The sequence below is a fragment of the Neofelis nebulosa genome, chromosome 2 (assembly GCF_028018385.1).
Source record: "Neofelis nebulosa isolate mNeoNeb1 chromosome 2, mNeoNeb1.pri, whole genome shotgun sequence".
In the NCBI taxonomy this organism is placed as follows: domain Eukaryota; kingdom Metazoa; phylum Chordata; class Mammalia; order Carnivora; family Felidae; genus Neofelis; species Neofelis nebulosa.
In genome coordinates this window covers 207,767,616-207,837,927 of record NC_080783.1, presented here as the reverse complement: position 1 = coordinate 207,837,927, position 70,312 = coordinate 207,767,616, and the positions used below count along the sequence as shown (strand labels likewise).

General features: G+C 50.2%; 2 protein-coding genes across 4 annotated transcripts in view; one reads left to right on the top strand and one right to left on the bottom strand.

Annotated features, from left to right (window-relative positions):
* Window positions 1-30,748: 30,748 nt before the first annotated feature.
* Window positions 30,749-52,047, top strand: LOC131505360 (phospholipase A2 group V). Of its 3 annotated transcripts, XM_058718846.1 has the most exons (6): window positions 30,749-30,885; window positions 30,977-31,124; window positions 45,760-45,809; window positions 47,044-47,188; window positions 50,704-50,810; window positions 51,511-52,047. In XM_058718846.1, exons 2-6 carry the CDS (start codon window positions 31,075-31,077, stop codon window positions 51,633-51,635), a joined length of 477 nt encoding a protein of 158 aa, XP_058574829.1. In that variant the 5' UTR covers window positions 30,749-30,885; window positions 30,977-31,074; the 3' UTR covers window positions 51,636-52,047. The 3 variants fall into 3 exon arrangements, with proteins under 3 accessions (XP_058574829.1, XP_058574830.1, XP_058574831.1); XM_058718847.1 differs by lacking the exons at window positions 30,749-30,885; window positions 30,977-31,124 and adding an exon at window positions 41,593-42,013; XM_058718848.1 differs by lacking the exons at window positions 30,749-30,885; window positions 30,977-31,124 and adding an exon at window positions 43,970-44,398.
* A 17,237-nt stretch (window positions 52,048-69,284) lies between these two features.
* Window positions 69,285-70,312, bottom strand: part of LOC131505359 (group IID secretory phospholipase A2-like) — a 4,964-nt gene continuing 3,936 nt past the window's right edge. The window contains exon 4 of the mRNA XM_058718845.1: window positions 69,285-69,573. Within this exon, the coding sequence (XP_058574828.1) occupies window positions 69,428-69,573 (146 nt within the window). The 3' untranslated portion in view covers window positions 69,285-69,427. The remainder of the gene's footprint in view (window positions 69,574-70,312) is intronic.

Sequence of the window (70,312 nt, the reverse complement as noted above, 5' to 3'; positions counted from 1 at the left end):
GCTCTGCCTGCCGTCTCCACGTGGGTGTCTTGTGGGCATCAGGACGCCACACGACCAGGCACAAACCCCTGACCTGCCCCACAGAACTGTTCCACGCCGCCTTTCCCGTCTCAGCTGGAGGCAATGTCTGCTTGCGGGTGTTCAGGCGTCCCTGACCCCAGGGATCCAATCTGCCCGGAAGTCCCCTTGGCTGTCCTTTCAAATTACATCCGGAAACTGACCACTTCTCTCCGCCTCCATGGCTACCGCCTTGGAGGTAGCCACCACACGTCCTCCACCCGGATGATCGCAAGGAGCTCCTTCCTCCTCGCTTCGGCCTCTGCTTCCTATTCCCTGCACATCGGCCAGAGCGATCGTGTCCTGTGCAAGTCACGTCACCCCAACTTCGTCTCAGAATAGAAGCCAAAGCCTCAGTGTGGCGGACGGGGCCCCACCTGGTCCAACGCCCTGTTCCCAACCCCTGTTATGTTTTCTTGTTCACTCTGCTCCGGCCACCCTGGTGTCCTGGCTGGTCCCCCAACATGCCAGGTGTACCCCTGCCTTGGAGCCTCGGCCCTGGTTGTTCCCTCTGCCTGGCTCCCTCCCTCCCCCCCCCCCCCCCCACCGATATCTGCACGGTTGACACCCTCTTGTCCTTAGTTCTTCATTCAAATGTCACTTTCTCAAGGAATCCCGCCCCCATTTACAATTACAGCCCTTTCTCCTGACCCTCTTTCCTCTTAACCTGCTGTACTTTTTCTCTTTTCATAGCAAGTGTTACCTTCTAACATACTCTGTAACTTACTCGTTAATTGCGCTCGTCGGGCATTGATTGCCTCCTTCCTCCTTCCCACTCCCCACCGCCACTGTGCATGGACCTTGGTCAGACATCTGTTTTTGCTTTTGTTTTTTAAGTTTACTTATTTATTTTGAGAGAGAGAGAGAGCGTGCACGAGCAGAGGAGGGGCAGAAGGAGAGGGAGAGAGAGAGAATCCCAAGCAGGCTCACCACCGTCAGTGTGGAGCCTGACGCAGGCTCGAACTCACAAACCGTGAGCTCATGGCCTGAGCTGAAGTCAAGAGTCGGCCGCTTAACTGACTGAACCACCCAAGCGCCCCAGATATCTGGGGGTTTTTTTGTGTGTGTGTGATGTGTTCTGAGCATTTGGAACAGTGCGGTAACATAATGAATGCTCAATCAAAGTTTACTAAATGATGGTATGGAGAATCTAATTGGTCTAATTCTATGCCCTATAAAGAGAAGCTTTTCCTCCTAGTCAAGTGTGTGCTAGTCTAAGGGAGGGGGCTTCCAGGTTCCCAGAACCACTGAGCACGCTCCTTAAGTCACTAAGGGACGTCACTGGGTTTCTGCCCAGGTGTTGCTTCTCCGCAGCCACCAGAGGGTGACATCCACCTGCCACAGCCTCCTTGTCTCTGGGTGAGGGGGAAGCTGGAGGTCCTCTCTGGCCTGGCTTGGTTCACCTGCTTCTCTGGCCCTGGTTGTTTCTACCTTGGGGCTAGGTTGGTTTCCCCCAGTTCTTCGAGGAGGTGCTGGAGGATGAATGAACTGGTGTGTGGGGTCGGGGAGAGAGGTGAAATACGTGAGGTGGGAAAGCCAGTGAGATTCACCTGGCCCGGGGAACCCAGACTTTGGGGGGTGGTCAGGACCTGCTCGGTGGTTCTGGGAATCAGGGAGCCCCTCCTGAGCCCCGAAGGCAGAGGACTCAGAATTTGAGCCCATGTCCAAGATCAGCAGTGACAGTGGAAGAAGGGACGGGGCGGGCCCAGTGTTGTCCAGGTGAGCGTTGTCCATGGTGGCAAGGTGATCGGTCGACGTGTCACCAGTCACGGTGATGCCACTAGCGAGGTCCTCTGCAAGGCCCTAACTCCGAGCCGCCAATCCAGGAACCTGTTCAGGTGTCCACACACCTTCCCTCACACTTGCTGTTCCGGGTGGCAAAGCCACTGGGAGGGGGCCTTCTGTTCAAGTGCCCAAGCCCTGCCCTGGCACTGGTTGCCAGTCAAGTCAAGGCTCCTCCCACCTCCTCCCTGGTGGTCCAGGCCCTCCAGAAGCCACCTGTGTCTACCCGTCCTTGTTTCAGCTTCCCAAGCCTGCTCTGAACTTGCCACGATCTTGGTGGCTTAAAAGAACACACTTGATTCTCTTATAGCATCGGAGGCGGCAGAAGTCCCAAGTCAGTTTCACCGGGCGGAAATGGAGGTGAATATAGTCAGGGCTGCGCTCCCCTCTGGAGGCCCTGGGCAGAATCTGTCTCTGGCCTTTTCCAGCCTCTTGAGCTGCGTTGCTTGGCTTGTAGCGCCTGCCTCCGTCTGCAAAGCCAGCAGCGTCACTGCAGTGGTCACTTCCCTTTCTTTTTCGGCCGCAAGCTGTCCTTCGCTTCCCTCTTGTAATAAAAGGCACCGCGTGACTCCATTTAGGACCCGCCTGGATCATTTAGGATAGCCTCCCCGTCTCAAATTCCTGTTTTAATTACCTCTGTCACATCCCTGTTGCCACATTAGGTGACATTCACAGGTTTCTAGGGATGAGGACTGGGTAACTTTGGGACGTTTCAGCTTTTACCACAGTCTCCATCATCGCAACCACTTGCCCTGACACCTGCCCTGACCTCCCATGAGCCCCCAAGATGACAAAGGTGGGGTGGTCCTTTTGTTGTGCGGGGCTGTTACCCCAGGGACCCCGTGTGGGTGGTCCCTTGGTGGCTGGGGTCCCCCCCCTAGCTCTGCCATGTCTCACCACAGACCCCACAGACCCTCCTCTCTTCCTCCTGCTGCCGGCTGCAGAAGTAAGCACCCCTCTCCCTGTGAAGTCCCAGGCAGGGACCTTCCCTTAGTAGGGCCGGAGCAGCGTCTTTTCCAATGAAATCCTCCAATAACCCACCTCCTCCTGGTCCAACTGCTATGGTGGAGCTCCCCCCGCTGGGGAGGAGTGGTATTACACCTAAGTCTTACAAAAAGTCCCCACGTATTTGTGTCCTTTTCAGCTAAAGAAAAGGGAGGCCCAGGGAAATTAAGATATTTGTTCTTAGTGGCAGAGCTCGGAATTGAAAAGTCCATTTGCTCTTTGTACCACAATGCGCCGTCTTTGTGAAGCGAGAGTATGTGGGGTTGAAAGACACAGAAACACTACGGCAAAAAGCTACAGCCCTGGAGGACAAAGCTCTACCCTTCCTGGGGTGGAGGCGGGAGGGATACCCAGAGGCGGGTGGCAGGGGGCTTATCCTGAGACCCCTGTGAAGATACAGGGAGAAGTTGGTCATACGCAAGCCGAGTAGAAGAAACCGACCCCGCTGACACCTTGCTCTTGGATCTAGCTTTCCAAACTGTTGTTCGAGGTACCCAGTTTATGGTGCTTTATCATGACAGTCTGAGCAGACAAATACACCCAGGCAAGGGCCTGACTCGGCCGAGACAGGCGGGAACTTCCTGGGGAGGTGCAAATGTTCCATATTGTGATGGGATGAGGATTACGTGGGTGTATCCACTTGTCAAACTTGTCCAGCTAAGATTTGTGCATTTCAGCACATGTGTCTTTTCCCTCTAAGAAGGAACCGTAAACAATAACGATGATTATAAGTGAGTGCAGGTGCAGAGTGGGTGGGGGGGGGTGGATGATAAAATAAGGCAGAATGTTGATAAATGTTGAAGCTTGGTGATGAGTACAGAGGAGTTCATGATACAATTTTGTTTACTTTGTGTCTGTCAGACGTTTTCAAAGATCAAAAGTCTAAAATAAAAAGGTAAAGCACATGGAAGTGATGCTCTCTTCTCTCTCTTCTTTTCTCGTGGTGGACTTCCTGGCTCTCTTTTCTGTCCTTCCATGTGACTGGGTGAGGTGTGGAAAGATCCTGAGATTCAGGCTTCATGGATGACTTGTTGCTGTGGTTCCACAGAGCTGATATATCATGGAGATTAAGCATTCAGTCTTTTTTTTTTTTTTTAGTTAAAATTTTTTTTAATGTTTATTTTTGAGAGAAAGAGGGAGAGAGAGAGGAACAGGGAGTTGGGGGAAATGAAGATCCAAAGCGGGCTCTGTGCTGACGGCAGAGAGCCCGATGCAGGGCTTGAACCCATGAACTGTGAGAACATGACCTGAGCTGAAGTCAGATGCTTAACCGACTGAGCCACCCAGATGCCCAGGCACTCAGTCTTTGGAAGACTGAGTTGGAATCCCAACTGCCACTAACTAGTAATTTGTGTTAATCATTTGGCTTTTTTAATTCTCTGTTTCTCATCTACACAGTGGAGTTAATAACAGCTACTTCATCAGGGAAGTTAAAAAATATTAAACATAAGAATGTATTCAAATCACTGAGCATGCCTTTAATGCAAGTAACAGAAAACCCAAGTGAACTGGTTTAAACAATAAAGGAAGTCTATTGACTTGTGTTTAAGAAAAAGATTATCGGCTTTCAGGTAGGGTTTGATCCAGAGGCACAGCTTATTATTATTATTATTATTAATTCAGAAAGCCTCCATATCTCTGTATACCTCTTACCATATTTTATTCCAGATATTTAAGATTTTTCTTCTTTTCTTTTTTTCCCCCTGGCTTATCTATCTGAGAAGAGATTTTACACATAGGCAAGATCAAGCGGCCTCGTTTTCATTTCCTATACTCTCCTGCTTGCAAACTGCACTGTTTTTGTTTTTTTCTGTTTATGCTCTGCACCATAATTTCCTTCCTTCTGTTCTCAAATATGTCAAGCTCAGTCCTGCCTCTTTTGCCCTTGTTTTAGCTGCTTTCTCTGCCTGGCTTGAGTTTTCCTTGATCATCTTAAGGCTGACTTCTTCATATCACACTTCAGATATCCTCTCCTGTGTATACAGCTCCTTTCCTGACCACCCTCTCTCAAATTCAGACCCTGTTTCCTTTTATTCTCTTGCTTTCTTTTCTTCATATTCATTACGACTATCTTTTTTTCCCCTTGTAATTTGTTAACTGGCTGCATCTGTCTCCTCCCAGGGGCTTGTAAGTGTCGAGAGGCAGGGACCTTGCCTGTCTGACTTTTGCCTGTCCCTGATTTTTGTGCCTGAAACATTAAACATATGCAATAGACATCCTGCTGAATGAATGAATGGAAAGCAGGGAAGAAAGTATTACCTACCTCATAGGATTGCTAAGAGGGTTGAATGCAAAGATGCATTTAAAAGGAAAGGTACAGCCTAGGGAATCGAGTCAATAATATTTTGGTAATCTTGTATGGCGACAGATGGTGACGACACTTACCGGGATGAGCATTTCGTAACGTACGTAATGGTTGAATCACTATGCTGTACACCTGAGACAGGTATAATATTGTGTGTCAATTGTACTTCAATAAAAATTAAACCAGAGTGCTTGGCCTGAGACCTGCGTTGAGATGCATTGTTGTCACTACTGTTGTCAATATCCCTGCTTCTGGGTACCTTTCTCCAACATGCTCTCTTTCAGATGGAAATTACTCCCAGGCCATGACCCAGTTGAAAAGTGGGAAAGTCCCTCAGTTGGCCAGCTGGCTTTTTTCATCTCATCCAAGCTACGGAAAGCCGAAAGCCATCGATGTGATTTATTTCCCTTAGGGGATGGAATTCATCAGTAGCTTTTGCCCTTGGAAAGTCTCCTGGGCTGGGTTGGAACGAAATGTGGGAAGCTCAGATGGTCTGGATTGCCTTGTCAAGGTCTTCAGAGACCGGTGAGAGCTTCCTTGCTTCACTGGCCAAATAAAAGCGTGAAAATTAAAGTAAAGATGTGCTTGTGGGAAGGTGGCTAGAAAAAGTCTGGCTTCTCCCAAAGGTTTAGCCCTTCCTGAAAGAGCCTCTTCTTTGGGGGCAAATCTCTCCACAAGTCCATTCTCAGAGTTTCTTGAGCCAAGAGAGCAGTAATATCATTCTCAGACCTGGTAGCTAGGGCCCCTGCCCTGGGGTGAGGACTGCAGACCGAGGATGTGCCTGTTTGGTGCCTGTGGTCCCACCTTCTGCAATTTCCTTGTCCTAATGGCCCTGGGTCATTTCCAGGGCCCATGCAGATTGCTTGCCCAGGTTTAGCCCCTTGAGTGAAGGTGAGGGGTGCCCCATGCTGGGTAGAGTGGGAAGGCATGAATGGAACTCAGTAGCTCAAGGGGTAGGCTGTGTTAGGCACCATTGACGTGTCTCCCCAGATTCTTGGGGCCCTGCCTATGTCCTGGCCCCTCAGCAGTTGACTGCATCGTGGCCAGGTCTCAGGTGAGCCAGGTGTGGTTTCTATCCCTGGTTTGCTCCCAGTCTACCATTCACTCATTCATCTACCTAATTATGTCTCCTTATATCACATCTGGAAGATTTGCAGTCTCTGATGGTCACCTTTCTGCCACTTGGAATGCACCTGACTTTGTTGTACTTACCACCGGGCAGGATGCATCAGTTGAAGTCCATCCTAAAAGTCAGGACAAAGGCAAAATAAGAATGATTTTTGGATTAAATGTGTGATTTTTTTTTTTTTTTTAATTTGAGAGAAAGAGAGAGGGGGTGGGGAGAGAGAGTGCTAACGGGGGAGAGGGGCAGAGGGAAAGTAAGAATCTCAAGCAGGATCCATGCTCAGTGTGGAGCCCAACCCGGGCCTTGATCCTATGACCCTGGGATCATGACATGAACTGAAATCAAGAGTCGGACGCTCAACCAAATGAGCCACCCAGGCACCCCTGATTTCTGTTAATATAGCTGAGACATAGTATAGGGGCCGAGGGCAGACCACCCCAAAATGTGCCACTTTGGCATATTGATAATTTAATTTATTTTAATTTTTGTTTTTAGTTTTCAAAAATTAAAAAAAAAATGTTTATTTTTGAGAGAGATTGAGAGAGCGAGCAGGGGGAGGGGCAGAGAGAGAGGAGAGAGAGAATCCCAAGCAGGCTTTGGGCTGTCAGTGTGCAGCCTGACTTGGGGCTCAATCTCATGAACCGTGAGATCACAACCTGAGCCAACATCAAGAGTTGGACACCCAATGGACTGAGCCACCCAGGCGCCCCTAGTGTTTTTAAGTTTTAATTTTTATAGATTTTATTTTAAGTAATCTCTACACCCAGTGTGGGGCTTGAACCCATGACCCGGAGATCAAGAGTCCCATGCTCCACCGACTGAGCCAGCCAGGCTCCCTGGCATATTGGTTATTTTAAATAAAAGTTACCTGTGCATGAAGGACAGTCGGACCCTCCTAGTTCCCCCACCCCCCTCAAAGCAGGAGATAAATCTCCCATGTGAAAGGTACCCTCAATGTCCTAGGAGGTAAAGAGACATCCTTACCACCAGAGGTGGGAAATTTAGAGCCCAGAGGGCTATATTAACAAACATTGTTACTTTTTACCCATTTACTACCATGGCCCAAATTCAGTTTAGAATTCTTTACTCGTGGAAGCTCCCAAACTTAAGTTGTTTTTTTTTTCTGCCAATTTCTCAGGTTTTTTGTCTTTTTGTCTAAAAAGTGTAAGAATTGCTTGCCCCTAGTCATTTCCTTAGGTCTCAATTTCATTACTGGGCTCCCATGACTACATAATAAAACCCTGTTTTTTTCCTCCTATTAACCTGTCTCATGTAAATTTAATTCTTAGTCCAGCTGGAAGACTGCGAAAAGGGTAGAGGAAGAATGCTCCCTTCCCAATGAGAGCAAAAACTGAGACATTGTTGTTTCATCCCTGCCAGGCTGCGTGAACTACCCGGAACTACCATCCAGGGGCCGGGCTGCCAGACGGGTCCAAGTGGACATTCCTGTCAAGCTTTCTAGCATCAGAAGCGGCAGAAACAACAGACTTTGGATCAAGACAGTGGTGGGTGAGAGTTCTCACTGTCCCTCACACACAGCTCTTGCACCAGTGTGTGTGTGTGTGTGTGTGTGTGTGTGTGTGTGTGTGCGTGTGTGTGTGTGCATGCACGATAGGGTAAATTTCCAGAAGCGGGGTTGCTGAGTCAAAGGGATAGAAGCACTTATAGTGGACCAGTTGCCGGTCAACTCTAGTTGATCAGTTACACCACAGTTACGCCTGTTACACCACAGTCCTCCCCACCCCACCCCCCTGTCCCAGCACAATGTTATTGTTGGCTTGTACAAGACACCAGTTTTATGTTATTAATTTCATCCTCTTGCTCCCTGCTGATTTATTCTTCATATGTTCCTTTAGATATATGGTTCCTTGAAAAATATTAATCTCTGTGTGTGCTTTAAAATCATACACAAGGTATTAGGATATATATTTCCCTTTTTCTTCTGCCAAGATGGCAAATGGGCATGGGGGCTGGCTCCCTTAGCCAAAACCAGTCTGGCAAAGCCACAGATCTGAGAGAGAAGCTTGGATCTGAAGCACAAACAAAAGAACCTCTGTAGGGTCCTGCAGGGAAACAGGGAGCTGATCTCCACTGGACTGGCGCGGGGGGTGGTGGTCAAAGACAGGGAGAAGGGGCTGGCCCCTTTTGGCAATGACTGGATAGGTTGGCAGGAAGCTTCTTGAACTCTCTTCTTCCTCTCCCTTTGCTTCCTCCCTGAAAGCCAGAGCTGAGGGGCTTAAGTTCTGGTGGTAAATATTAGGACTGTCCAAAGGCCTGCTGGGGTGAGGAATTGTTGGAAACAATGCAGAATGCTCAGCTACCCTCAGGCCTTCATTCTTTCCTCTCCTTTTCCACCCAACCGGCAATCCCAGAGGTGGTCAATTTTAATCTCGGGATGTGCCTGCCAGCGCTGCTCCTCCCAGATGTTTAATGAGGAGATCCTGATCAGAATATCCTTTCAGGGGCGCCTGGGTGGCTCAGGTGGTTAAGCGTCCGTCCGACTTGGGCTCAGGTCATGATCTCGCAGTTCGTGGGTTCGGGCCCCGCGTCAGGTTCTATAATGACAGCACAGAGCCTGGAGCCTGCTTCAGATTCTGTGTCTCCCTTGCTCTCTGCCCCTCTCGCATTCTGTGTCTCTCTCTCTCTCAGAAATAAATAAATATTAAAAACAAAGAACAAGAATATATCCTTTCAAATTGTTATTCAGTGTGAGGTTGTAAAAGCAACCTTCTCAGGAATGGAAGGCCTCCTAAAGTTTGCACACAAAGACTTACACTGAACATACTCTTGGAATACTCGGTTAAGGAATGCCAGGTCTTTCCTGGAGGGAGAGGTCTAACAGAGCAAGTAGGTCCCTCCCTTCCTTTCCTCTAGAGGAAGGCACTGAGGAGAGAAAAGCCCTGGGAGAGCATTTAATTGTGGCTTTTTCCAAAGGGCAACTTTGGAGCTTCTCTTGAAACCGAAAAGCAATTATGGAGGAACGATGTGGTCCATCCTTCCTCCGGCAGGCAAAAATTTTACCTACGCGGTAGTCAGTCTCTTACCGTAAATCAAAGGACAGAAGCAGATTGCTAATTACGAAGTTGTAAAGGGCGTCTGTCTTTCCTCAATACAGGCTCAGCTAGCGGTTCCCAAAGTGGGGTCCAGCGACTAGTGTCGTTAGGTTCCCATCTGCCGTGAGGTACCTCGTACAGAGAGTGAGAGTAAGCGTTTAGAAATTTCAAAGCAATTTGACGGGGTGGTTTTGTGTCCACTGAATCGAATAATAAAACATTTGGCTTCGTATTTCATATGTCTTTTCTTTTGCAAAAGTAGTGATCTGAGATGGATCAAAGACAAGAAGAACTGGTCCTTCACCAGGGATGGTTTGAGAAGCACACCGTTAGACCAGAAAGGAGTGAACTTTTCCTGTAAGAGGCCAGACATTCTTTGTCACACTATTCAATTCTGTTACTGGAACATCAAAGCAGTCAGACACAAAATGTAACCCAAAAGTCAGGGTAGTGTTACAATAAAACTTTATTTATTGCCACTAAAATTTAAATTTTGGAGCATTAAAAAAATTGGGGGGACCATTTAAACATTTTTTTAAACATTTCTTCATTTTTGAGAGTGAGAGAGACAGAGCACGAGCTGGGGAGGGAGAGAGAGAAAGGGAGACACAGAATCCGAAGCAGGCTTCAGGCTCTGAGGCATCAGCACAGAGCCCGATGCGGGGCTCAAACTCACAGTGAGATCATGACCTGAGCCAAAGTTGGACGCTCAACTGACTGAGCCACCCAGGCGCCCCTGGTGGGGGGCATTTTAATGTGTCACAAGATATTGTTCTTCTTCTGACTTTTTCTCCAACCATTTAAAAATGTAAAAACCATTCTTAGCTTGTGGACAGCAGATAGATTTGGCCGGCAAGCTGTGGTTTGCCAATCCTTGGATTAGACTATATCATGTCTGAGAATTAGCATCTGTTTTAGGGAGAGGAATGTTTGCATGTGTTTGATGATGCTAATTTTCTTTTAAGTAGGAAATATATTCATGGAGCTAAACACTTTTTAATTAAAAAATGAGATATTGAGAAATCTCCCTTGCACCCCATCTGTCCCCATCCGTCTCCCTGCCAGCCCGGCTCCCTATATAGGTAATCATTTAAATTAGCTTCTTGTGTGTTAAGTGTTTCTGGCAATATTAGCAAATGTGCATTCACACTTGCACCCTTGCCTACGTAAGTGTAGCACAGTGTTTACACTGCCTTCTACCTTATTCTTTTCACTTGCCACCCCATCCTGGGGGTTTTCCATACTGCAACAGAGGAAGCTTCTCTCATCGAGCAGATGTTGTCTATTGCAGGTTGAGGATGTATCATTGTTTATTTAACGAGTGCTCTCTACATGGACACGCGTGTTATTTGCAACCCAAGTCAAAACAATGTGGCAACGAAAAACTCGCTCATGAATCACCGGGCACGCGCTTGTGCATGTGTGTGCACATTCATAGGGCAAATTTCCAGAAGCGGAGTCACTGAGCCAAAGGATAAAAGCATTTATCACTCTGATAGCTATTGCCAAGTGGCCCTCTGTGGGCATTTTGCTCTCCCACCGGCCACCGATGAGGGCTGGCTTCCCCGGGGAAGCCTTGCCAATGGAACAGGTGGTCACACTTCAGGATTTTTGTCCCTTCTAATTCGTAGTTCTCTTATTATGAGCGAGAGTGAACACAAGGGTTACTGCCTGCAAACGAAGTTTTTTTGTGCAGAATTAGACAAGGTCACCCCTTCCGGGCAGATGTGTTGCAGAAAGGCACCCCCTCTAGGTGAACGCAGTGCTGGCTGAGCTGTGTGTCGGTAAGGCTTCCACGGTGCCCCCTAAGTGGGGTGCCTTTGTGTAGGGGTACACACCCAGCAGCCCTGAGGATTCAAGAAACAGGTGGCGCTGTAGCTGGTCCAGTTGGGAACAGCCCAGCAGAACCCCGAACCTTGGATGACTGGAAGGGAAGAAGCATCCAGGTGAGGGTAGGACCGGCTACCTACCTTGTGGGTCCCAGTGCAAAATAAAATGCAGGACCCCTTGTTATTAAGAATTTGGAGATGGCTGCGGCAGGGCATTAAACTAGGTGCGGTCCCCTTCCAGGCACTGGAGGTGGCGTGCCTATGGAGCTGGCCCTGGGGGAGCGAGTAGTGCCCTGAGTGTCCACTGGTGGTCAGAATTACACCGACCCTCTTCACCAGGCTGGCCACACAGGAGAGGAATGTGCTACACAGAGGATGTGGGCTACAGCTCCCTGGAGCAGGACCGGTGCCCATTTCCTCCCGGCAGGCCACCAGGAGCTGCTCGCGCCAAGGGAAGGAGAGGCATTCTGCTGGGTCACGTGGGTGGTAACAATGACACCTGCTGACAAACCAGTCCCAGCGCTTTACATCCGTTGTCCCTTTTAATGCTCCAGCAAGCCTGGGCGGTTGGTACCAACATCGTCTCCGTTCGGATGAAGAAACTAAGGCTCAGGTTGGGGTACAGGGGGCATCTGACTCAGCCAGCATGACTCCAGCCTGTGTTTCGAACCCCTTACTCTGTATCGCCTCGTACCGGTTTGTTCGCACGCTAACAGCACGCACATGCACACACACACACACACACACCCCTACACCCACACAGTTGACCCATGAATCGCTCCATTCAGACGAGGCTTCCAGGAATGGGGCTGCTACTGCTAAGCAGGAAGTTGGGCTTGGAGACGGTAGAAATTGAGAAATCTACTGCCCAAGGAAGCCGGGGGAGAGGGGCCAAGGCACACATGGCCCAGGCTGTGGACTTCTCACTCTGGACAGAAGACTTCTGTCTGAGGATAGAGGGCTCCTGGCTTGTCTCTAGAATGGAAGAAGGGTGTACCCTTCTTTGCCAGGGAGCTCAGTCAGGGTAGGGAGTGGGGCGCTAGAGAAGGAAACTCAGTATTGGGTGGTGAGGCTTCCAGGGTGAGGGGGCTCTCAGCCCCCGGGGGGCCCTCCCTGGGCACCACAGAGTGTTACCACATTGGTGCTTTTGGGGGGAGGTGTTCTGGTTTGTGGCAAAACAGTAGGCAGCTGTTTTATCACGTTGACCGCAGTTGACTCCTACAGTGGTCCTGTTAAGTTGAAAGGATAAGAAAGAAATACCAGATGGGGGTTTGTTTTAATATTCTACGATTTTGTTTTTGTAGGAACCCTGGGGGAGAAGACACAGCCTCTGTCTTCCAGAAGCTTCTAATCTGAGACAAGTGCCTATGCTCCAGATGTTTCTGACTGATGGGGAGACAGAATTCCTGCCCTTGGGAAGCTAGCTCCGGTCTGATGGGGACGCACAGCAGCCAAGCATGGGGACGCTGTGCTGAAGGCCTTCCTAACAGCCGTTGCCTCTTTCTTCTTGCTAATAGATGTGTCCAGGTGCAAAGTCCCCCCGCCCCCCACCTCCTTTTTTTAGGCCACGATGCTTGGAGCTGTAGCATGAGTCCTGGCATTGTGAGTGTAGAGATGGCCACTATGGCCAGCTCTTGGACTGCCCTCTTTCCAAATTCTTGTCATGCAAGAGTCTGACTTGCCCGTTATCCAACCCTCTTTTTGCTGGGCACTTTGTCTTGCAACCAAAAGTCTGCTAAAGATACATACGTGACTCCATGAAGAGGTCACGATAGGGAGACAAAATTTCTGCTCTTAAGTAACTCAGGCTGTTGGGCAAGAGCCACGGTCCCTCAAAATCCCCCTCATGAGTCTGCTGTCTGGGGGGCACTGAGCAAAGCTCTCCAGCTACCACCCATCTCTCTCTGCCCCTTCAGAGCCCATGTTTTCTCCAGGAAGTAGTCTATACTTACTATCTTTGCCTCGCTCCCCACGTGCTCCCCTGCCTGCCCTACTCTGACCTTGTCCTCGCCACCTCGTGGAAATAGCCCCCTCGGAGGTCTTCAGTGGTCTTCTTGCCCCAAATCCAAGGAGGCTTATCAGCTCCTATCCTGGAGGACTCCTCTCGTGACATTGGCCTCTGTGGATCATCTCCTCCTTGCCAAGGCCCTGACCTTCTCTCCGGGTTCTCCTTGTCTCTTTCTATCTCCCCCTGTGTCTTCTTTCTGGCCCCTCAAACCTTAAATGGGTGACTGCTTCCAACTCTCAGCTCCGCGATCCACTCCTGAATCCGTGCCCCCATTTGGCCTCTCCTGTGAGCCGTGAGCTCCTACATCCACATGCCTACTGCACATCTCCTTCTGTGGGTATTCTGGAAGCCTCTTCAGCTCCACGTGCCCTAAACAGAACATGTCCTCCCCTCTCCCATCAGGACCTCCTCCTGGGGTCTTTACCTCAGTGGCTCCATGTACACAGTCCTATAGCCACTCAGCTCCCTCTCCCTTTACCCCGTCCATCACCAAGCTCAAGTGCATCTGAATTTCTCCATCCTGACCACTCTTGAGGTTTGTACATTTTAATAAGTTAATTATTGATATTAAATTAGAAGTGGCATACTATATGAGTTGCATGCGTACAAGATAGTGATTGGATGTTTTTATACATTATTAAATGATCACCATGATAGGTTTAGTTATGGTCACCATACAAACTTCCTACAATATGATAGACTACAGTGTCCATGATGTACTTTTCATTCTTGTGACTCATTTCTTTTATAACTGGAAGTCTGTATGGTACCTCTTTTTTTTTTTTTTTTAAGTTTATTTTTGAGAGAGAGAGAGAAAGAGAGCATGTGAGCTAGTGGGGGTGGGCAGAGAGAGAGAGAGGGAAAGAGAGAATCCCAAGCAGGCTCCTGGCTGTCAGCGCAGAGCCCAACACGGGGCTCGAACTCACGAACGGTGAGATCATGACCTGAGCTGAAACCAAGAGTCAGACGCTTAACTGACTGAGCCCCCTAGGTGCCCCTGTAAGTTTATACCTCTTAATTCTTTCCCCTATTTCTCCCTTCCTCCCACCCCCCTCCCCTCTGGCCACCACTGGTTTGCTCTGTACCTATGAGTCTGTTTCTGTTTTGTTTTGTTTGTTTGTTTTAGATTTTTACATAAGAGTGAAATCATATGGTATTTGTCCTTCTCTGCCTGACTTATTTCGCCCAGCATAACACCCTCTTGGTCCATCCACATGGTTGCAAATGGCAGGATCTCTCTCCCCCCCCCACCTCTTTTTATCGCTTGTATATATTTATACTTCATTTTTTTCAAATCAAGAATAGATCTTCTCTTTATTCTTTCTTTATATTAAATATAATTTATTGTCCAACTGGTTTCCATACAACACCCAGTGCTCATCCCAAGAGGTGCCCTCCTCCATGCCCATCACCCACTTTCCCCTCTCCCCCACCCCCCATCCACCCTCAGTTTGTTCTCAGTATTTAAGTGTCTCTTATGGTTTGCCTCCCTCCCTCTCTGTAAATATATATTTATACTTCAAATGGGTGAGCACTTCTGGCTCCCGGCTCTGTGGCCGATTCCTGAATCCATGGGCATCTATTCCACTGTGTATATACACACCACATTTTTACCTATTCATCTACTGATGGGCCCCAAGGCGCCTTCCATATTTTGGCTATTGTAAATAATGCTGCAACAAATGTGGGGGTGCAGATACCTTTTCGAATTAGTGTTCTCCTTTTCTTCGGATAAATACCCGGAAGTGGAATTGCTGAATCCTACGGTGTTTCTATTTTTGATTTTTGAGGAACCTTCACATTGTTTTCCAATTTTGTTCCCACCAACAGTGCACAAGGGCTCCCTTTTCCTCACATCTTTGCCAACACTTATTGCTTTTTGTCTTTTTTTTTTTAAGTTTATTTATTTATTTTGAGAGAGAGCACGAACAGGAAAGGGCAGAAAGAGAACAAGAGAGAGAATCCCAAGCAGATTCTGTGCTGTAGGCTCACAGCCCAGTGCTGGGCTCAATCTCACGAACGGTGAGCTGAAATCAAGGGTCAGATGCTTAACTGACTGAGCCACCCAGGCACCAGCCATGCCAACGGGAGTGAGGTGGGCCTGACCACGACCTTTGCATGTCAAGCTCTTACTTTCTCTTGTCCTGCTCTGGCAGTGGCCTTCTCACTGGTTGCCCTCTACCTCTCCATCCACCCAGTAGCCAGAGTGAGTCCTCTGAAATACAAATTTGATGGGGTCACTCCTTTGCTTAAGGGACAAAGTCTAACTACACTATGGCCTTGAAGGCTGGGCTTGGTCAGCAGCTTCCTGTCTCCCCAGAATCCGCCTCTCCACCCACTCCTCCTCTGCACACACCCCCAGTGGCACACCAAGTCCCTCTGGTCCCTTTGACCCTGCTGTGGCCTCTTGTTGGAATGCCCCAACCTTCCTCTCCTCTGACTCCTTAAGACTCACCTTGAGCTTCACCACTCTGGAACCTTCCCTGAACCTCAGGCTGTGTTCAGGGCCCCACCCTTTTCTTACTTCCTACTGGACTCTACCATGCCGTGTTTCATTGTCTTTACTTCCCACTCAACTCTGGGTTCCTAGCAGCAGGCACACTGTCCTTTTGTATCTCTCTCTGGTGCCCAGCACTGTTTCAGGCACAGCAGACATGCAGAAAAGGAAACAAAGGAGAGTAGGTAGGACTCTTTATACCACACAGGATTTGTCTCCTGTCGTAAGCAAACTTGGAGCTCAGAAACTGGGTGCCACAGTCACGTTTCTGCAGGTAGCAGGAGCAGTTGCTGACCCTGACCCTGACCCTGACCTGTGACAAGAACACCCTATGGGGACTGCCTCCCAACTACTCCAGGGAGGCTGGTTCCCTGTGGTCTTATGATATGGAAAAGATAGGATTAAATAGGCAGAGAGGGAAAGATTAGGACCTGAGGTCCCTGGGTGGGGAAAAATGCATGCTCGGGAACAGTGACTGACCAGAGCAAAGCCCCTCAGGCGTAAGGTTCCTCCTATGTTTATTTTCGTGTATGGTGTAAGAAAGTGGTCTAGTTTCATTCTTCTGCATGTTGCTGTCCACTCCTCCCAGCAACAGTTTCTTGTTAAAGAGACTGTCTTTTTTCCGCTGGATACTCTTTCCTGCTTTGTCAAAGATCAGTTGGCCATACATCCGTGGGTCCAACTCTGGGTGGATCTTGAGAAACTTAACAGAAGACCATGGGGGAGGGGAAGGGGGAGGAGAAAAAAGTTACAGAGAGGGAGGGAGGCAAACCATAAGAGACTCTTGGATACTGAGAACAAACTGAGGGGTGATGGGGGGGGTGGGGGAGAGGGGAAAGTGGGGGATGGGCATGGAGGAGGGCACCTGTTGGGATGAGCGCTGGTGTTGTATGGAAACCAATTGGACAATAAATTATATTAAGAAAGAAAGAAAGAAAGAAAGAAAGAAAGAAAGACCACCCACTGCCCCTCACGTTCCTTCCCCTCAGGAATTGACAAAAAACCCAACTAAAAATAAGTAGCAGACCACAAAACCATAAAATGTATGACCCACGAGAAGTAGTGTGGCCATAGACCACCCCTCGCACAATGGAAACGAGTCAATCAGGAATGGACAACAAGCACCTAGAGTCATCCAGCCAATAGGGTAGGACCTGAGAAGGAACAGGGGGAAGGGAAGGCGAGAGGCGACCAGAACCTTATAAAACAAGGACACTTGCCTATAGCTGCGGGCATCCACTTTCGAAAGCCCGCTCTCTGTAAAGAGAGCTTTCCTGCTATTATTGTTCCTTTCTGATCTGCTCTAATAAACTTTGGCCTGCTGCTCGTTCTGTGTCCACCTCTTAATTCTTTGAAGCGGTGAGACAACGAATCCCTGGTATTGAGGTAAAAAAATCTCACAACAGCCTCACCCCCTTGGCCTTGGATGGAGACCCAGTGGCTTTGGAATAGTCTAGAGCAGAGTTTCCAACATGCTGGCTGCTTTTCCAGCCAGCAGCTCCTGGGGTTCTGTGCTGATGGGGCACCCGCGTTACCCTTGCTGCTCCTCGCCCTGCTGGGGCCACAGGAAGGCAGAGGGAAGGGAGGGCTGGGCGGGTTCACCCTTTATCCGCACCCCTGGGGGATCCTTCACTGGGGGTAGCAACCATAGAAGGCATAGCTGAGCACGGCTTCCTTTCTGTTGCCAATCCGATCGTTTCCCAGTCAGCCTGGAAGGAAATGGACTGGTGATGGGGCCAGGCGCCCCGTGTCCCCCCTCTCTGCCTCTCTCTGCTACTCCCCTTCTCTCGCCTCTCTTTCTCCTGCAGAGAGAGGGCCTGCTGCCCTGGGACAGGAAACTGGGGGGTGAGGGCGCATCCCTCCCTGGGCCAGAGCTCGTGTCAACTCTCACCAAAGGCCGTGATCTCTGCCAACTGCAGGAGGGCTTTCGTGTTGGGAGTTCTGTGTGGGAGAAATGCAGATGCACAGGCCTAGACTCCTCTCCCAGGTGATGCACCTTCTGCCCCGGCACCTGCTCTCCCGCTCGCCCTCAGCAAGCCTGGAGAAGGGCGTCTTCAAGGGAGCACGCGGACAGGTTCCCCAGTCCCAGGTGGGGTCCAGGGTGACCACCCTCGTTTCACACAGAGCACACGAGGAGCACGCACACGCCTGACCTCCGAGCCCTTCCCAGCTCTGTGGACCACCTCACACACGTGCAGGCCTCAGACCCATCGAGACACCCCCATCCCTCAACCCCATGATGCACCAGTGAGACCTCCGTGCTCTTCATCTGACTGAAGTCTCCAGAAGTTTCCGACCAGGTCATCCCAACAGACAGGGGTTCCCTGAGGTCTTTGGTGACGTGTCCCCCACTAGACATATCGTACTTGTCCCCACGCTGGATTCCCTCCGCGGAGCTGGATCCCGGGTGTCTTTCTTCACAACTAAAGCAGCCCCCTTCCTGTGCAAGGCTCTCCGACCCCTCACACGTGTACCCACGCAGAGACACGCACACGCACACACCCACATACGTACGCATGCATACACAGGCTCTGGAGCTCACCCACTAGTGCAGACATGCTTTCCTACAACATGCCCACGTGCGCACATGACACACGTGTGCACACACGGCCTCTGGCACACACCAAGTCGTGTGCACGCCTGCTCACGCTCACGTGTGCCCGCATACGCCCGTGCACACCCATGCACAACATGGCCCCTCTCAAAGGCAGCCAGTGAACAGGGACTCATACTCCTGGCAGAGCACTAATTTCTGGGCACTGACCCTCGGAGGATGCCAGAGTTGGTATCCCCGAGCGACTGTCTCGTTTATTCTGGACTGTCTCCCCTTAAATAGCTGCTTGGAGCTTGGGGGTTGGGGGAGGGGTAGAAGAATGGGGCCGGGGTGTGGCCAGTGGCTGCATGCCCTATATAGTCCCCTTTTATTTATTTATCTTTTATTATTTTTTTATAAATTCTTTTTTTTTTAACGTTTATTTTTGAGACAGAGAGACACAGAGCATGAACGGGGGAGGGTCAGAGAGAGAGGGAGACACAGAATCGGAAACAGGCTCCAGGCTCTGAGCGGTCAGCACGGAGCCCGACGCGGGGCTCGAACTCACGGACCGCGAGATCGTGACCCGAGCCGAAGTCGGACGCTCAACCGACTGAGCCACCCGGGCGCCCCTCTAATCCCCTTTTATAATGCCCTAGACAGCTCCCACGTAATCCCCTTTCCTTCCCCCCATCAGCCGGCCGGGCAAAGATAAGACTGGAAGAATTTTGCGTTCCCTTCACTGACACCAACACTGTAGATGATTTTAGAACAGTTCTATGGCCCTCACGCCCGACTGAGTGAATTCCCATGAGCGGCTTGGGGTGCGACTGACCGGCATCTCCCTGCCAGCCCTGCCGGGAGAGCACAGGGGCCGGCTGCCTTTACGGGGCCACCAGGGCCATCGACTGAGGGAGGATCACTCTTTTCTTCTGCCGAATGTGGCGCTTGGCAACGGGAAACAGGGCATTTAGCGCTCTTCATTCCATCGAGCGTTCACTCACGGGAAGTACAGACTAAGCCTCTACAAAGCTCCTGTAGGCAGGCACCCGTGTGCAGACGAAGCGGATGCTCTCCGGATGGTTTGCTCTCCCGCTCTCGTTTTTCAAGCAAGTATCTTTTCCCCCACCCTGCAATGCTTGCTAAGAACTCAGTTTCCACGCCTTGAACAAACACCCCCTGATACCAGTCCCAAAACAGTCAGTGTGGCGGAAGCTATGGAGTTCACAGACACTCCGTCCGCTCCCCGCGTTCTCCAGGCCGCCCCGCCACAGGCCCAGAGACGGGTTCTGGCTGTCAGAGCCTGAGCCTCGGTGCTGACGGCCCCATCCAGGCTGAAACGTTGTAAAAACCGCGTGCAAGCAACGTCTCAGCCTTCTTCCGCCCCCGTGACAGAAGCAGAAGAAGAAAGCAGCTTGGATCCCTGAGTCGCGGCCCGGAGGCACCTGTCCTGGAGAGTCCCCCAGACCCTCAGTGGTCTTGGTGTGAGCGACATGGAGACCTTTGCTATCACTGAGGCTGGTAGTGGGTGCAGGTAGGTACCTGCTGTGTGCCCATCTCAGCCTCTGAATAAAAAATGTGGGCTGGACCAGCCCTTGTGGTTCTTATTGTGATTGCAGGATGTCCTTTAGCAGGGCGGGGCGCCTGGGTGGCTCAGTCGGCTGAGCGTCCGCCTCTGGATTTCGGCTCAGGTCGCGATCTCACGGTTCGTGAGTTCGAGTCCCGCGTCGGGCTCCGTGCTGGCAGTGAAGATCCTCTTTGGGGTTCTCTCCTTCTTCCTCTCTCTGCCCCTCCCCAGCTTGCTCTCTCTCTCTGTCTCAAAGTAAATAGATAAACCAAACAAAAGAGATGCCCTTCAGCAATAGCCATCAGGGAACTTTTTAAAAATAAAGGTTTATTACTTATAGGACCTGGGACTTACATAGCACACCTGGGGCCACACAGAGAGTGTGTATCAGCCTGGGGTTCTGCTTTTCTTGGAGTGGGAGCCTAGGGTTTTGCGGACTCACTCTTTATTGGTGAGCTTAAACCGTAAGAGGGGAAATTTAAAGAGCAGGAAGAGATCTGGGATCGTCACTCAAAAAGCCGTTTATTTTAGGCCCAAGTCAAGGTGCAAAGGTGATGGGCTGGCACTGGGCCTTCTGTTACGCATCTCAGCCTTTGGGACACCCTTGGTTGTACAGTTGGCCAAGTGTCTCCTCCCGGGGTATCCTGGTGGCCTCTGCCATCGCGTCCAGGCCCCGATACTCAAGGACTCTGGATACATCACATGTTGCCTCTCCCTTTCCTTTCTTTTTAGGGTTTTTCCTAAGAATTCAGCGTCTGTGATTTGTCCTTCTGCCCTTCATCCAAGGACTACTTTAAGCATTTGGAGTACATCAGGGAACAAAACAAACATCACTACCCACGTGGGGGTTCCACTGGAGGGGAGAGACAGACAATAAACACAAGATACCCTAAGTCGGTTATATAGCACGTTGGGTCGTGATAATGCAGTGTGGCAAGAAGCCATAGGGATGGTCAAGGGGTAGCAGGAACGCAAGGTGAAGGGTAGGTGGCAATTTTATGTAGGACGGATGTGCTCCAAGGGGACGCGCTTTGAGCACGGTCAGCACTCAGGAAAGTCTTCGTAAATTATTAAGAATTAAAAGAGTCAGCTTACTTGGACGTGGTTGTTTTCAGTATCAGCCTTATGGTTGAAATTTTTCTACTAACCTTTGCTGTTTCCTGATGTTTCCTTTATGAGGAAAGATTACTCATCGTTCTTTCTCGGTGGTAAGAAAGGCTTTGATTTTGAAATACATTCGCACTTCCAGAAAAGTTACAGAAGCACAGGTCCCGTATACCCCTCCCCCAGCTCCCCTGAACGTGAACCTCCTACGTGGAGCCGTGGTACAATAGGGAACCCAGGAAATGAACATTATTCATTAATCTATAGACCATTTTCGAATGCCACCCATTTTCCTGTTAATGTCTTGTTCGGGGTCCAAGGTCCAGTCTGGGTTCCATGCATGTGGTTTTCACGTTTACTTAGCATTCTCAAATCTGTGATAGCTGCATTTTTCTTCGCTTTTCTTGACCTTGAGATTTTGAAGAATACCGCTCAGGTTTTGGTAGAATGTCCCTCAGTTTGGGTTTGGTCTAATGCTTTCTCACGACCACATTGAGATGATGCATTTTTGGCCTGAATATCACAGAAGGGGTATTGTGCCTTTCTCGGGGAATGTTATCAATGGCACATGACATTCGTCACCTCAATCACCTGGTTAAGGTGGTGTCTACCAGGTTTCTCCACTGGAAAGTGACGATTTTTCTCTTAGTAACTAGCGGGTATCTTGTGGGGAGATACCTTGAGACTATGCAAATATCCTTTTCCTCATTATACTTCCATTCACTAATGTTAGCATGAATCCATGGCTCTCGCCGGCAACAATTAATGCTGGTGTTTTTTACTCCTCTCATTCCTTCTACATTAGGAATTCAAATTCTGCTAGAGGCAAAGGGTTTTCCTTGTATTTCTGTATTTAATTATTTATACTATACGCACTCGTTATTTTCATCTCTGGGTTATAGTTTAATGCCGTCATTATTTATTCTTGGCCATGGAGAGCACATTCAAGTCGACACCTATGTCTTTTTGACGTGCCTTCATTATTTTTTTTCTTAGCACCTCCCTGGTTTCTCACACCACGAGGTATCCTAAGCTTGTCCTGTATTGTAGTATTGTATCTTTCCAAGCTCCGGAATCAGCCATTTCTTCTAAGAGTCCTGGTTCTTTTCCTCTCTCTGTCTCTGGGAATAGTATTTAAAAACGGACATTTGGGGAGCGCCTGGGTGGCTCAGTCGGTTGAGCATCCAACTTCGGTTCAGGTCATAATCTCGCGGTTTGTGAGTTCGAGCCCCGCGTCGGGCTCTGTGCTGACGGCTCAGGGCCTGGAGCCTGCTTTGGATTCTGTGTCTCCCTCTCTCTCTGCCCCTCCCTTGTTCATGCTCTGTCTCTCTCTCTTTCTCAAAATAATAAATATATTTTTAAAAAATTTTTTAAAAAAGAAAAAGAGTTTGGTTTCCTCACAACAAGTAGGTGCTCTGGTCCGTGTTGGCTGCCTAATCATTGTCTTAGTTGGCTTTCGGAATCTGTTCAGTTTCTGCAGCAAAATCTTCTTTGGCTCCAGGACAGAGCTGGGAGCTTCTCCAGCCAGATGTCCCCAAGGCCATCTGTGGTCAGGGGAGCCTGTAGCCAGAGTCAGGGGAAAAAGGTGTCCTACCTGTGCCCAGTGTCCTGGGGTTTCCAGCCTGCCCAGGAGAGGCTGCCGTCCCGGGGAACAGGATTCTCCCTGAGCTTTGAGATGTGAAGTCAGGCAGCCAGATGGCTCTAGCCTCGTGTGACTGCTGCTCAATGGACCAAAGGAGAGATGGGCATGGGGGTGGGAGGGATACAGCCAGAAATTTGAAACCCTTGCTCTGGAAAAAGAAGAGGCAAAGCCCTGGTTTGGAATGAACACGCTCAGAATAAATGTAAAGAACGCAGGGCTGGAAGAGCTCTTAGTGAGGATGGGGCTCCATCATCTTTTGCAGATGGGGCTCAGTCCCCTCCTGGTTGTCACGTTGTGCCACGCCTCTCTGGGAACACGGACTTTGCACAGTACAACCACCTGCCTCTCACAGGGTTTACCACCTGACTCAAGAGGCTCCTTCCAGTAAGTAGGTGTGCTTACTAACCTCAAAGTAGCCATTGTCTGGGCAGCCTCAGTAGTGACGGTCAAAGCCTCTAGAATGCTATACGCACTTCCCTTGCACACACACACATATCTGGTGGCCCTATGGGCTGCCATTAGAGTGTTATTGACCTTTTGTTGAGTTTCACTGAGACATATGAACTTCTGATCTCAGCTGGCTCATTTAGTCGAAACAAAAAGTTCCAATGCCTTTGGAAACAGAAAATAGATGTGATTCAGAAAGAAAAGGGCAAGGAAAATGGCCTTTTAAAGATGGCTTTAGGGGCACCTGGGTGGTTCAGGTGGTTGAGCATCTGCCTCTTGATTTGGGCTCAGGTCATGATCCCAGGGATGTGGATCGAGCCCCAAGTCAGTCTCTGTGCTGCTTTGCTCCGTGGAGCAAAGTGGATTCTCTCTCTCTCTCTCTCTCTCTCTCTCTCTCTCCCTCTCCCTCTCCCTCTCCTTCTCTGCCCCTCTACTCCACTTGTGCACTCTCTCTCTCTCAAATTAAAAAAAAAGATAGATTTAGAAGTTATCTTGGTAAACACTGATTAGCATTTCCATGAAATTAGATTTTTCTTCCCCCTCATTTAGAAAACAGAATATGGAGGGTGGAGACTGGGTTTTCTGGTCCTGTTAGGTTGTCTGTTTACATGTCCTACTACTCTTTTTTTTTTTTTAATTTTTCGAATGTTGATTTATTTTTGAGACAGAGAGAGACAAAGCATGAGTGGGGGAGGGGCAGAGAGAGAGAGAGAGAGAGGGAGACACAGAATCTGAAGCAGGCTTCAGGCCCTGAGCTGTCAGCACAGAGCCCGACGCAGGACTCGAATTCACAAACTGTGAGATCATAACCTGAGCCGAAGTCGGACGCTTAACTGATGGAGCCACCCAGGTGTCCCCAGAAAACTGTATTTGTTTTCTTTTTAATGTTTATTTATTTTTGAGAGAGAGAGGGAGCACACACGTGCATGTGAGTGCATGAGCGGGGAGGGGCAGGGAGCGAGAGAGAGAGAGAGAGGGAGACACAGAATCGGAAGCAGGTTCCAGCCGTGTCCTGCTACTCTTGACCACATACCAGCAGCATCGGGCTCTCCCGGGAGCTTGTTAGAAATGTAAAATCTCAGGGCTCACCCCAGACCTGTGGATCAAAGTCTGTATCTTTAACAAGGTCCCCGGGTCATTTGTACGCACGGAAAGATTTGAAAAGCACTGCCTTAGAGCACGAAAGCCGGTGAAACACAAAACAGGCTCTGAACGAAGAAAGAAAATAAAATCTTTACCATGCACGTGTTGTCATCAGGAATATACGTCATCATGTAAACGCACTTACTGCAACAATGGTTCTTTCAAAGAACCAGTTTTGGATTTGGACAGAAGTTCCATATGCCTCCTCCCAAGGCGGGCGCGCACAGAGCTTTGCCTGTTATTAACATCTCTTATCAGTGTTGTATGCTTGTTACAGTCAATGAATCAATACTGATACATTATTATCAGAGCCCATAGTTTATGTTAGGAGCGACTCCTTGTGTTGTATATTCTATGGGTTTTGACAAATGCATTATGTCCTGTCTCTACCATCACCATGTCTTACAAAATAGTCTCATGGCCCTAAAACCACCCCGCACCCCATGTTTCACCATCCGTTCTCCCCATCGCCATCTCCTGGCAACCGCTGATCTTTTTACTGTGCCCATTGTTTTCGCTTGTTCCAGAACGTCAGATCGTTGATATCATATGGCATGGCGACTTTTCAGACTGGTTTCTTTCATTTAGTAATCTGCCTTCAAGATTCTGCCATATGTCTTTTCGTGGTTTGACGATTCATGTCTTTTGTCGCTGAGTAATATCCCACTGTATGGATGTACCACAGTCTGTTTACCCAATTACTACAGAAGGACATCTTGGTGGCTTCCAGTTGTTAGCAATTACGAATCAAGCTGCTGTCAACATTTATGTGCAGGTTTTTATGTGGGCGTAAGTTTTCAACTCAATTGAGTAAATATTGGGTGCCATTGTCGGATCATATAGTAAGACGATATTTAGCTTCGTAAGGAATTTTGGAAGCCAAACTACCTCCCAAAGTGGTTTTACCGTTTTGCATTTCCACCATCCTCACCAGCATTTGGTGCTGTCAGTGTTTTGGATTTTAGCCATTTTAAAAGTGCGTCGCATTGTTGTTGTTTTACTCTGTGTTTCCCTGGTGACACACGGTGTGGGGCATCTTTTCACCTGCTTATTGGCCATCTGTATATCTTCTCTGGTGAGCTGTCTGCTCAGATCTTTTGCCCATTTTGTAACCGAGCTGTTTGTTTCCTTACCGTTGAGTTTCAGGGGTTCTTTGTATATTTTGGATACAAGCCCTTTACCAGATACATGTCTTCTAAGTATTGTCTTCCGGGCTGTGGCTTGCGTCTTTCACAGAGCAGAAGTTTTCCATTTTAATAAAGTCCAGCTTAACAACTCCTTCCCATTTCCACATCCGGTGCTGTCATGTCGGTAGCTTGAAATCAGTTGTAGTGGGAACGCTTACACTTGGAAACTGGCAAACCCTACAAAGGAAGTTTTGCTTTGCTTTTTCCCTGCACACAAGAGTTGGTTGTAGAACGTTTGCCGACAGACCACAGCCTCCTGCCGTCTACCAGATCGTCCCAGCTGCTGTTACTTTCCTAATGATTTGTTTATATGTACAAGTGTTTTTATTTTGTGTACATAGGTAAAATATTGGTATTTTCTCTTTCTTTTTTTTTCTTTTTGTTTAATTGCTCTTAATTCTCATATGTTCCCCACTAACACAGGAGCAATGGTTATAGTCATTTCTTACCTGGGGATATTTTCATGCTAAATAATACAAATTGATTTTTAGCCTCAATTTTTACTGTGCTATTTATTTATAGATGATTTTGATACATATATTTTTTATTTTAGAGTGAGAGAGAGAGCGAGTGGGGGAGAGGGACAGAGGGAGGGAGGGAGGGAGAGAGAGGTAGAGAGAGAGGGTGGGGGAGAATCTTAAGCAGGATCCACACTCAGCGCAGAGCCTGCTGTGGGACTCAATCCCATGACCCTGGGATCATCACCTGAGTCGAAATCAAGAGTCGGATGCTTAACTGACTAGGCCCCCCAGGTACCCCATAAATGACTCTGATATAATCATTAGACCAAGTTCTGACTGCTGATGCAGTGTCATCACAAATAATTCTTTGAGAAACAAGTTTGGATCTGAAATGAATAATCCCAAATAATTTAGTGAAACTGATTCAATAAAGGAGATGAGGAGCTTTTATAACTTCAGATAACTGATTTTTTGAACATATCTAAAGTCATTCAAAGTGTAAGTAACGATCATACTTGCGAACTTTTCAGGATTTACAGAACTAAGAGCAGTTTGACATGACAAACCTATGTTGCTTTGCTGCAAGCTGGGCGAAGTGCCTGTCTCATAGTAGGCGTTCAACAGATATATGTGAAAATAACAATGAAAGTCAGGAGTAAGACACAGACACTCGCTCTCACACCTGGAATTCATTATTTTACTAGACGTCTTAGTCAATGGAATAAGACAGTAAAAATAAATAGGTATAAAATTTAGGGAAAGAAGACAAAATTATCACTTGCGGACACTTCAGATTTTCTTTGCAGAAAATCCAGGAGACAATTAGCATTATAAACCAAGAAAATTTGACAAAGTTACTAAATATAAGCACAACATACAAAAAAAAAAACCACAAAACAAAGTCATACTCACACACCACCAAAAATCAGTTAGAAATTGTAAGGAAAAAATTCCATTCACAGTAAGAACAAAATATATAGGATTTGTAGGAAAAAAATTAAATATACGCAAAAGCCTTTTTGAAGGAAAAGAATAAAACTTTATTGAAGGACATTTAAGAAGACCTAAATAGTAAGACCATGTCACGTTCAGAGTTGGCAAGAGTAAATATTGAACTATCTACAAAATTCAACGTAATTCCAATAAAACCCCAATGGAAGTTGCCATGGAGCTTGAAAAAACTGCTCCTAAAATTCATGTGGAGGAGTAAGGGTTCAACCAAACCCTTTGGGAATAACCAAAACCTTTCTTCTTCTTTTTTTAATTAAGTAGGCTTCATACCCAACGTGGGGCTCGAACCCATGACCCTGAGATCAAGAGTCACATGCTCCACGGACTGAGCCAGCCAAGTGCCCTGAAAACATTTCTGAAGAAGAAGGAAGAGGAGAGATTTTCTTTAGGATGTGTGAAGACGTAAATGGTCCTACTCATCAGGCAGAGTGATACTAGGGCATGTGTGCACAGGTAGATGAACATCTAGACCAAAGCCTAGGTGGAAGCTTATGTCCTAGAGGAAATATTAAAATCGGGGAGCAACTGGGTGGCTCAGTTGGTTAAGCCTCTGACTTCGGCTCGGGTCATGATCTCGCATCTGTGGGTTCAAGCCCCACGTTGGGCTCTCTGCTGACAGCTCAGAGCCTGAAACCTGCTTTGGATTCTGTGTCTCCCTCTCTGTCTGCTCCTCCCCCACTCATGCTCTGTCTGTCTGTCTCTCTCAAAAATGAATAAACATTAAAAAAAATCAGAGGGGAAAGGTTGGATCATTCAACCAAAGGTGTTGAAATAATTGACCTTTATGGAGATACGAAATTAAATTCCCGCCTCATGTCATACTCACAAGCAAACCCCCGACAGAAGAAAATGCAGAGAACGATTCTTTTGGCCTCAGAGTCATGAAGAACTTTGTGAATGAGATACCAAAGCAGACCAATAACTTATTCCATGAGAGTCAAACGTTTTTCTACTACACAAGATGCCGTAAATAAAGTTGAAAGACAGTTGGCACGCTGAGAGCATGTATTTGCAACATACGTCGCAAAAGATTGATGGCTTGCCAGTCTTCTGCTTCCTGGAGGCAGCTGATACGTACCCCTCCCACCGCCCCACTGCCCCCAAATAAAGCTGAGCAGAGGAAGGACAGGGGTGGAGCTGGGGGCAGATGGGGTCAGAAGTGACACAGATACAGGCAGACCATTCATGAAAGAGGAAGTCCAAATGGCCGCCAAGGAGATGGAAACTGCTCTAACGGCTGGGGAGTCAAAACATGTTACAAGGACAATGATGTACCATTTCATATTCATCAGATGGGGAAAATTTGACAAAGGTGACATTATCAAGCGTTGGCCATGGCGCTGCTCTGGCTTGTAAACTGGTACAACCATTAAGGACAGTGTTTTGGGATAACTAGGAAAGTTGAAAATGCCCTCCGTCATCACTAAACATGTTTAACCTGATAACCATGAGGAAACAACCAGACCAATCAAACCAAAATCAAGTTTTGCTTTCAAATGGCCTAGATTAAAAAAGATCAATCATTAAAAGACTAAAAAAAAAATGATTGAGTATACAATGGAATCCTACTTGGCAATGAGAAAGAATGAAATCCTGCCATTTGCAGCAATGTGGCTGGAACTGGAGGGTATTATGCTAAGTGAAATAAGCCAGTCAGAGAAAGACAGATACCGTATGTTTTCACTCATATGTGGAACTTGAGGAACTTAACAGAAGACCATGGGGGAGGGGAAGGGGAAAAATAGTTTCAAACAAAAAGGGAGGCAAACCGTAAGAGATTCTTAAATACAGAGAACAAACTGAGGGTTGATGGAGGGGTGGGGGAGAGGGGAAAATGGGTGATGGGCATTGAGGAGGGCTTGTTGGGATGAGCACTGGGCGTTGTATGGAAGCGATGAATCACGGGAATCTACCCCCAAAACCAAGAGCACACTGTCTACACTGTATTTTAGCCAACTTGACAATAAATCATGTTAAAAAAACAGATTGAGGAACTTGGGAGATTATTAAAAGAGATTTAAAAAAACACAGCAGATGACAACTAAATGCAATGCTTGATTCTTGTTTGGATTCTGGATGGAAAAAAGCAAAAAAAAAAAAAAAAAAGGATATAAAGGACGTTATTTTGGCAATAGGGGAAAATGTAACATTCGACATTTATAATGTCCACTAGATAAAGTATTATTGTATCAATGCTGAATTTCTTGAGTGCCATAATTGTATTGGGTTATGTAAGAGAATGCCTTGTCCTTAGATGGTAGATGCTGAATGCTTCAGGGTAAAGTATCTGTAACTTATCCTCAAATGCCTTCGTGTAACAGTTGGCGAACCAAGGGGTTTACGGGGTGTTTACTGGACAGGTTTTTCAACTATCCTGTGGATTTCAAATTTTTCAAAGTAGAACTTGAGGAAAAAAGGTGAATACTCTATGACCCAACATTGCCATTTCAGTACATACCTAAAGAAAAACATCAGTTCTGGAAGGACCAATATGGATCCAGGGATCAAGCAAATTGTGGAATGTGAAGTATCATTCCATTGGTGGAGGGAAAGAAAGAAAGAAAGAAAGAAAGAAAGAAAGAAAGAAAGAAAGAAAGAAAAAAAGAAAGAAATTAAGAAAGAAAGAAAGAAAGAAGCAAAAGAAAGGAAGGAGGGAAGGAAGAAAAGAAAGAAAGAAAAAGAAAGAAAAAAAGAAATAAAGAAAGGGAAAGGAAGAAAAGGAAAGGAGGGAGGGAAGGAAGGAAAGGAAGAAAGAAAGAAAGAAAAACACATTGTTTTGGATACATGTACGCAGCAGGAGCATAAACTCTGGACTGGATACACATCAATTTCAGAATCTGGTTACCTGTCGGCAGAGAAGGAGGAGGGGAGGAAGGATGGAGACAGGACCAGAGAAGGGGCAATGAGGAATTTCCACTTAATCCATAAGGCTTTAATTCTTAAACAAACAAACAAATAACTAAACAAACTAAAAACAAACAAACAACAAAGACCTGAAACCACCAGAAAAGCCAATGTAGACAAAAACAAACAGAAAGAAAAAGAAACATTATTCTTACTAGTGATTAGCTTGGGTGAATATGGGGAAGTTTCACTTTTGACTTTATGTGTTTCTAGATTGTTTTTCTAATGATTTTTTCCCTCCTCTCTGAACGTGAGGGAACAAAGATTTAATGTCTGCGTTGTGTCAGGGACTAGAGCAGTCAAGCTGGGAGTTGCCAGTCTGAACGAACAGAGACCTAGGCTCGCGGGAGCCTCTGGTTGGTTAGCTGTGACCTTGGCCACCTTCCTGGACCCCCTGTCTGAGTAGCACTTTTCCCCATGGAGTTGATGTCTGTATAAATGGGGGAAATCACGGGCTGCGCTCAGCACAGTGCCTGGCACACAGTAAGCACCCCGTAAGCGTTAACACCACCGCTGTGACTGCAGTGGCTGCTTTTACTGTCATTCCCCGGCCCCCACTGGCCAGGGCAGGGTGTCCCTGTCCACACCGCTGCTCTGGGCTTGTCCATCCCTGCACTCCCGCCCTGCTTTTGGTGGCCTGCTCGTTCCTGCGCTGTCTCCAGCATTAAACTCCGAGCAAGGAGTCCCCTGCCCACGTTCGTCTCTGAACCTGGCGGCCGGCACAGAGTAGGAACTCGGGAGATTATTTTGAAGTGCCAACACCACCGCATTTCTGGCCACCGGTCCCCTCTCTGAGAGCTCACTTCCAGTACGTTTGCTTTCCCGGTGGCTCTAGCACCTTCCACTCTACCCTGCTCCCCCCACCCCCATCTGTGTTCCTGGGCATCCCATCCCCCGGCTCTGTGTTCGTGCCCCTGTCTCAGCCAAGACCGAGGACCCCCGATGATCCGATAGCCACGTTAGTTAGCAGACTGTCAGATCCCTAAGAGAGTTCTGAGCTCAGGGCCGAGGTGGAGGCAATTCCTCCAGGCTGGGGGTGGGGTGTGTGTGTGGGATTAGCAAAGGCCCTGTCAAGCCGGATAAGGCTGTGACCTGGATCATTCCGGACTCTAAGCCACCCCCGCTGGAATTCTCTGGGTGACCGCCCAGACCCCTCTGGTAGGACCGCCAGCCTCAGGCTCTGGGTTTTTGCTGGACTTCCTGCATCTGTGGAGGCAGTTGGGGGTGAGCAGGGGAATGTCCCGCTGGGTGCAGGTGTGAGTTTCTCTCAACACCCCCAGGCCTGTCTTCATTTGCTCCCACTCATGCCTTCAAGATTCTGGAGAGGAAGAGTCCAAGAGAAGAGTTGAAGAGTCAGCCTGTGGGCCTCAATGTTGTGGCTGGGGGCAGGGAGCCAGCAGAGCCGGGAGCCCGATGAGAGCAGGCCCGGCCGCAGGAGCAGGAGCGGAGGCCGGGCCGGGAAGGTCAGTGACAGGCGTGAGGCTGCCTATCCTGGGAGGGGCAGGCCAGGTAGTGGGAGAGATGGGAGAAGGTGGGGTCTGGAGAGCCCTGGGCGGGGTGGCGGGGGAGGGGGGTCTCTGGGGAGTATGGGCCAGGCACAGGCCCTGCTGGAGGAGTCTCCCTGGGGCTCTGGAGTCCCTTTCCCTTAAGGTGGCAAACCTGGTGAGCCGTGCGGTTCTTAAGGAGGCAAGGCCGCACCTGCAGGTGTTTCAGGAGGGGGTGGGGAGAGGCTGGCTCTTGTCTCACGGGGTCCAAGAGTGAATCTCGCAGACAACAGAGAATAAGCAAAGTGATAGAGTTTATTGAGACAAAGTATAAATCTCTCAAGAGGGAGAGGGGTCCTGACGGGGTAGCCGCCAAGGACTTTTGTCCCTGACTTTTTATTGGGATCTTATCAGAAAGTTTGTGAGACTCCCTTCATGGCACCTAGCCCAGGCAGGTCTGGAACATGTTTATCTTTTCCCCACCCCCCCCAAACCCCTCCACTTCTTCAGCCTCCCCCTCACAGCTGTGTCCTGACTCCCCGAGGGTCCCTTATCTCTCCCTGCTTAATGTTAACCCTTTCCCCAATCAAAGGGGGCCGAAGGTGACCCTGAAAGTGGTCCCTGAAAATGGAGGCAAAGCCAGGCACGGGTATGAAGAGGACTCTGTGTTTATGTCCGTCTGAGGCTTTGCCTGAATTTCTTTTTTAACTTAGACCACAAGAAAATGTTCCTCTTTGGGAAAAAGAATCATCAACGGTTCCTTAACCTTTTCTGAGCATCCACCGTATGTGGACACTTTGGTCCCCACGGGAGGAAAAACAGAGCTGGGAAGGTGCCGTCCAGGCCCTTACAGGGAGACCTCTCTGGCCTCTTCCTCGGTCCCTCCGTAGCCCTCCTTGTCGTCCCTGCCCCCCCCCCCCCCCCGCGCCCGGCCCCCTCTCTCTGGAAGGCAGCTGACCTGTGGGCTGGATTTCTGTAGCCTTGGGAGGTCAGACCTGTCAGGTTCAACTCAGGGCTTTCCTGCCTAGCAGCTGTGTGATTTTTCTTTCCCTTCGGGCCTCAGTGTCCTAATCCACAAGTGGCCTATGATGGCAGTGCCCACCTCGTAGGATCGCTTTAAGGGTGAAATAGGATAAGCCGCATGAAGAGCTTAGCGGGTAACTGCACTTGGTAAGCCTTGGCCATTTGTATCAGTCATTCCGCAAACTTCCTTTTCGCAGACCCAGCCTGTGCCAGTGTGCTATACGTGCTGCAAGTGTAGATGTGAATAATGCATCCTCACGGATTCCTGGTCTACTTTGTTCATTCATCCAAGGGTTCACTTGAGTCAATAGATGTGTATTAAACCCTATGCTGGGCACCGGGCATGGCAAAATAAAAGACACAGTCCCTGTCCCCAAGCTGCTCGCAGTCTTGAGGGGGAGACACTGAGATAGAATCTGATTGTCCAGTGATGAGTGAGCATACAGGGGTTCTGGGGACAGAGGGGGGAACCTATCGGTCCGAGTGGGGTGGTGGGTTCACAAGAAGGCTTTTTGGCAAAGGAAGACTTAATTTCCTTATTGTTTCTCCAACTCACAGCCATGCTTCTACCCCAGGACCTTTGTATATGTTCTCCTCTCTGTCTGAGATGCTCCTCTCTAGGATGTCCCCGTGGCCTACTCCCTCACCTCCTCCATCGCTTTGCTCCAATGTCACCTCTGCAGTGGGGGGCCTTTCCTGGCCATGCTGTTTGTTTGTTTTATTATTATAATTTTTAATGTTTATTTATTTTTGAGACAGAGAAATAGAGCATGACCGGGGGAGGGGCAGAGAGACAGAGAGAGAGAGAGAGGAAGAGAGAGGGAGGGAGACACAGAATCGGAAGCAGGCTCCAGGCTCCGAGCTGTCAGCACAGAGCCTGACATGGGACTCGAACTCGCGGACTGTGAGATCATGACCTGAGTGGAAGTTGGGCGCTTAACCGACTGAGCCACTCAGGCGCCCCCCTGGCCACCCTCACCATCAAGCTCCCTCTCCCATACACACACACAGCACTCCCAGCCCCCTTCCCCGCTTTATTGTCCTCTGGAGTGTTTATCACCACCTGCCAAACTGTATATTCTGTGCGGTATATTTGGCGAACAAAAAGCGTTCTTTCCAGGAATGCACTGGGGAGCAGGGGGCATAGATAAGGCAAGGCTGGAAAGGGTGGTGGTGGGGCCAGATCATGAAGGGCCACAGGCCTGTGGGGGGAGACAGGCACCTGTGACTCTGGCAGCAGGTGATACGTGCTGACCTAGAGGTTAAGCAGATTGAACCAGGAGCAGAGGAGGAAGCCAGCAAGTCTGGCTGTGCAAGGAGGGCACGCTTCCTCTTAGGCCCGGGGAAGGAGTTCAAATGTTACCCGAGGGTTATGGGCATTCCAAAGGCCTGTTCTCATCTTCCCCCATCCTAACAGACAGGCGCTGGATTCTCACCTCTGGGGTGCAGAGGACGATGGGCTAAGCCTTGCACTTGTTTTCTGTAGTCCCAGCCGGAGCTCTGCCCACAGGAATTTCTCCAGCAATAGCTGCTGGGTTGGACTGGGATTGGTGAGAAGTAGAAGCGCCTGGAATCGTGAGTGTCGGGACCATGAGCCTAGAGCCTTGGGCGCCATGTTGGATCTTCCCAATCAGAGCCTGCTCTAGGGTTTCTCCAAAAAAAAAAAAAAAAAAAAAAAAAAAAAAAAAGAAGTGACCTTACACCGTGGAAAAACAAGCAGGTTTTCGCAATGCAAAAAAACAAAAAAGACAGTGAGAAACAGAGACAGAAGGGAAGGCTAGCTCAAAGAATGTTTCTTGAGAATGAACAGTTTGATTGGTTTTTCAAAGATAAAACAAAGCAGGCATTCGCTCCCAGGTGAGTGTTTGAATCTGCATTTCCAGCAAAGGTTTTTGGTGGAAGACAGATGAGTCTTACTGAAGAGTAGCTGTTACACATGCAGGAACAGACTGAGCCCACGATAAGACGACCTGTGTGTCCCTTCATTTCATTTATTTTTATTTTTTTCAATTTTATGACTTTTTAAAAGTTATTTTTAAACATTTATTTGTTTAAATTCAAGTTAGTTAACATACCTTCATTTTAGTTTTACTTAAGTAATCTCACCATCCAACGTGGGGCTTGAACTCACGAGATCAAGAGTCGCATGCTCTTGGGACTGAGCCAGCCGGGCACCCCCGTGTATATCAGTAGAGCAGGCTGCTGACTTCTAGAATAGCTGAGATCTGATGAGGCTGGCTACTCCCTTAAGTCCTGGCTCATTCACATCCTCCCCACCCCCAATTATTCTTTATTCCACAGATAAATATCAAACACCAAATATGTATTAGGCTATGTGTTAGCTGCTGAAAATATGGGGAACAAGACTGATGAGTTTCCCGGCCTGTAGTGGAAGGGGCAGGAGACAGAAGTCCTAAACAAGTCAAGAAATACATGAAAGAGAGTCCAAAATGATGGTGTCACCGAGGGGAAAAGCAATGATAGGAGCTTAAGTGGAGGAGGAGGAACTACCCTAGGGAGGTGGTCAGGGAAGGCTTCCCGGAAGAGGTGGCATTTGTGCTGAGACCTGGAGCTAATGCTAATGTGAAGTATTAGTATTCTAGGCCAGGGAAGCAGCAAGTCCCAAAGCCCTAGGTAGCAAAGCTTGGCGTGCTTTTAATGTGAATGTGACAGCACGCACTGTCGCAGAATATCAGAGCGGCGGGTACCCTGGAGCCCATCCAGTCAACACCCCACTCAACTGATGTTGCTTTTTGCCACAGCCCTGAACACAACAGTGGAGTGAGTCAAGGTTGGGGGTGGGGAGACCCACGAGGCAGAGGGCATGGAATATTTGACAGCTCTCCCCATGTCGTAGAATGCTGAAGGGCTCCTGGCTTTTCTCTGCGTGGTTTTTGTTTTTGTTTTTGTTTTTGTTTTTGCAATTTTGCCAAATTGTCATTTTTTTTTTTTACCCTTTTACAGGCTAGAACTTCCACTCCAAAATTGACTTAAGCTCACTTCATGTGCTGTTGACAGGTCCCTCGTGTTCCTTTTCCAGAGAGGTTGAGGGGGGAGCGGGGCATGCCCTACCTCTTCAGTCACCACCTTCTGCACTATATTTGTTCCTAAAATGCAGTAAATAAAAAGTGCGTCCGGGGACAGGAAGCTCGCCTCCCTCAAGACTGCTCATTCTATTCCTGGGACACTTGGGCTGCTAGAAAAGACATCCTGGGCTTGAACCCAAATCTGCCTCCGTGGGGCATCCTCGTCTGGTCCTGCCTCCACAATCGGGAGCCACACGGGACAAGTAGGGTGTTTTTCACCCTCGGCAGCCCTTCAGAAATTTGGAGACAGAGACTGGGTGCCCCCAGCCCCCTTCCAAACACCAGTCAGCCCCTGATCCCTCCATCAGACAGGCATTCTGTGACCCAGACACCCCCTAGTCTTCCAGAAAGGCTCTCAGAATGGGGGTCAGGACCAGACAGACCCCTCCCGATGAGTCTGGCCAGGAGCCCTTCTCGTGGGCATCACGCTCCTGCCATCACCGCCAAGACGGCCGCTGCCTCTGTGATCTGAGTGATAGCGGGCTTGGGGTCACAGGTCCTTGCGGGTTTCTGTTCGGGGGGATGTCGGGGTAGGACTTCTTCATGTCTTATTGGTGACCTACTCCGCTGTGTCTCTTCATCCAGCCCCTCCACCATTCCTCCGTGCCTGCTAAACACGTAGAGAAAGTTCCTTTTCTGAGAAATGACGCGGGAGGCCCGCCCCACTCTCCTGGGAAAAATCGCAAACATTTGCTGAGCCCCTACCATGTGGCAACTCAATTCCGAACGTCTGCCACAGATCAGCTTAGAACAGAGAGATGAGGCAGGTAACATGGTTGTCCCCATTACTGAGGTCGGTAAACCGAGGCACAGAGCAGCTGAGAAACTCACCCAAGGTCACACGGCTAACAAGCGGTGGGGCCAGAATGTGGGCACGTGCCGCAGTCAGTGACATGCTTTTTTCTGCACAGCAACTGGCAGATGTTAAAAATTGGGGCTTTTCTCCCCGCCCTCCCTCCCCCCCCCGGAGAGCCGGTGATTACATATTTACTCGAATCCCGCTGCCTAATGCCCTCAGACACCTCATCTCTTTGTAGTTCCCCGAACGAGCCATCGTGACACATGCCTGTGAGCCCTACATAGGCTGTTCCTTCCCCTCGGGATGCCCTTCCTCGCATCCTAGCCTGGTGAACTCTGATCCACTCCCCTGTTTCTTCCCCGATTTTTTTATTGTGGTAAAATACACACAACCTAAAATTTACCACCTTAACCGCATTAAATGTACAGTTCATCGGTGTGAAACACATTTATAATGTTGTGGAACCACCACTATCATCCGTCTCCAGAACTCTTCTCATCTTGTAAAACTGAGAGTCTGTTCCCACTAAACGCTAACTCCCTATCCTCCCTCCTCTCCCCTGGCAACTCCCAATCCGACTGGCTGTTTCTATGACGATGACTACTCTTACGTGTGTCCTACAAGTGGGATTGCACATATTTGTGCTCTTGTGACTGGCTTATGTCACTTTGCGTAACGTCCTCAAGGTTCAACCCTGTTGTAGCGTTTTGCAGAATTTCTTTCCTTTTTAAGGCCGAATAGTATTCCACTGTATGTATAGCCTGCGTTTGCTTTATCCGTTCGCCTATTGGTAGATCCTTGAGTTGCTCCCATGTTCAGGCTATTGTGAATAATGCTGTTATCAACATGGGTGTGCAGGGACCTCTTTGGGGCCCTGTTTCAATTCTTTTGGGCACATACCCAAAGGTGGGATTGCTGGGTCATATGGTAATTCTACATTGAATTTTTTTAAAGTTTATGTATTTATTTTGAGAGAGAGAGAGAGAGAGAGAGAGAGAGAGAGAGAGAGGAGAGCAAGTGAGCGAGTATGGGAGGGGCAGAGAGAGAGAGGGAGAGAGAGAGTATGTGCACAGGAGGGGCAGAGAGAGGGAGAGAGAGAATCCCATTGTCAGAGCACGGAGCCTGATGCAGGGCTTGAATTCATGAACCATGACCTCATGATCTGAGCCGAAATCAAGAGTCGGTCGCTTAAGCGACTGAGCCACCCAGGCACCCCCACGACTTGGAATGTTTTAAGGAACTGCCATAGTGTCTTCCACAGCAACTGTACCATTTTATGTTCCCACTGACAGTGCACGAGGGTTCCGATTTCTCCAACCTACTTTAAAAGATTCAGTACAGGTGACTTTTCTTCTAGGAAGCCCTCAGTGATCTCCATGTCCTGGGATCGGTGCCCCCAGTACTGAGCAACAGCCAGGTGCTTTGCTCTGAGCTCAGCACTCAAAACACAAGTTTATACTAGAGATGATCTCTGCTCTTAAGGCTGTCACTGTCCCATTACTGAGGGGCGGGCTGAGAGGGTAGGTCTCAAGCCCAGTTCTATCACAGGCCACTAGAGAGCCCTCCAGGCAGGGAGTAGCAGTGTGACAGGTGGGGATGGGACAGTAAGGAATGACGGAGACCAGGGCAAAGCTAAACACGTGTCCAGTTGATGGGGTCTGGCCATTGTGGATGTGTGGGGATCCAGAGCCAAGATTGCCAGGACTTTTTTTTTTTAATTTTTTTTTAACATTTATTTTTGAGAGACAGAGTGAGACAAAGTGAGAGTGGGGGAGAGGCAGAGAGAGAGGGAGACACAGCATCAGAAGCAGGCTCCAGGCTCTGAGCTGTCAGCACCGAGCCTGATGTGGGGCTTGAACCCACAGACCGTGAGATCATGACCTGAGTCGAAGTCGGACGCTTAACTGACTGAGCCACCCAGGCGCCCCAAGATTGCCAGGACTTTTAAAGAGAAGCTGGAAATCTGGATTTCTGTCCGAGATCTCTTAACACTTACAAATTAGCAACTAATTCTAATGTTTTGAAAGGCCATGTAGCACTTCCTAGCACTGCCTGTAGCCCTGGGCTGGAAGTTTATAACCACAGACTGGGTTCCTGCCATCAAGCAATTATCAGGAATTATGAGCTCTATTACTCAAGCTTTTACTTCTCCACCTTGTTTATAAGGAAATCACGTGACACCGGTCAGATGTCCTGTGAAAATCATGACCATTAAGTCTTTATTGGGGGGTCTACCCCTTTGTGTAGTGGCAAGCACGTGGACTGGGAGGATAGGCCAGGCTTTAGATTTTTGGGTCAGGCTTTTGTAAGCGACCTAACATCTGCCCCCCAGTTTCCTTCCTTACAGAATGGGGTCCTAATGCCCCATGAGATATTGTGGGGATTCAAGATCCCGAATGCTGAACCTGTCTTCTGCTCGTGGCACGGTGGATGTCCGCTGAGGATTGAGTTCCTCTCTCATTCTTTCCTTTCCTTTCATTTCCTTTTATTTTATTTTATCCTCCTCTCTTCTATTTAGAGAGAGAGGGCACAAGTGAGCAAAGGGCAGAGAGAGAGAGAGAGTGGGGCTTGTGCTCACCAATGCAGGGCTCAAACTCATGAACCGTGAGATCATAAGCTGAGCCAAGGTGAGATGCTTCATGACCAAGCCACCCAGGCACCCCCTCCTCCCTTGCTGAGTGATCAGCCTCGAAACCCCCTCCTTCCGATTGGAAGTGCCGAAGTAGGCAACGTGTGTGATGAGTTCTGCAACACTCCAGAGACAGGCAGCCCTCCTACGGAAGGAGCAATCAGGTATAACTCCCTGGAGGAGGAGGAGGACTCAGTGTGGACCGTCTGCCAGTGAGCTCTGGGCCATCCTGCTCTATATGCCAGCCTCCTGGGAGGCAGCAAGCCCTCTGATGAGGCCGAGGGCATCTCGGCAGCTCTGGTCTCAGGATGAGACCGTGTCCAAGTGTCTCTGGCTGCCCTCAGTGTGGCTTCAGCCCTGGGACCAGTCCGCACAAGATCGACAGAGCAGGTGCCAGAGAACAGGCATGTTTATGAGATGTTTAATTTATCCCACAGGTATTTATTTTCTTTTTTCTTTTCTTTTTTTTTTACTGTAATTTATTGTCAAGTTAGCTAACATACAGTGCATGCAGTGTGCTCTTGGTTTCGGAAGTAGATTCCCGCGATTCATCCCTTACACACAACACCCAGTGCTCATCCCAGCAGGTGCCCTCCTCAATGTCCACCACCCATTTCCCCCTCCCCCTAGACCCCCATCTACCCTCAGTTTGTTCTCTGTATTTAACCGTCTCTTATGGTTTGCCTCCCTCCCTCTCTGTTTGTAACTATTTTTTCCCTTTCCCCTCCCCCATGGTCTTCCGTTAAGTTTCTCAAGTTCCAGTCTCCGACTGACTTATTTTACTCAGCATAATACCCTCCAGTTGCATCCACGTTGCTGCAAATGGAAAGATTCCAGTCTTTTTCATTGCTGAGCAGTATTCCATTGTGTATATAAACCACATCTTCTTTATCCATTTATCAGTTGATGGACATTCGGGCCTCTTGCATACTTTGGCCATTGTTGATGGCACCGCTATAAACATCGGGGTGCATGTGCCCGTATCCCACAGATAATTCTTGAGGACCTACCAGGCGTCAGATGTTGCTCGAGGTGCTGGGGTCAGAAATGAATCAGAGAAGGATCCTGCCCTCAAGAGTCTTCCACTCGACAGGGAGTGGAAATGGTTGGGACGGAGACATCCAGATTTGAATCCAGTTCTGTCTGACTTGAAGCTCAGATCCTTCCAGCTGACGTTGTTCTTTCTCCTCATCCCCATACTTAATCGTTTGTTCAGGGAGTGTCATTGGGTCACAGCTAGATCCAGACACAGCTCGGCTGGGCTAGCTCCTGGACATCTGCGGAGAAATAAGACCTAAATCCCTGAACATGGATAAGCTCACCCCAGGAGAGGTGCAGACAGAGCACCTGCATTTGGGGGGCTGAGCAGCTGAGGGCAGATGGCTGAGAGTGGCCCTCTTAAGGCCAGAGAGAGAGGGAGGGCTGGGGGGTGAAGCCCAAGCTTGGGCAACACCAGGCTTTGGGGGGATCCCTGGGAGCCGGCTCAGGGACACAGCAGAGGGTTCAGGCAGCAAAGCGTTCAGACGGAAGTGGGTGTTGAACCAGTGGAGGCTTCTCAGTCCAGAAATTTGGCTTTTAAAAAAAAATATTGATTTTTGAGACAGAGAGAGAGAAAGACAGAGCACGAGCAGGGGTGGGGCAGAGAGAGAGGGAGACACAGAATCCGAAGCAGGCTCCAGGCCCCGAGCTGTCAGCACAGAGCCCGACACGGGGCTCAAACCCGCGAACCAGAGATCATGACCTGAGCCGAAGTCGGAGGCTCAACCTACTGAGCCACCAGGCGCCCCTGGACGTCTGGCTTTTAGAATGGAAAACAAAACTGGAGAGACAGGTCTGCAGAGGCAAAGGATGTTTTCCTCTTTCTTGCTTCATTGTGTTTGGTTTGGGACGGTGAGGCCCGGAGCGTCAGTAGGAGGAGGAGGGAACAGGGGAGCTGTCACCCCCTGACATACTGGCCCGTATTTATTTGATGCCTTTGCTATCTGTTCCCTCAAGCCGAAGGGAAGCTTGTGGGGGCTGGGCCTCCGTCTTGTTCACCGTGACCCCCCCACCCCCCCGCCCAGGGCCTTGCACGTGGCAGATGGTCAGTAAGCACTTTCTTGCATTGAACTGGATTCATAGGGTTCTGCGGGGTGCCCAGCGGTTAGGTCTCGGGAAGACAAGGGCCCTGAGGCCTGGAAGGAGGGGCTTCTCTCTGACGCAGCCGTGAGCGGAGGAAGGAGAGCAAAGAAGGCAAGAGCGACGAGACAAAGGAACTCACACTCACGTCTTCTCAGAAAAGTGTGCGCACATGGGTCAGGGACCGGGCGGGGGCACGGATTAACAGAAGTGAACAGAGCATAGTAACAGCTACCCATGTTCGTCCAGAACACTCTAGAAGGCTACTCATCATTTGCTTACCAGCATTATTTGGCCACTGCTCTGTTATAAATGCATCCATTCACTTTGTCATCCTAACAAGGACACTGAGGCAGGCCAATTACAGTCGGCCCGAAGCAGGTGTGGCTCGTAGTGGGGAAGCCAGGATTTGAACCCAGGACTCGAAGTTGCTCTAGAGTCTGTGATGCCAACTGTGAGCCGCACACCTCCTTACCCGGCCTTGTTTTATGTAGCTGGTTCGCCACGAGCCTCTGGGGCGGCAGGGCGGCATTATTCTCATAGTTCACAGCAACAAACAGAGAGGTGTGGTGACCTGGCTGGAGCCACACAGCTACTGAGCGGCCGAGCGGGGACGCCAGCTTGCCCGTCTCTAACTGCAAGCCTGGAGGGTTCTCCTTCCCAGGGAGAAGGAATGCGGGAATCCCGTGCCAGTCGGAGTCAGGTGCCAACAGGGAGGTGCCAGCATCTCCAGAGTGTGGCTTTCACAGGCTCCTGGGTGTCCTCGGCTCAGGAACAGGGGGAGGGTTGGCACGGCCGTCCCTGAGTTGAGGCCCAGCGAGACGGGATGAAATGTGAACAGGGGCCGTGGGCTGGAGGACTCCATAGAGACGCAGCGTGGAGGGCGGAGGGGAGGCTGCCCCGGGAGGGGGATTCCAGCCTCCCTGCCCCCGTGGAGAAGCCTGGACCGTGGGCGGCCTAAGCCAGACCCTCTCTAGCGTCTCTCCGGAAAGCCACCGAGGCACTGTGAACCCTTCAGGAAATAGCTGCTTCTGAACAGAGACGGGCCAAGCCCCCGGGGGTCATGAGGGGAGAGGCAGGCCCTTCGAGGTGAGCGGTCAGGTCCCGGAGCCGCCCGGTCAGGAGCGTGGGAGGCTGGCAGAGAGGCCTTTAAAACCTGCAGGCCCAGCCCCTGCCCCTGCTGCAGGCCTGACACAGAGAGAAGGTCTCCCTGGTGAGGAATCTCATTCTGAGGGCTGCCCCGCTTGGGGTGGGGTGGGCAGGGCGTAAGGAGGGAGAGGGGCTGCGAGAGGAGGCCCCTGATCCCCCGGTGCCTCCCCCACAGACCCGGGGGAGGTCTCTCACGTGCCTGCTGTGCCATGGGGCTTGGTGCTGTCTGTCCTTTCTAGTTTGAGACCCGACTGGGGGGTCCGGGAGAATGGTGGCGGTGGGGGGGGGGGCTGCTGCGTGTGGACTTGAGGGTCCGTCCCTCCGGTGACCCGGCCACTCCTCGGCCCCCACGTTTTCGTGCCGCCGTTAGGCTGTCTGTTTCCACTTCCTCCACTTCTCATGACCTCAGCTACCACTTTCCTCCTAAATTATCTTGTGGCTGTGCTCATTTTCCTCTGTGGTCGCTGGATGGAAATAGCCGAGCCCACATCCTTCTCCTGGGGGGCGGCTCTGGGCTCCACCGATGGGCCACTTTCCCGGCCCCTGGGGCAGCTATTTCGAAGCTTCTGCCGCCTCTTTGTTGTATTCTTTCAGGCCCCTTTCCATGGAGTCTCGTGCTGTTCCGTGGCACCAACAGCCCTGGGCCCAGCTGCTCTAAAATGTGCCTGGGATTTTGATCTGATTCAGCTATATTGTGAGGCCGACAGATCAAGAGCTGGTTGCCATTTAAAAGCTAGTCTGGGGGCACCTGGGTGGCTCAGTCTGTTGAGTGACTTTGATTTTGGCGCAGGTCATGATCCCAGGGGTGTGGGATCGAGCCTCACGTAGGGCTCTGAGCTGAGCGTGGAGTCTGCTTAAGATTCTCTCTCTCCCCCTTCTGTCCCTCTCCCTTACTTGTGCTCTTTCTCCCTCTCTCTCTCTCAAAAAAAAAAAAAAAAAAAAGTTCTGTTATTTACAGTTTCTGAGAGCAGGAGACATACCACACCATGCGGGGCCACATGGGGAAGCATCAGGGTTGATCAGGAGGCAGAAGAAATGAGAGAAAGCTCAGCCCAGAGCCTTTCTTGTATTTTCCATGGGAAAGGCAAAGGAGGGCAGGGTAAACGCTGTGAGATTGGCCAGCCCGAATGGTTTCAGCAGACTCTGGGCTGCAGGGGTGCAGGGTTGGTCCCTAGCTATCTGCTTCTGGCCCTGGGGTGAAAAAGGGCAGAGGAAATGCTGGCTGGGAGCGGGAGAGTTAGACGGAGAGGTTGGGGTGTGAGTTTCAGACTGGCTGGTTTGCCTATGACAGCCATGCTCAAGAGGAGTTTTATGTTACCTCTAGGAATTAGCTAGTCCTGGGAGGGGCTGTCCGTTCCCAGCCCAGCAAGGTCCCCAGGACTTCAAAGCATCATCCAGTATGGAAAAGGAACACAGGGAAGGGTACAGAGTTGCTGCTTGGAGGCAGCGAAGCAGAGTAGATTCCTGGGCTGGAGTACTGGGCACATCCCCTTCCAGAGCCTCGGTTTCCCCACCTGTAAAACCAACAGCTGCTATCCCCTCGTCCAACAAATGACTGCTGATGGGACAGACATTGAGCCTGTAGATTTCACAATAGCCACCTGCCCGGGAGCTCACCAGGCTTTTATTTATTTATTTTTTTTAATTATTTTATTTTATTTTATTTTATTTTATTTTATTTTTTATTTTTTTAAATTTTTTTAAATTTTTTAATTTCTTTTTTATTTTTTTATTATTTTATTATTTTTTTTAATTTAAAAAAAATTTTTTTTCAACGTTTTTTATTTATTTTTGGGACAGAGAGAGACAGAGCATGAACGGGGGAGGGGCAGAGAGAGAGGGAGACACAGAATCGGAAACAGGCTCCAGGCTCCGAGCCATCAGCCCAGAGCCTGACGCGGGGCTCGAACTCACGGACCGCGAGATCGTGACCTGGCTGAAGCCGGACGCTTAACCGACTGCGCCACCCAGGCGCCCCTCACCAGGCTTTTAAAGAGCAGCGGACAGAACCTGGCACACTGTGGGTGCCTGTGCGCGGAGACTGGCACCTTTCTCCTGTTGTGGCTCTGGGAAGCAGCTGAGGAAGACCGGTGTGGAAACGTAGGGTCCAGGGCCATTTTCCTTGGCTGGTCAGAGCCCTCAGGGTGGAGGTCATGGGTGGACAGAACCCTCAGGAATGTTCTTGGAACTCAGAGGAGCTACCGGACAAAGGATAGCATGGAGAGGCCAGCCCAGTAGCCAGGAGCCCTGGAGAGCCACAGCTTGTGTGTACGGAACCAGGCCTTGACAGGTGTCAGGGGCTCGGGGCAGAGCACTGCACAAGGGACCACTGAGCTCAGGGATCAGAGGCACCGAAGGGGAAGTCCTGACGGACCACAGGCCAGCTGAACAGCTGTGGATAAACAAGGACTTTGGGATCCGGAGTAGGAAGGGAAACAGCCAGCCGCCGGTAAGGAACCTTTGAGGCCAAGTTAGAATCAGGCACTGGCCCAAGACACATGGAATTTCCTCTGCCTTCTGGGTGTGACTTTTTGGGACTCAAGGCCAGTGATTCATGTGTTTGCCGGAGACAGGCGTGGGGAGGGAAGCTGGGGCCTCCAGCTCCATGGCTCAAAGTGGAGCTTGTCCCTCTAGGAAGGGAGGCTGTGCGATGCCGTGAGAGGTGCACAGGCATGGGTTTGAACCCTTCTTCCACTTCCTACCACCTGTGTGACTTCTGGCAAGTTCCATGAGCTCCCCGAGCCTCGATTTCTCCACTGGCAAAATGGAAACAGTGATACCTACCCTTCGGAGCTCTCATGGGTACCCAGGGTCCACTTATTCTTGAGGTAGGCACAGTGCCTGAGGTCCGTGGAAAGGTCTTCAGTTTAATTCTTTTAGAATCAGGAGGAAAAGAAACACTGGATATAATAATAACGAATATACAATCACGCATCCAGCCTGGATTGTATTTGCTTCCATACCGACGTAGTTGGAAAATATAACTTAAAAGAATTTTTTTTTTTTTTTTTGGAGGAAGGGCCCCATGAAGGCGAAAGTGCGGGGGACTCACAAAGCCATCACGAGGCCCTGAAAGCTGGTCACACGGGACCAGCCCATGCTTCCTCCCTGAGCACTCACTCGGGGCCACACATTATTCTCAGTGTCGGGAAAGAGGGCAAAGCCACCCCGCTTCTGCCCTCAGACACCAGCAGGGAAGACATCCTTGAACACCGGCAACCAAGCACCATGAGGGGAGTTAACACCATCCGCTCCCCTCCGTCTCCCACCCCTGCATCATCACCGCCCTTGTCCCTGCCCGGTTTTCTCCCTGCCCGGTCCTTGTGTCCTTCACCAAGAACACAAGGTTTTTTTTTTTCTCCCTGCCCGGTCCTTGTGTCCTTCACCAAGGACACAAGGTTTTTTTTTTTTCTCCCTGCCCGGTCCTTGTGTCCTTCACCAAGGGCCATGTCCAGCCTGTGTCAATTCCTGCTCCTTCCTCGTGCCACCAAATCTCCATTTAAGAAATCTGTCGCCTATTTCTTCTGTTGCTTTTAGCCATTTTCTGCAGAGGAGGCAATTGCATTGGGGCATTTGTGGTGGGAAAGCCCTCTCCTGCCTCCTTTGGGGCCACACCCCACAAATGCTCTTCTGCCCCCAGGAGCCTCTGGGATCAACTCCTTGAGGTCTTTGTCTCTTTTCCGGCTGAGGCGGCCCCGTGTGCTGCCCAACAGGAGAGGTGGGGCCTGGCGGGGACCGAGGGGGGAGGTCTGAATGCATCGTGGGGGCATCTCCTGAGACGTGTGCCATGGCATGTGTTTTCTTTTCCAGAACCCCAGAGATGAAAGGCCTTCTCACGCTGGCTTGGTTCCTGGCTTGTAGTAAGTGCTGGCCCCATAACCTCTGAACCTGTGACCTTCCACCCTTAGGAATAATAGGGTAGTGGACAGGAGGCCAGTCTTTGAGGTCATAGAGACTCGAGTTTGAACATCAGCTCTGCACTTACTGTAGACTTGTCTGCAAGAGCCTTTTCCTCTCCAAGCCTCTGTTTCTTCCTCTGTGACATGGGATGATATTCAGCCGACTGGTGGGGGCTACCGTAGCATGATTCTAGGTGGTGATGGGTAAAGGTTGTGCTATGTGGACAATACGTGGCTTGCAAATGTGGGAGGCGTATTTTTTTTTTTTTTAACGTTGGTCCAAAACAAAAGAAAATAAAGCCCAAATGAAAACAAGACCCTTATATAACAACTCCATCCCGTGGTTCCTGGGTCATTCTCTGCTGATGCCGGCCTGGGTTTTATGCACGCCCCACCTGCTGTCCCCTCCCAGCTGGAGGTGACCGCACAGCACAGGGGAGTCCCATAACCATGTCCACAGCCCCTGCCAGGCTGTCCTAATCTTTGACATCTTGCCAGATCCCTGGAGACCGAGGGAGGGCGGGAGGCCTAGAGCAGAGAGGGGAGGCCTCTGGTTCACTGTGAAACCCGAACCTTTCCCTCCAAACTACTGTTTCCCAATCCGTAAGGCGAGGGAGCTGGCTTCAATGATCTTGGAGGATCCCACCCTGCTCTAAGGTTCTGTGCCTTACGTTCCAAATGGTGTTCTTTGCGGGGAGGGAGGTGTGCATCGGCAGGAGACACGGGAAGCACCTGTCTTCCCGCTTCGTACAGCTACCATATTAATTACACCGGATATCTCTTAGTCACTCACTGTGTGTCTGCCACTGTGCTCATAACTTACATCCTTTCTCTCATTTGAATCCTCAGGATGACTCCAAAAGGTAGGCGTTTGCTTTAGTGTCCCCCCTCCCCCCCCGGGCAAATTTGCACACGTGGAAGCTGAAGCTCGGAGAGATTAAGTGACACACTCAACATCACGCTGCGAGCGGCAGAGGCAGGATTGGAACTCACGTTTCCCATTCTCCAAGTCCAGACTTTTAGCTCTAGTACTTGACCTCCCCTTTCCTATTCCTGTCTCACTAACAGGGAGAAGGAGAAGGAGATGCCTGGGTCCCCCCCAGTCCTAGGGCAGGACAAGGGGCGGGAGCCTGCAGGGCGAGCGGGCCTGGGGCAAGCGTGATGTGTTCACCTGAGGCTGGGGGCTGCCTTCCAGGTGTGCCTGCTGTGCCAGGGGGCTTGCTGGACCTCAAGTCCATGATTGAGAAGGTGACCGGAAAGAACGCCCTCACGAACTACGGCTTCTACGGCTGTTACTGTGGTTGGGGCGGTCGGGGGACCCCCAAGGACGGCACCGATTGGTGAGCTGGTTCTCATAATTCTCCTCTACACTTAAGCTCTACACCCCAAGTATCTCACTTAATTCCACGTCAGTTCTGGAAGATGAGTATTGAAGCACCATTTTGTTTTTCTTTTTTAACTTTAATGATTACATTTTTTAACTGATCTATTTATTTTTTAATTTACATCCAGGTTAGTTAGCATACAGTGCAATGATGATTTCAGGAGTAGATTCCTAATGTCTCTTACCCACTTAGCCCATCCCCCCTCCCTCAACCCCTCCAGTAACCCTCTGTTTGTTCTATTTAAGAGTCTCTTATGTTTTGTCCCCTCCCTGTTTTTTTATTTTTTATTTTTTTATTTTTGGGACAGAGAGAGACAGAGCATGAACGGGGGAGGGGCAGAGAGAGAGGGAGACACAGAATCGGAAGCAGGCTCCAGGCTCCGAGCCATCAGCCCAGAGCCTGATGCGGGGCTCGAACTCACGGACCGCGAGATCGTGACCTGGCTGAAGTCGGACGCTTAACCGACTGCGCCACCCAGGCGCCCCGTCCCCTCCCTGTTTTTATATTGTTTTTGTTTCCCTTCCCTTATGTTCATCCGTTTTGTCTCTTAAAGTCCTCATATGAGTGAAGTCATATGACTTTTGTTTCTCTGACTAATTTCGCTTAGCATAATACCCTCCATTTTCATCCACGTAGTTGCAAATGGCAAGATTTCATTCTTTTTGACTGACGAGTAATACTCCATTGTATATATATCCCACATCTTCTTTATCCATTCATCCATCGATGGACGTTTGGGCTCCTTCCATACTTTGGCTATTGTTGATAGTGCTGCTATAAACGTGGGGGTGCATGTGTCCCTTCGAAACAGCACACCTGCATCCTGTGGATAAATGCCTAGTAGTGCAATTGCTGGGTCGCTAGGTAGCTCTATTTTTAATTTTTTGAGGAACCTCCATACTGTCTTCCAGAGCAGCTGCACCAGTTTGCATTCCCACCAGCAGTTGAAACACCATTTTATAGGTGAGAAAGCTCTGTCTCAGAGAGGTTAACGGACTTGCTCGAGATACATCTAGTAATGTGTCACACATCTTGGAGACCTAGTCAGTTGGTCTATTGCTACATAACGTATCACCCTAAAATGTAGTGGCTTAAAGTGACCATGACGATTTATTTTGCTAAGAATCTGCCATTTGGGCTGGGCTTGGCAGGATGGCTTGTCTCAGCTCCACCCGGCCTCAGCTTGGGCAGCTCAGATGAGGCAGGACGATCCAGTTTCTGGATGGCTCCCTCCCATGGCTGGCATGCTGTGGCTGGCTGCTGGCTGGGAGCTCAGCTGAGGCTGTGGGCCGGGGGCCTCCGCTCCTCTCACTTAGGCCTCTCCAAGGCTGTTTGGACTTCCCCACACAGCACAGTGACTGTTGGGTTCCAAGAGTGAGTGTCCCAAGACTGCAAGACAATAGGGTCTAGCCTCAGAAATTCTGTGGTATCAGTTGGTGGAGGCAATCTCAAAGACTCTCAGAGGGAGGAGAACTGGATTCCACTTCTCGATTGGGAAGTGTCAAAGTTCTAGAACTTTGAACGTGAGATAGAGAGATTGTTCTTTGGAAAATTCCAAGACACTTGGACCTGGATCATGGAAGGAGGCCATGAGGCAAATGGATGGCAGATGGTTGGAGCCGAGTTTCCCACTGCTGGAGGGGGAGTTCCCTCCCTGTGGTGACAGATTAGAGGTGGAGATGTCAGGACAAACTCCTGTTTGGCTTAATACAGATGCAGGTGGTTCCACACAGAAATATGTACTGATGTGTGTACAAACGTGGGTTAATGTAGACACGTATTTTTTGCTCTGTCAGCTGGGAGGACCCAAAAGAAACATCCCACTAGCAATAGACAACTTTTTTAAAAAGTTTATTTATTTTGAGAGAGACAAAGAGTGCAGGAAATCAGAGAGAAAGGTAAAGAATCGCAAGCAGGCTCCATGCTGTCAGCACAGAGCCCGATGTGGGGCTTGAACTCACGAACCGTGAGATCATGACCTGAGCCAAAACCAAGAGTTGGATGCTTAATTGACTGAGCCACCCAGGCGCCCCAATAAGCAAATTCCCATGACCAGACTTGGTCTCTAATACCATTCTTCAAAAAAAAAAAAAAAAAAAAGAACTGGGGAGCCTGGGTGGTTCCATCGGTTAAGCGTCCAACTTCGGCTCAGGTCATGATCTCGAAGTTCGTGAGTTTGAGCCCCATGTCGGGCTCTGTGCTGACAGCTCAGGGCCTGGAGCCTGTTTCAGATTCTGTGTCTCTCTCTCTCTCTCTGTCCCTCCCCCTCTTGTGCTCTGTCTCTCAAAAATAAATGTAAAAAAAAAATAAAAAAAACCCAACAAGACTCCTTGGAGACATGGCTGATTGTAAGACAAGGGCAGGAAATATACAGGATGAGCCTGGAGTCTCGTGTAAGGGCGAAAGTTAAGGAAGTGTTTAAAGAGAGCTACCTCCCACAATGCTAGGGATATATGTCAGGGAGCACAGGAGCTGCCTGAAAGGGCTCCCAACGGCCAAAGCTGGAATAATTAGACCATAGCCCCAGTCTTATCATAAGAACATCAGACAAATCCCATACAGGGGCATCCTACAAAACACCTGCCCAGTATGCCTCAAAACTGTCAAGGTCGCCAAAAGCAAGGGAAGTGTGAGAAGCTGTCCCAGCCAAGAGGAGCCTAAGGACACGTGACAATGAAATGTAATGTGGGCATTAGGTAAATAGGCAGGAATGGAAATAGGACGTTAGGTAAATTAGGTAAAAAGTAAGGAAATCTAAATAAACGATGGAGTTTTTACAATTAATGAATCGATAGGGATGTATTATGATTTAGCAAATTAGCCTTTGAGTCAACGACGTCCATACTGGTTTGTTAACCGTAACAAGTGTATTGTACTAATAATATAAGATGTTAATGATAGGGGACGTTGGATGTGGGGCAAAAGGGAACACGGTACGACCTTCTCTATTTTTCCATAAGTCAATTTTAAAAAACTGCAATCTGCCACACCCAACACACCGGAAGTTTATTGTTTGCTCATGTAACAGTTCCATGTGAATCACATGTTACTTCCGGGACCCCGGCTCCTTCCATCTTGTGGCTCAGCCTTCCCCTGTGGCCTCAGAGTCCTCTGCGGGGTCATCTCCATCCAGCTGAGAGATGGGAGAGAGAGAGAGAAAGAGGAGGACAGTGTGGGAGAGTTTCACGGGTAGGCCGGGAAGTGGTGTCCATGGCTTCTGCCCGCGATCCCCTGGCCGGAATCTAACTGTGTGGCCACACCTACTTGCAGGGGAGGCTGGGAGATGTAGTCTCACCGTGAGCCTTGGAGGAAACAGCGGGCCGGTGAACCGCTAGCCGGTGGCAGGCAGCCCCAGAGGAAAGAGCAGAGAAGTACTCGGCCTCATCCCTAGATTCTTTCTTTGCCAGACCACACCCACCCAGCAGTGCTGTGCTCCGTCCGCTCAGGTTCTAGGTCCCTTGCATTGACAGGTGCTGCTGGGTGCATGATCACTGCTACGGGCGGCTGGAGGAGAAAGGCTGCCACATCCGGACACAGTCATACAAATACAGATTTGCACGGGGACTGGTCACCTGCGGTAAGGCTGGGGCTTCCCCTTCAGGCCACTGACAGAGCCTGGGTCTTTTCTGGCTCTGCGTTCAGCTGCCCCTAGAGGCCAGCCAGCCTGTAGCTTGGAGGGCGGAGCTGGGGACAAGAAGGGTAGGATTGCTGCAGTGAGGATCTCTGGGTAAGGGCTAAAACATCGCAGACTGAGCATTCACTAGGTGCCGAATGCTTTGCATGCTTCCTTTTTCTTGCACCCCCAAATGCCTTTCGGAGTGCGTTCAGTCTTCAGTCCCATTTTACACGTGAGGAAACTGAAACTCAAAAGGCTTGCCAGGGCACGCAGCCGGAGTTGGGATTCAAGCTCAGGTCCATCTGAGTTCAAAGCTAAGTCTGAGTGTGGTGTCTCCTCCAGAGCAGGGGCTGCCTCCACCGTCAGAATGGGAACTCTTAAGGGGAGAGACCGTGTCTCTACCGTCAGACCGGGAGCTCCCAGAGGGCAGGGGCTGTGTCTCCCTGGGCTGAAACCTCACCCTAGGCATCAGCTATGCCTCTTCCATCAGATCACACGTTCCCCAGTGTAGACGCTGTGCCTCCCTCATCAGACTGAGAGCTTGCTGGGGCAGGAAGCAGACTGGGGGGGGGCAGCTCAGGCTGGAAGCAAGCCCAGGAGGCAGCGTAGGTAGGGCCCACATCTTCCCTTCCTCATTCTGCGTTTGGCGTCCCGTTTGCAGAGCTCGGGCCCCTCTGCCAAGTGCAACTCTGTGCCTGTGACCGGAAGCTCGTCTACTGCCTGAAGAGGAATCTGAGGAGCTATAATCCTCGTTACCGATACTTTCCCAACATCCTCTGCTTCTAGTGGCCCTCGGTGAGCTCCTTGCTCCCTTCTCCTCCCACACGGAGCTCACCGACTCCCCTGGGTTCCCGAGAGAGGCTCGCAGTCCCGGACCTCCTTCTCTCTCCATGGTCCACGGGGCTTGGCGGAGCCCCACGGCCACACTCCACGCTCCAGAGAGTCCCAGGAGAATGACTCTGGTCCCAGGAGCCCGCAAGGTCCACTTGTGAGGTGGGCTCGCCCCAAACTCCAGGCCGGCTGTCTTCCCGCTTGCCCTGAAGACAGCGCCCCTTCTCCAGGAAGATACATTTACTTTGCAGTTTCTGTAGTCGGACTATCACTACCACCCTCTAGAGAATTTTTACTCAAGGTAGAAGCAAAATTGACCCCCTAATTCTGCCATAGAGATGTTTGAAAACAGTATTCTTTACAAAGATTTTTTAATGTTTGTTTATTTGGGGGGGTCGGGAGAGAGAGAGAGAGAATGAGCGGGAGAGGGGGAGAGAGAGAAAAAGAGGGAGACACAGAATCCAAAGCAGGCTCCAGGCTCCGAGCTCTCAGCACAAAGCCCAACGCGGGGCTCGAACTCACAAACCACGAGATCATGACCTAAGCCAAAGTCGGATGCTTAACCAACTGAGCCACGCAGGCACCCCTAAATAAAATTTATTCTTAAGACAAATTAAACCACATGGGCATTTTCCTCTGCCCTGGAAACTCTCTGCCGCTGGGACACTCAACTCAAAGTTCACCACAGACTCTCAGGAACAGAAGGTTTTCTGGGATAAGATCCAAGCCTTTTTTGGGGTTCATCTCGTTAAACCTTGGGGTTCCTCCCTGGCCAAGCACTGGGTGTCTGTTTTCCTTGAGGAGGTGGGGAAAAGATAACTGGCGATCATGCCAGGCCAGAGAGGGCCACGTGCAAATCGCAGCATTGGCTTCTCCAGCTGTGTGGTCTCAGGCTTGTTACCGAACCTCTCTGATTTCTAGCTTCTCTTAAAAAAACAAAACAACAACAACAACAACAACAAACACAACTATCACATTTCTTGCGACGTAAAGTGGGAATCCCAAGGCCACTTTGAGCCTCAGCGGGAATGCTGAGGTTCTGGGATTTCACAGAGCAGGGCATTTAAAAAAATAGAGTTCAGCAGAAGGGCTTATTTTTACCAAGTGAGGATTCTAAAAAACCCACCTCATCTATCAGTTCATAAAAGAAAGGGCATCTGATACTGAGACTGCGGGAAGACAGGACACATTCCAAAGCAAAGGACAGTCCTTTCCAAGAAAGGACTTTTGGCTTCCTTATGCGGACAAACCCCAAAATAACCGCATGATATAATGGGATCTGTATTTTAAAAGCTCCAGTGCTGAACATTTTCAAGACAAAATTTAATTTTATGAGATGACTCTGAATGTCCCAGTGTCTTAGAGACATTTGACACGGACCCGGGTCTGTAGTTGACAGCGTTATACAGAATGGGGCTCAAATGACCAATTTGCTCATCAGACTTTTTTGATCGAAACCGTTTCCCAAATCCAATTTTAAATGGGTGTGTAGGATATTTGGAACTTCGCTTTAATGCCATTTCTCTCCAACTGCGGTATCCTGGATGACGGAGAAGGGACCCCAGTCCCGGCTTCTCCCGTCTCCCATCAGGGTTAGGTGACGGGAAGGACTTGTCTTGCCACTAAGTTCTGCAAGATGGGCTGTGCACAGGCTGTTATCACTGGGCATCCTTGCTCAGAGTACCGGCTTCAGACAGGCGAGGCAGGCATTTGTGGACAAGGACTGCTGTGAGGTTACGAAAGCAGCACCACGGGCTGAGATGGGCTTGAGCTGGAAGGGCCTCTCGGGGGGAGGGGGGGACTTTTATTTATCTACCAGGAAATGGAGGTCCAGAGAGGTTAGGAGACTTTCCCAAAGTCACACAGCACATCAACAGCAGAACTTAGAGTTAGACCTCAGATCCTGGTTCTAAACCCTGGGTTCTGATCACTATCCTGCCGTCTTCAGCTCCAGCCCAGAGAGAGAGAAAACGGAATCTGGGGCAATTCAAGGACTTATCCACATTGGGGGTTCTTGGGAGGATCTTCTGGATTCCACGTTCTTTTTTTGTTTGTTTGTTTGTTTTTAAGTTTTTTTTTTTAATGTTTGCTTATTTTTGAGAGAGAGAGAGATCGAGTAAGGGAGGGGCAGAGAGGGAGACACAGAATCCGAAGCAGGCTCCAGGCTCTGAGCTGTCGGCACAGAGCCCCATGCGGGGCTCAAACCCATGAGCTGTGAGATCATGACCTGAGCCGAAGTCGGACGCTCAACCGATGGAACGACCCAGGCGCCCCACGAGGGCCTTGAATAACAGAGGCCATCCCTGACTTGTTAGTCTGGTTGGGGCTCTGGCTTCGTCCTCTGTAGAGGGGGACCCCATGAGGTCCTCCATCGTGGTGGCCCTGGACCCACTCTCACTACGTGGGCAGCTCTGGGGAAAAGATGAAATCCAGGGGTCGCTGAAACCTAGGAGGAGGCTTTGACTCTTATTTGACTATCTCTTGCATGACAAGCAAACCTTCAAGGAGGTCATCTCTCAAAGTTGCCATGGTCCCCTGAGGGGTGGACCATCCTAGAACTGTACCGTGTCCCTTAGCTTTGCTGAACCTACGTTGCCCAGAAACGCTATCCTCACAGAATTCCGGGTTCGTGCGGGTCCCTGGGGACATTCTGCGTGAGATGTGGAGGCAGCCGTGGCACAGAGGTGGTAGGGTTTTTATGAGCGGAGTCGGAATCGGAGCGTGAGACGCTGTCACGGCTGACACGTGTTGTCCCCTATCTGTTGGCTCACCGCGTCGGGGTCGGGAGACTCTGGGGTGGCAGCAACTCCCGGCCCTGCCGGGTCACCAGCTTCAGCTTCTGTCCTTGGAGGTGGCGAGATGGCGAAGGGTGTTCTGGGCTGTCCTCATGGGTTCATCCTTGCTGGTCCAGTTTGCCCTGTCACCTGGGCCACAGAACTTCAGGCGGCGGCAGCAGCAGAAAAAGAAACCGCCTTTTACAGACTGTTTTACTGGCTCTCACGATCATGGGAGTCAACCCCCTGTGAAAAGTCCTTTATTTTATCTGTTGGTGCCTCCTGGCAGTTCTGAGGCTCCGATGAAGCCCTGGTGGATACAGTAGGCTTCTTGGTGCCTAACAACATGCTTGGCATGTAGCAGGTGCTTCGCAAGTGTCTGTTGAATGAATGAACCACTGGACGAACAGGGGAATGAATGAGACGCGGTCCCTGCCCTTAAGGTGTTCACGGACCAGGGTGGAGACAGAGAGAACTGAGGACCTGGGCAGGCGGTACAGTGGTGGGAGCATTTTGACCTCTCTGGTGGCACAGCCTGGACAGGTGTGGCTCACCTCCTGGTCACTCAGTCCCTGATGCCTCCCCGGTCGGGGCTTGTGCTGAGCGAGGGGACAGGCCGTTCCTCCACGCTGGGGCGGTGTCCTCAGGGGGCCATTGGAGAGAACTCAGTGCCCTAGCAGTGGGTGTGGACTTCCTGCAGCTGCTCCTGAAATGAGGTCCCAGCCTGTCCTGTGTGTCAAGAGCCTGCTCAGATGCAGGTCAACTCCTGACCCCACTTGCACACCTGCTTCTGGACTTGCTCCCGGGACCCGTGCCAGCTGGGGAAGGTAACTGGAGTGCTCGCCTCCGGTGCGTCCCACTCAGGTGGCAAAAGCCTTCCTTGGGAGCCTCAGAAATCCTGCCACCTCTTGGAGGTCTCTCAGGATGGTGACAGAATCCCCTTTCCCGCTGAATTCGGAAAGCCCACAACTATGGCATAAGTAAAGCCCCCGCGGAGGTTTGCTGCTATCAGTCAGGGCTCCCCAATCATCTTTTCTTGCACCACTCCTTTCCTCTAAGGCCTTCAGTGGCTCCCCATTGCCTCTTCAGCCTGACGTTTAAGGTCTTTCCACTGCTGGCTGCACGGCCCTTCCATTTTGATCTCCCAATCATTCTCTTCTTCCCCAACGCTCCACTCCTCCCATTTCACCCTGCGTGTTCCACGCTGCCTCCGTTCTCTCTGTTTCTTCCCTTCTGGGCTGTGGCCCCCTCTCCTTACCTGTGAGTTGCTTTTTTTCTCTTATTGGTAATAATAATCGTAAAGCTACCCCTTGCTGATTGCCTGCCACGTGCCGGGGACTTTCATACGGGTTATGTCACTTCATCCTCCCAACAACCTGATGGGCAGATGTAATTATCCCGCTCAACAGGTGAGTAACCTGAGGCTGAGTGTATAACCTGGGCCACACAACCAGAGAGAGGCAGAGTGGGGATTGGAGCCTGGGACGTGCAGATCCGGGGCCTGACCTCACCGGGGGCAGGTCTGTGCCTCACTGCGGCCAGCACCCCATACCTTGCTTGGCACATGGGGTCTGGCACAGAGGGGGTGCTCAGTAGACGTCCACCGACCGGGTCAGACCCCCTGCACCCAGAGACACCCAGAAGGCAGGGCTCACATCTGCATCTCAGGAACCCCACCGAGAAGTTGGAGTTAGGAACGCAATACAGAAACCTGGTTTTGGGGGAGGCTGGCCACGGAGATTCCCACGGGCTCAGTGAGAGCCAACAGCCACAGCCGTGACCTAGAGGCACTTTGTGCTTTGCATGTGTCCCGAACGCTCTGAGAAGCACAGGATTAGACCCTGTCTAGCTGTTGGGATTTTGAACCTCAAACCGTCCAAATACCTCCTCCACACTCAGTGGGGTTAACGTTCTACTAATCTGAATTAATTTGGGGTAACGAGAAGAAGCGGGAACCAGACACTGGGTTCTAGTTCTGACTTCGGATGAGTCTTGGGTGGTCTCGGGCAGACCCCTTCCCCTTCTTGACCTCAGCTTTCCCATTTTATAAGAGCAGGTGGGTTTTTTTGTTTGTTTGTTTATGTTTATGTTTGAGAGCGAGAGAGAGAGCAAGTGAGCAGGGGAGGGGCAGATACAGAGGGAGACAGAGGATCTGAAGCAGGCTCTGTGCTGATAGCCGGCAGACTGATGTGGGGCTCGAACTCACGATGGTGAGATCACCACCTAAGCCAAAGTCAGCTGCCCAACCGACTGAGCCACCCAGGCGCCCCTATAAGAGCAGGCCTGACAGATAATTTAAACTGTAGCCCTGGTCCACTAGTGGATGATGAAATCAGTCCGGAGGGTTGCATCTGGTGCGTGTGTGCGTGTGTGCTTGTGCGTGTGTGTGTGCGTGTGTATGTGTGCGTGTGTGTGCTTCTTGATGCATGTGTGACTATATCACAAGTGGTAAAGTGCTGCTTCAGCCAATTGTCCTCTGTTGTGGTGTGTGTGTGTGTGTGGGGGGGGGGGTGTTGACTGGGTACAGGTGTAAATGTTATTACATTCTATGAGTTGCCATCAAAAGGATTCGAGAAACCCTTGTGCACATGACCTCTCAGGGCCTGTCTGGGACTGAAGTTGCCGGCATCTGTCTTGGCCTTAATTGCACAAACCCCTAAAGGCGCCCCTGGGGCCCGGTGCCCTGGACCCCCTCATCCTTCTCCTCAGGCATTAGATCAGAACTGGGCTTCTTCTGGTCATGGACGTCCAAGCCTGTGATGGCATCAGTCCCTGAACATTCTGGAACCACCCAGCGGAGGAACTGGACATAAACACAGGTGTTTGGCTCCTCACTGGGAAACAGAGAGCCAAGCCATGAGTTTAAATAAATCTTGGGGAGCCAGTGTTTAAGGGCTTTGGCCCAGACGGTGGCTCAGGAGGTATCTCTGTGTATTTCCTCGCCATGTGACCTCAGGCCTGTGACTCCAATTCTCTAAGCCTCAGTTTCCTCAGCTGCCAAACAGGCTAATAACACCTTCCTGCATAGGCTGTTGGGAATATTTGATGACATGATGCACATAAATTAGCCGGTGTGGTGCCTGACAAACAGTAGGCACTCAATAATGGCACCTATTATGGGAGAGGACCCCCAAACCCAAACCCAAGAGTTTGACTCCAACCGGTTGGCTCTAAGCACAAACCCTATGGGTCAAGGTTGGCGACCAGGGCAGAAGGTGGCCCCAGGCTGCCCCTTACCACATTGGACGTGGCTGTCGGTGACTCTGTGGTTGTAGTGACCCCGTGGGGAGCACCGCCAGTCGAGCTCTCAGGCGGGAGTAGCTGCGGTTGTAGGTGAGGCAGTGCCTGTAGGGAGCCCCACGCTGGGCCTGGAGCAAGCAGGACCTGCAACCAGTCAGAGATCTCGAGTTTCTGCACTTCCAGCCTTTGCTGGATCATAACTTCCGGTCCGGGGACCAGAAAGCTGTATTTGCTTTATTTATTTATTTATGTATTTATTTAAATGTTTTATTTATTTTTGAGAGAGAGAGAGAGAGAGAAAGACCGCGTGGGCGCGCGTGGGCACACGCGCACACACACACACCCACATACACACACGAGTAGGGGAGGGGCAGAGAAAGAGGGAGACACAGAATCTCAAGCAGGTTCCAGGCTCTGAGCTGTCAGCACAGAGCCCGACACAAGGCTTGAACTCATGAACCATAAGATCATGACCTGAGCCAAAGTCAGGCGCTTAACCGACCGAGCCATCCAGGCGCCCCCAGAAAACTAGATTTGTAAACAAGCTCTCGGGGTGAGGCAGAAAGCAGTAAGGTGTGGGGACACCAGGAGGCTGCATTGGTCACAAAAGATGAGCTTACTTGATATACTCACATATACCCGTGGGTATAGCTTGTCAACATCCACAGACTCAGATGACCTGTGTTCTTGGCCCTAATTTTATACATCTCTAAATTTGGGACGGTGCCTCCGCGGTAAAGGTGTAGGGGGTATGCCCTCCTAATAAACACGGATTTATATATTACCATCTTCTTCACAAAACCCATGTACATTTTATAACTTTCCCTTTTAATGAAAACATTTGTTTGAAACAGTTGTCATTTTTTACGATAGAACATTTTCTTACAATGTGTTACCTCTCCACCATTTAAACCCAGTACAACCCCTGTAACTTTGTTACCAATATAGGCTCTCCTTAACCAAACTTTACCCAGGCTCCTCTAAGCCTCGGTTTGACTGGGCCCTGTCCCTGACTCTTGTCCCCAAGAGCAAGAATCAGTTTAGGGAGGATCATTAGAACATGGCTAGGTCTTTAGTGTTCTACTTTCCAGATATCACAAGCTGCTTTTTCTTGTCTTGAAAGTTGTCTGTGCTCATGACAATTTGGTAGACTATACTTCTGTAAACAGAAATGACATAGTTATGTTTTCTCCTTACCTGCTCCCTTCAACATTCAGAAACTCTTCTTGAGTATTCTTATTTCCATGGCGATATAATGATTTGCCTGAGTTTCATAAGCATCAGTCCTTGTAACAGATCATCGGTGGAAATGTTGGCTATATAACCAGGACTCTGATGGGCATGTCATATTTGAGAATGATGTGCATAGAATCAGATATGACAAGACAGTTTTAAGAACCTAAGGTTGAATTTATGGAGCCAATGCTCATAAAGCTGTCTTGAAAAAAACTGGTTTGGTACCTGGATTTACTGGGCTCCTAGCCTTACAGGTAAGGAAGATCACTTCCTGTCAGCCCCAGGGATCTTAGGGTATCTTGGGGACCTTGAGAAGAGAGGGATTCGCCCAAAACTATGGATACCGAAGGCAAAGTCTGGTGGTGAGCTCCTGGCTTGGCTTCCTAGCTTCCAGAGGCTTCTATGTGTCTAAACTGATATTCCTCATGAAAGGTTCCAGGACAGCAAATTCAGAAAGGCCCATGTGGTCAATCACCATTTTTTGCTGCTCTTATGTAAATAATCATGCCAAATCTAATGAGGCCAGAATAATTTTGTAAACAAGAACAATCATGCTTTGATTATCTTTGGTCAAAATGGGGTGTAACCGTAGAAAGAAATTTCGTATTTTAATGGAAAACTACAGCCCACCCTTGGGGGTTCTCCACTATCTGACTCTAATTCCCCAGATTCAAGTTTCCCGTTGTTCTCCCACCTTCCTGCCCCGGCATCACGGAGAACTCAAACTGCCATTTTTCCCAATGTCCCGTCAACAGAAGCTGGGTGAATTGATATAAACTTCAGAGAAGTCACAATAGATGGTGTCTGGGCAACCTTCACACCTGCTGTTGTGCCAGCTGCTCTGAGAGTTTACTGGAGCCCCCGAGGCCATCACCAACGACACTGGAAGTGAGAGCCGGGAAGTTTGTTGGGTTGACGTTGCTGTCCTCACTCCATCATGAACACACTTGCAGCCCAACATCTAGAAATCTTCTAGCTGGCTGCCTTCTGATCTCAGAAACTGGGTTCTCAATTACTAAGCTTTCTCTTCTTATAATTTTCATAGAAATTGCTCCCATTTAATACCAGACTGCTCACACCATCCAGCAAATAGCCTCTATGACCAAGTTCTAGCCGATGGGTTCACCGATCCTTCACGAACAAAAGGAGACCAAACAACAAAGTGACTCATGCGGTTCAGAGGAAAGAATCTCTTCTTTTCTTGAACAGGAAGAGGGACCAGATAACTTCACTCCTTGACCAAATTTAGTCAGGCTCCTCTGAGACCTTTTTTTGCCTCGCTCTCATTCTCAGGAGCAAGAATCTTGTTAAGTAAGTTTAGCCAGAACCCTCACCCTCAATATCTGATCGCCTTGATATCTTATCAAATTTCTCACCCCCCCATCATCCTGCAGGTGATGTCTGATCACCCGGGCCTGCCCTCAGCAAGAATCCTACTGGGTCAGTTTAGCCAGAATCCCCCCTCGCCTCCTGATGGACCCTCTTAGCGATTCCACCCCCATGTCCGTACTGTATTCTGAACTGAGCCCAGCCCAGATCTTGTCTCCCATTGGAACCGTTCCTGGTTAGAATCTGCCTTTACCCCTCTAAACACTGCCCAGCCCTGGCTTTCCTTTGACTTTACCCTTTTCTGGAAGATTCCTGGTTATTGTGTGAATTCCTCTGCACTGACTCTCCCACTCAACTTCAGTGCCCCATCCCTTTTCCAGCAAGGAGCTGGGGAGAATGGGAGATGGATCTTCTAGAAAGAAAAGTCACATCTCAAACTCATCCATCTGTCAATACCAAAATGATAGATTCTGGGAATTGGCAAAGAACTCATTTATCAAGTCGGAGAACCCCTGAGGTAGAGAATCAGGAAATTGTTTGGTTGCCATGCCCAAAATCTCTTTGAGTCATTGATTCTAAACAGCTGATTTAATAAATCTGGAATGTTGCACAATCGGTTTCCTATAAATCAAAGTGAGCCAGGTGTCAGACGCTGAGATGTTGGTTGTAAACCTTAAACCTCTTATTATCTTCTCCAAGGATCTCTTTATCTAGAGACAGTTGTGTTATCATACTGAGCTTCCAATCAACATTCAAAGTTTTAGCTTACAGACTTCCTTTCTTGTTTTGTAGTTTTATTTATTTATTTTGAGAGAGATGGGGGAGTGTGAGCGGGGGAGGGGCAGAGAGAGAGAGGGAGAGAGAATCCCAAGCAGGCTTTGTGCTGTCAGCGCAGAGCCCAACGTGGGGCTCGAACTCGCAAGCCATGAGATCGTGACCTGAGCTGAAATTGAGATTTGGACACTCAACCGACTGAGCCACGCAGGCACCCCCAGGCTTCCTTTATATGTAGAATATTCTAGACTTTTTAATATTTTATGCTTTTCAAAGTGTTGCCAAATCCACGATCCAGAATAGGCTCAAAACATCCCATTTTACAGAGTGGGAAACAGAGACAGAGAGAAAGGTGTCCTGTTGGAGGCCCCACCCAAGTTAGTGGTGCCGCGACTTGAACCAGCTTCTCAGATCCTGAAGTTTGGGCGAGGCCCCCCCACCCCATGGCAACGGGGACCTCTTGAGGGCTGGGATTGAACTTCTTTATGAGCCCCACTGCCTCGCCTGATGCCTGATGTGATAGAGCAGATCCCAGTGTGGACGGTGTCCTAAGCGTGCTTCACCTCTTCATTCAGGTTCCACTGAATCCTCGTAAATGCACAAAGGAAGTACTATGAACACCCCATCCTGTGTGTGGAGATACTGAGGCACAAAGAGGCCAAGGAGCTTGCCCAGGAACCACAGCTGGTAAGCAGAGCACAAAGGGATGAACCCCACCCTCTTTGCCCAGGAAAAGTGTGCTGAATCAATATGGCTGGTCCCTGCTCAAGATGATGCCCAGGCAAGGTTTCAGTTCAGACCTTGGCCAGCCTGCCTGCTGTCCCAGGAGGGGAGAGTTGCCAGTCACTAGCACCCATAGGCTGCCGGGGCCCCGCAAGCCCCAACGACAGTCATTGGTGAGGTGGCTGAGGAGGGGTCGTTTCCCCACGGCCCGCTGGCTAATGCCCTATATAGAGCTCCAACCAGCAGGCCTAGCTGAGGACAAGCCCTGGGGAGAAGGAAAGAAATGTCCACAACCTACCAATGTTGCTAACATTCCTTCAACAATGAGCAGGAACAACAACTGCTATGTGTTCCATGGGCTGGTCTCTACATGCCGGACAGGGTGCAAAGTGGCTTCCGGGGGTCTGTCATTTACCCCACAACACCTCATGTGGACAGTATGATAATTCCCATTTTATAGGTAAAGAAACAGGCTCCAAGAGGTTCGGTGACTTGTGCCTAAGATCCTACATCTCGGAGTGAGAAGACCCTAGAGCTGGCAGACCTTGTGTGTGGGACCCTGAGTCCATACTCTTGACTACTTAACTATGTTAGAGCATTTCTCCTGCTACCTTTTTCCATTTAACATGAGCTTTTTCACCCTGACCACTCTGGTGTCAATGGGGACTTGCCGGCCAATGTTGGTGAAGAAAACTTTTCCCCTACCCTTTTAGGTTTCTCATGGAGGCCTGCAAATTAAACCAACAAAAGACAGGTTAACAGGAGAAAAGGTGCATGATATTTATTAATATTGACATGCATAGGAGTTCCCAGAAAAGAAAACTCAAAGAAGTTAGACTCAGAGGATTCCTTTTTAGCAAAGAAAAAAAGGTTTGGACTTCACGGGACGTAATAGTAAGTTGGGGGGAGATGACCAGATGATATATGGAGGAACTAATGGAAGAAAGGCTATTTTAGAAAAGTCTGTTTATGCAAATCAGTCTTGGTGGTGACTTCCCAGCTTTGATGATAAGAGCTGCTCTTTTCTCCAAGTAGGAGGGTTGGGGGCACCTTCCTCACAGGGAAATTTGTGTCCTGCTTTTAAGCAGATAAGGGACTGGCAGAGAACTCTTTCTGCATCTGTCAATTCTTAATTGCCTTCAGCTCAAAATAATTCTTATGCAAAGGGGCATATTCTGAACCCGTTTGAGGCCCCGGGACAAGAGAGTGATGGAAGCCGGCCTAGTGTGGGGGTCTCCCAGGCCAGTCCAGCCACACCATGACCACCTGCCCCTGGGCTCTGCCTGTGCTCCCCCAGAGCAGTCCCTGTGTTCTGCCTCCCTTGTCTCCAGGACCTTCTACAGCATCGCCCAGCTGGTGTCTCCCGCCCCACCCCCACCCACCTGGCTTGGGACTCCCCAAAGAGGACGAACTGTGCTGCTCACAGACTGCCTGACTTGTTCTCTCTCCAGTTCCTGCCAGTTCTTCAGAATGCATCAAGGCGAAAGTGGTCTCTGTGTGGAGGCTGGGCGTCCTCAGCACCTCTCCCGTGCGTGCCTAGTTCACCCAACTATTGACTGTGCACTTTTTCTCTCCAATAAGAGTTTAAAATTGTTTTTTAATTAATTTATTTATTTTGAGAGAGAGAGAGAGAGCAAGAGAGGGGCAGAGAGAGAGGGAGATACAGGATCCCAAGCAGGCTCTGTGCCCTCACGGCAGAGCCCCACGCCGGGCTCGATCTCACGACCATGAGAACATGACCTGAACCGAAATCAAGAATCGGATGCTTACCCGACTGAGCCACCCAGGCACCCTTCCAATAAGAGTTTTATTTTCATTGCGTTTATTTTTATGGTCACCGTTGATGACAAGTAATACTGGCTTTCCTTATACCAGAGTGGAATTAATTTCCTTCTCAGATAAATTTACTTAGGTTAGGAAAGGTTAAAAAGCAAAGTAAATTGAAATATTAAACCAAGTGTCTGGAAGGAGGTGTGTCAAAGGCTGGGTTTGGGAAGCATAAGCCTCGCCATTATCCTATCTGGCAGTTTGGAGTAGAGTCAGCGGAAACAACGGTGCTTGCAAGGAGTCTGATCTAGCAGGTGGGACTTCAGGGGCGCCTGGGTGGCCTAGTCGGGTGAGCGTCCCACTCTTGATCTCGTCTCAGGTCATGATCTCACGACTGGTTTGTGAGTTCGAACCCCACACCAGGCTCTGCACAGACAGCCCAAAGCCTGCTTGGGATTCTCTCTCTCTTTTCCTCTCTCTCTGCCCCACCCCTGCTCGCTCACCCTCTCTCAAAATAAATAAAAATAAAAACTTAAAAAAAAATAGAAGGTGGGTCTCCAATCTTTCAGCCCAGTGAGTTGCGCTGGCCCAGGATCGTGGTGGGCCATGGGGACAGACGGCCTGCATCCTTTTTGAAGTATGATCCTGAGCCAGAGACATCAGAATCTCCAGCAGCCCTGGTTAAAAATACAGGTTCCGTGGGGTGCCTGGGTGGCTCAGTTGGTTAAGCGTCCGACTTCGGCTCTGGTCATGATCTTACAGTCCGTGAGTTCGAGCCCCTCGTCGGGCTCTGTGCTGACAGCTCAGAGCCTGGAGCCAGTTTCAGATTCTGTGTCTCCCTCTCTCTGACCCTGCCCCGTTCATGCTCTGTCTCTCTCTGCCTCAAAAATAAATAAACGTTAAAAAAAAAATTAAAAAAAAATACAGGTTCCTGGGCCCCATCCTAGACTTGCAGAATCAGACCTTCTGGGGGTGGGGCCCAAGAACCTGCATTCTGAACAGTCTCTGCCAGGGGATTCTCGTCCTCTGTGAAGTTTCAGAACCACTGCCTTAGGGAGCACACCATCTGGGCTGGAGAGGGTGGCACCCGGCGATTCATGGGTGCCCGGCCTCTGCCGCCTCTCGCAGAGTGAGTTACTGTGGGCGAGATATTTTACTTCTCAGAGCCTGTTTTCCTCCCCTGGAAAAGAAGGCCAGAAGCCCCACCTGGCAGGGGCACCTGTAATGAGGTGTAAATGAGAGAATGTATTAGCAGGTTCTTAGGAACTCCAAGCCAACTGGGGAAGGGTCTCCGGAAGAGGCAGCCCACCTCCAGAAGGATCTTTGACCCCAGGGTCTCCTGGGAGTGGGGGAGTGTTCTTGGCAGAGGGAGGGGGACTGATTTCTGATAATTCTGAGGGAGGGGCCGGGAGGCGATAAAACTCCTGCTTTCCAATCTAAGGTCAACAAATGGCTGGATGAGTAAGTGATTAAGAAAACCAGCAGAAAAGGGGAGCAGAGAATGAAAACAAGGCAGGGAGACTATCAGGGTGGGAGGTGATTGCTTTAGGTTGGGAGGGCAGGGACCTTTCTCTGAGGGAGTGACTGCCAGCTGAGCTCTGGATGACAGAAGGAGCCAGTCTTGCCAAGAGCCGGGGAAGAAGGCAGTCCTTCCAGGAGAGACCCCCAAAGCGAATGAGGCTTGGCCAGGAACCTAAAGCAGAGACAGAGAAAGGAATCTTCCTCTGACATGCTTCGTGTTTTCACAAACTATTTTAAAATCTCTTCTCTTTTTTTTTTTTCCTCTAAGTTTATTTATTTTGAGAGAGTACAAGTGGGGGAGGGAAAGGGAGAGAGAATCCCAAGCAGGTTCTGCACTGTCAGCACAGAGCCCGACGCGGGGCTCGAACCCACAAACTGTGAGATCGTGACCTGAACCGAAGTGGGATGTTTAACTGACTGAGCCACCCAGGGACCCCTAAAATCTCTTCTTTATTTCACTTGGGAAAAAAATAGAGGAGCCCCCCGCCCCCCAAGCTCTAGAGCCAGCCAGGCCCTCACTCCCATGTGTCTGGGCTGCCTGGGTGAGGTAGGCTCTAGACCTGACTTCAGTAGTGAGCAAGGATGCTGTGCACCCCAAGCCAACAACCCCCAACCCCCCTCCAGGGGGCACTGGCACAGGAAGCAGGGTGCAGAGGGGAGACAGGAGCCCCGGCCCCACCTGCACATCCCAGAGACAGGGAGCAGCTTGGGTATTTGGATAGAGGCTCCTGCTGGAAAAACAGGCAGAGTTGTGGAGAAAACAGCTGCCCATCGTGCCCCTGGGCTGGGCCCCCACCCCCTGGAGGTGGCACCCTGGGTCTGGGTGGCCTGGGGGTCGGATCAGTGGGTGGTGGGATTAAGCACTCCCAATGGGAGGGCAGTATCTGAGTGTCACTGTTACTGTTGGTACAATTATCACTCACCAGCCCTCTCCCCAGGCTTCCTGCCTTGCCACCATCACCCTCACCTCCTCATCCCGGGGTGTGGCTCCTCCCCACCTAGGGCACCCAGGGCTGAGTCACCAAGTGTCCCAGTAAAGAGTGTGGGAGGTAGGGTGAGATGCGGCCCTGGAGCCAGAGAGGACTGGGTTCGAGTCCCGGCCCTGCCACTTATCAGCCAGTGACTCACCCTTCAGTTTCAGTTTCTGCACCTGGAAAATGCAGGTGACAATGCCCATGCCCCAGGGAGTTGAGGGAAGTGGGTGAGTGGGCACCACATGTGTTCAATGTCAGGTCTCGATGTTGGCTCCCCCTCCGCCCCCCTCCGGGTTGTCCCTCTGTGATTCTGACCCTGGAGGGAACAGGAAGCACAGTGACTGTGTCCTCCTGTCTGCCTCCTACACCCAGGGCTGCTGGACAGATGCGGGTGGAGAACAGAAGGTGCTTGTGAGTCTCTCCTTCCTTTGTGCCTCTTACCCAATTCCGGGGATTGGAAATTGGCCCAGAATGAGAACCCACAGGGTGGGGGGTGGGGAGTCTTGCCTTACGCTGGGGACTCAGTCCTGCTGCCCTGAGACCCCATCTGTCCATCCCACCTCTTGGTTCAAGGTCCCAGGTCTTTACCAACCTGGGATTCATTCATTCATTCATTCACTCATTCATTCATAACAAATGACTGTTGATCACCTGCTCTGGGACCACCAGGCCCTGTGGTAGGTGCTGAGCTCACACAGGGACAGCCCCATTCCTGACCCAGCCCTAGACTTGCCCACCCAACACTATGCTATTGACAACCCTAACAGCTCCCATTCTAGTGGCTACGTGACACTCGGGGGATGTTAACCCTGTCTCCTCTCGAGGGTACATAAATCCTGAGGCATCTAAACCGACCAGACTAATCCCATCACCTTGAGCCACTATGGCTTAGGGTGGCCAGTCCTGCTGGGAAAGTCTGCCGGGTGGTGGCGGTAAGGCTCATTGACAACAGACACAAAAGGGACAGCGTATTCTCTGCTGGATGTCCTTGTGTCCAGGCATGAGGTCTGGACCGCCGCTGCTGTTCTGAGCTACCCAGGGGGCAAAGCACAGTGAGAGTGGCCAGAGCAAGAAAGAAACCAGGTACTGAAGACATTACCAAGCCACTAAAGAGCCACCTTGCCCCTGGACTTCTTGTCATGTGAGGTCATAAATGCCCTCATTGTTGAAGTTCATCGAGGCATAGGAAGCTTCCTGACCAGTACAAATGGGATGGGGAACCAGGGAGCGGGGTGGGGGGAGTCTGGGCTGGAATCCGGCTGTGGGACCTCAGAGGTTGCTGTCTGTATTCTGAACCTCAGGTTGTAAAATGGGGATAATAATGGAAAATAACGCCCATCCTTTGCCAACACTGATGCTGTCACTATCACAGGGGCTCGGATCGACAAGGGGGGTCGCCAGCTCTTGAACAAAAGAACATTGCGAGTCAGGATCTAATGGAAAGGGCTGCACAGTCGTGTAGACGGTGGAGAGGGGAGCTGGGTGGAAAGAAGGGGGACGTCGGTTAACATTTAAAGAGGCGTTACCGTGTGCCAGGGACCGTGCTCACCATTCATATGCATTAATCTAGTTTAATATGCTGACCTCTGACCTCATCTTATTTCCTCCTTAATTTAGCTCTACTTTGCATGTGAGGAAACCGGGATTCCGGAGGCGAGTCAGTGGTTATAACTGGAATTTGAACCCAGTGCCCATGGTTCCTAATTCCTATTACCCAGCCTCACGTGAGACACTGAGCTTCATGTCGAAGGAAAAGTGATCGGTCAGCTGTTTCACTTATGTGTGTCACGGCTGGAGAATGTGGGAGGCTCCAGCCCTGTTGCTGGAGACACAGCTAATCACATACAAATGACAGATCGTGGATCCTTATATGAAGAAGGCCATCCATCCATCCATCCATCCATCCGTCTGTCCCAAGTCAGTTTCCCCAGAAAGCCGAGCCTGAGACAGGATTCTTGTGCAAGTGAGTGATTTACTGAGGGCGTGTTCTCAAGAGAAACCTGTAAGGCAACAAGGGGAACAGGCCAGGCCAGGGTACAAAGCTAAGCAAAGAGGTGTTCCAGACATCTGGCCTCAGCCAGATCCCACGAGGAGCTCTGGGGCATGCAGCGTGTCACCCAGGTGGTCCTGCACAGAGGCGGGGTTGGCATCACACTCTCTAGTCACTGGTTAGAGGTGGGAAGGGCGTGAGGGGTGGTAGCTCCCAGCAGACAGGTAGGAGAAGGAGACAGATGTGAGCACAGAGCAGCCAAACATCTGGCTTAGCTGGGGGTTGGGAGCCTGGGCCGGGAGGGCATGTGGGTGAGGCACCAATAACACCTGCCATGACCTCCATCCATCCATGATGGGCTCATTGGTCCATAAGCATTAATTGAGCACCTCTTATGTCGGGGAGCAGAGGAAACAAAGATGACAGACATAGCCTCCGTCCTCCAGGAGCTCCAGTCTGGTTGGAGGGGTTCAGAAAAACCCAGATATTATATATCACTCAAGGTAAAGCTTGGTAAATTGCAGCCCCGTAAAGTGCTATGCGGGTTTGGAGGAGGGAGCGAGCCCTTGGAGCCGGGGAGGAGTCAGCCAGGGGACACTTCCGTCCCCAGTAGCCCTTGGACCCCGAGGAGCCTAGATGGGGATCAGCCACCTGGGGACAGCAAGTGGAGCATTCCACAGAGGTCCCAGCCTGTGCAAGCACCTGGAAACAGGAAAGGACATGTGCGTGCAGACCTAGGCCTGGAACAAGAGGACCGGGTGGCTTCAGCGGGCCCTTTGCTCGAGAGGGATCCGGGGAGCCCCTTCTTGGTCCCGGGCACTGCTTTGGGCACAGGGATGCAACTGAATCCAAGATAGTCATGCGTCCTGCCCACGAGGACCTCCCAGCCTAGTTGGGGAGGGTGACGTATGCCAGAGAGCACAGGTCCCAAACTCCTCGACAGGCCCTCTCCCGGGGTGGTGGAGGGCTCTGGCGTTTTAAGACGTAGAGCCATGTGGACAGAAGGATCAACACTACCCTTTAGGCCACCCCGGCAGCAGCACAGACAGTGTGTCAGAGCGGGTAGGACTCAGACAGGAGGCCCGGTGGGTGGCAATGGCAGAGGGAACCTGCCACACCACGGTCCCCAAACCCCCACCCCTGACACCCACCGCTTCGGCCCCAACACCATCCCCCAGGCGCCTCCTGGCCGCGGCTTTTCCTCCGATCTCAATCCATCCTCGGAAGAGACAGCTGCCAACTTGGTCGGGAAGGTTTCGAAGGTCCAGGAGCAAGGTGGTGGGTGGGGCTAGGTTGAGACCCTCCCAGGCTGGTGCAGGGGGTTAGATACTGAGGGATGTCAGCAGTCCCACGGGACTTGCAGCGCTCAAGATGCTGAGGAACGGGGCAGGGGGCGAGGGACGGCCGGGCGGGCTCCTCCTAGCACGTAGGGGTCTGGCCTCTGCAGTGGGGCCGCCAGTAGTGACGCAGGTGTCTCTTGTAAGTCTCCAGGTTCCGCTTCAGGCAGAAGGCAACCTCCTTGTCGCAGGCACACAGCTGCTGCTCACACCAGCTGCCCTTGTCGGCTGTGGGGTGGAGGAGACGGGAGCTCAGTGTCCCTTCCCGAGGCAGAGGCGGGCGTGGGTCTAGGGTCCCTGCGGGGAGTTTCTGGAGGCCGCGCAGGGGTCGCTCAGCTTTAGAGTCCCATTCCCAGCCGCTTCCTAGGTGCGAGACCTTAGGCACAAACCGTGACCTCCCTGAGCTCTGTCACTCCATTAGTTATTCATTCATCCCTTTCATAAGCGATTGAGCACCCAGCCGGTGGCAGGGCCCTGGAGGGACAGGACTGACCAGAATGGACACAAGGGGTTCACACTCCTGGGGGAGGGGGCGGCAGCAGGTATTAGAGGACCACAGAAAGGAATAATACATACTGTTCCTCTCGGAAGTAAGAAATGCTGCAGGGGCTCCAAGATGGCAAAGTAGGGGGATCGGACTCAGTGTCAGGAGCCATTTGAGCTGAGATCGGAAGGGTCTGCTCCCTGTGGAAAGCCAGGGTGGAAGGTGGCGGAGAGTGGGGCGGTGGGGCGTGTCCCAGGCCGATGGAACTGTACCTGCCGAGACAGAGGCCAAAGGGACCTTGGTGCACCTGTATCATTATCTGTGCGTGGGGGTGAGGGTAGGAGCTGCCTTGGGGCTGCTGGGAGTATTAGAGAAGGCAGAGCACTCAGGACACAGTAGGTGCTCAATAAATGTTGGCTATGATTGTTGTTGTTATTATTAAGACTTTAATGAGCGGGGACTCTGGTGTGATGAGCCCACGTG

What these genes read in the sequence shown, in the direction of transcription:
- LOC131505360 (XM_058718846.1), top strand. Translation starts at nt 31,075, where the DNA reads ATGAGAGCAGGCCCGGCCGCAGGAGCAGGAGCGGAGGCCGGGCCGGGA. An exon ending in CCCAAGGACGGCACCGATTG is followed by an intron (nt 47,189 to 50,703) that starts GTGAGCTGGTTC and finishes TTGCATTGACAG; the next exon opens with GTGCTGCTGGGTGCATGATC. An exon ending in ACGGGGACTGGTCACCTGCG is followed by an intron (nt 50,811 to 51,510) that starts GTAAGGCTGGGG and finishes TCCCGTTTGCAG; the next exon opens with AGCTCGGGCCCCTCTGCCAA.